This window comes from Oncorhynchus tshawytscha, linkage group LG23 (genome assembly GCF_018296145.1).
Source record: "Oncorhynchus tshawytscha isolate Ot180627B linkage group LG23, Otsh_v2.0, whole genome shotgun sequence".
Taxonomy (NCBI): Eukaryota; Metazoa; Chordata; class Actinopteri; order Salmoniformes; family Salmonidae; genus Oncorhynchus; species Oncorhynchus tshawytscha.
In genome coordinates, this window is record NC_056451.1 from 14,489,042 (window position 1) to 14,561,130 (window position 72,089).

General features: G+C 42.3%; 1 protein-coding gene and 1 pseudogene across 2 annotated transcripts; both read right to left on the reverse strand.

The window, feature by feature from the left end:
• Positions 1-327: 327 nt before the first annotated feature.
• On the reverse strand, positions 328-57,876 carry npr1b (natriuretic peptide receptor 1b). Of its 2 annotated transcripts, none has more exons than XM_024385701.2 (22): positions 57,431-57,876; positions 51,626-52,440; positions 32,054-32,241; positions 31,027-31,140; positions 27,327-27,462; positions 14,117-14,211; positions 12,693-12,828; positions 12,405-12,489; positions 12,136-12,256; positions 11,958-12,032; positions 11,669-11,746; positions 11,442-11,546; positions 11,163-11,234; positions 10,749-10,908; positions 10,430-10,585; positions 4,392-4,560; positions 2,530-2,676; positions 2,309-2,432; positions 2,109-2,177; positions 1,812-1,986; positions 1,618-1,716; positions 328-1,491 (listed from the first exon to the last, which is right to left on the reverse strand). In XM_024385701.2, the coding sequence occupies exons 2-22, from the start codon at positions 52,389-52,391 to the stop codon at positions 1,334-1,336; spliced, it is 3,228 nt and encodes a 1,075-aa protein (XP_024241469.1). In that variant the 5' UTR covers positions 52,392-52,440; positions 57,431-57,876; the 3' UTR covers positions 328-1,333. The 2 variants fall into 2 exon arrangements, with proteins under 2 accessions (XP_024241469.1, XP_024241468.1); XM_024385700.2 differs by having other exon boundaries at positions 56,887-57,876.
• Positions 57,877-70,430: 12,554 nt separating this feature from the next.
• Positions 70,431-72,089, reverse strand: part of LOC112222545 — a 6,438-nt pseudogene continuing 4,779 nt past the window's right edge.

A 72,089-nucleotide genomic window follows, 5' to 3' on the forward strand; every position in this document is an offset into this window, starting at 1 on the left:
ACATCCCAGCCAAAAGACGGCACCCAACACAGGGTAGTGTCCCCAATCACTGCCCTGGGGCATTGGGATATTTTTTTAGACCAGAGGATAGAGTGCCTCCTACTGGCCCTCCAACACCACTTCTAGCAGCATCCAACACCACTTCCAGCAGCATCCATCCAGGAACTGACCAGGACCAACCCTGCTTAGCATCAGAAGTAAGCCAGCAGTGGTATGCAGGGTGGTATGCTGCTGGCAACAATAATGCATTAAATTGAATCTTATTAGACAGATTCATAGGCAATCGTACACTTCAGTGAAAATAATGAAACTGTCTATGGTGCCGAAGAAGTGGAATGCTTGACTTTATTTTAAGTGCATTTCTGTGAATTGCCCTTTAGGCAATAGAAAAGTAATCTATTGAGAAATAAACAACATCTGTATTATACAAAATAATAAGACCGTAATATGACTGTAAACGGACAAATCATATACACTGATGAGACATTAGACACACACACACCCACACACACATATCAAACAAGTCATTTTAACTCCAGAGTAGGCTCAGTTATTGTGGTTGGGGTCTGGGGATACATAATCACAAAGACTACAGTGGAAATTAATCAAATTATAAATCCCACTGGGTAAAATAAGTTAGAATGTAATTTCTATGTCATTTCAACCCCGAAAATGTATGTGATGATGTTGAGTCAACATGGAAAACTGATTGGATTTGTAAAAAAGTAATCAACGTAAGGGCATTTTGTATTTTTCTCACCCAACTCTTAACCTAAATCAAATGACATAGTGATATTTATTGTTTATTTCACGTTGAATTCACATTAGTTGACAACTCAACCAAATTTAAATCACAACTAGATGTTGAACTGACGTCTGTGCCCAGTGGGATACTGTGTACTCATAAAAGACATTAATTCAAAAAACAGTTACATAATGTGACCACCAGGTAGCAATATCCACAACCTCCTGTAAAGGTTTGTTTGTGAACCAAATATCATCAGTGTTGCATCCAAAACCTCCAACACGGAAATAAAACTGGAAAAACGTATACACAGAACATCACACACACACACTCTCAGAGCATGTAGCTTTCTATATGTCCTTAAAATCTAGATGTTCGAGTGCAGGAGGGCTGAAGTGAAGAAAGTTCTCCACATCCTCCTTCCTCGTCCTCTTCCTCATCTACCCCCCACCTCATTCATTCACCAGGCCTCTTCATTTGATTACTTGCTCCAGCACTTCAAATCAGTGGTTCCCATTATTTGCTTAAGTTTGCCTCCACCATTTCTTTATTCATGACCTTCCTCCCTCCTTCCCTTGGCTCGTCCCCTTAGCTCGTTGACTCGTTGTTCTTGCTCTCTCCCAGTAGCCAGTAGGTGGTCATTTTCCCCTTCCCCTTCATCTCCACGTCTCCTCTCAGCTCCAGCTGGAAGCAGTTGAACTCCTGCAGGACGTCACGTGTGGCCGCAGACACATGGATCTTCAATGCTGTGAGGGAGAAGGTGAGGAGAGCAATCATTAATTAGTCAATTAACTACCACAGAGATATGAAGACCAGCAGATCTGTGGAACTGATTTAAAACCCACATGTTGTATGACTACTCTGTGGCTTACCTTCACCATTGGACTCCAGTCGTGAAGAGGTGTTGACTGTGTCTCCAAACAGACAGTACCGTGGCATCTTCAGCCCCACCACTCCTGCACACACAGGGCCTGAATATAGAGTGGAGTGAATTGGTCAATCACACAACTGAAATTGGTATATCATCACTGAGTCTGCTAGTATGTGACCATCGCGTGCCGCTCACCGCTGTGGATGCCAATGCGTAGTTTGAGCTGCTGGTCAGGCCGGTGTTGGATTTTGAAGGTGCGTACAGCGTTGAGCAGAGCCAGGGCCATGCGGGCGATCTCTCGGCCGTGTAGCTTCCCGTTCCTCACCGGCAGGCCGGACACCACCATGTAGGCATCACCAATGGTCTCCACCTGGGGGCGCCACAGAAACAGCAGGGGCAGGGAAGTCAGTGTGTCCTAATGGCAGATCTCAGAGGCATCATCTCCTCTTTTCCTTTCCTTCATCTGCACATTGATGAGAAATATAATGTTACCTTGTAAACATCAAAGTTGTCAATGATGGCATCGAAACATGTGTAGAGGTCATTGAGCAGGGTCACAACCTAAAGAGGCAAACATTTTTTAGAGCAGAATAGGAATTGTTTGGTTTGACAATGGCCTCCCTTGTAAAGTCTATCTTTGTAACTTGTCACACCTGTGGGAGTAGTGTCACAATGTGATCGTGCTCTCTCACCTGCATAGGTGTGCTCTCAGCTGATATGGCTGTGAAGCCTACAATGTCACTGAAGTAGATGGTGACTGAATCAAAGGCCTCAGCCTGTACTGTCTCCCCTCTCTTTAGCTGCTCCGCCACTGAACTGCAGGTACAGACCGTAACATTACGCACTGTGTGTGTGTATCGCATTGACTCACTGTGTGTGTGTTTGTGTGTGTGTGTGTATAGCAGAGACTCACTGTGGTAGTATCTGGTAGAGCAGGGCCTCAGCCTTGCGTTTCTCTTCGTGGTAGGCCTGGGTTCTCTCCTCCACCAGCTCCTCCAGGTTGTTAGCATACTGCTCCATACGGGACAGCAGGTTATCCAGGATGTTAGTGCTGCACTCCCTACACACACACGCACACGCACACACAGACATATATATAATACCAGTGAAAAGTTTGGACACACCTACTCATTCAAGGGGTTTTCTTTATTTTTACTATTTTCTACATTGTAGAATAATAGCGAAGGCATCAAAACTATGAAATAACACATATGGAATCATCTAGTAACCAAAAAGGTGTTAAACATATCAAAATATATTTGAGATTTGAGATTCTTCAAAGTAGCCACCCTTTGCCTCAATGACAGCTTTGCACACTCTTGGCATTCTCTCAACAAGCTTCATGATATAGTCACCTGGAATGCAATTCAAGCAACAGGTGTGCCTTGTTAAAAGTTTTGGAATTTGTGGAATTTCTTTCCTTCTTAATGCAATTGAGCCAATCAGTTATGTTGTGACAAGGTAGGGGTGGTATACAGAAGATAGCCCTATTTGGTAAAAGACCAAGTCCATATTATGGCAAGAACAGCTCAAATAAGCAAAGAGAAACAACAGTCCATCATTACTTTAAGACATGAAGGTCAGTCAATCAGGAAAATTTCAAGAACTTTTAAAGTTTCTTGAAGTACAGTAGCAAAAACCATCAAGCACTATTACTGAAACTGACTCTCATGAGGACCGCCACAGGAAAAGAAGACCCAGAGTTACCTCTGCTGCAGAGGATAAGTTCATTAGAGTTAACTGCACCTCAGATATTGATTCCCAAATAAATGCTTCAGAGTTCACGTAACAGACACATCACAACATCAACTGTTCAGAGGAGACTGCGTGAATCAGGCCTTCATGGTCGAATTGCTGCAAAGAAACCACTACTAAAGGACACCAATAATAAGAAGAGACTTGCTTGGGCCAACAAACACGAGCAATGGTCATTAGACCGGTGGAAATCTGTCCTTTGGTCTGATGAGTCCAAATTTGAGATTGTTGGTTCCAACCGCAGTTTCTTTGTGAGATGCAGAGTAGGTGAACGGGTGATCTCTACATGTGTGGTTCCCACCGTGAAACATGGAGGAGGAGGTGTGATGGTGTGGGGGTGCTTTGCTGGTGACAGTGTAAGTGATTTATTTGGAATTCAAGGCACACTTAACCAGCATGGTCATCACAGCATTCTGCAGCGATATGCCATCCCATCTGGTTTGCGCTTTGTGGGACTATCATTTGTTTTTCAACAGTACAATGACCCAACACCTCCAGGCTGTGTAAGGGCTATTTGACCAAGAAGGAGAGTGATGGAGTGCTGCATCAGATGACCTGACCTCCACAATCACCTGACCTCAACCCAATTGAGATGGTTTGGGATGAGTTGGACCGCAGAGTGAAGGAAAAGCAGCCAACAAGTGCTCAGCATATGTGGGAACTCCTTCAAGACTGTTGGAAAAGCATTTTTCATGAAGCTAGTTGAGAGAATGCCAAAAGTGTGCAAAGCTGTCATCAAGGGAAAGGGTGCATACTTTGAAGAATATAAAATATATTCTGATTGGTTTAACACTTTTTTTTTACTACCTGATTCCATATGTGTTATTTCATAGTGTTGATGTCTTCACTATTCTTCTGCAATGTAGAAAATAGTACAAATAAAGAAAAACCCTTGAATGAGTAGGTGTGTCCAAACTTTTGACTGGTACTGTAGTCATACTCTTTTTTTGGAGTGGAGATGCACAGACATTAACGGAATCATGCAACACACTCTCACCACTTCCACCCCCCTACACCCACCTGTTCTGTTTGCGTAGCAGCAGTTTGATGTGGTTGAACTCGGGCCTCTCGGTAGGCTCCTCTGCCCAGCAGCGCTGCATGAGTTGGCCCAGCTCCTGGCTGTGGATCTGAGGGTTGACAGCAGGCCGCAGGCACGGCCACTCACCCAGAGCTACCCGGTCCATGATTTCTAGAGGAAGGGGGAGTGTACAAAACATTACGCTGTTTCCATGACATAGACTGACCAGGTGAATCCCTTATTGATGTCACTAGTTGAATCCACTTCAATCAGTGTAGAAGAAGAGGAGGAAACAGGTAAAAAAAAATATATATTTTTAAGACTTGAAACAATTGAGACATGGATTGTGTATGTGTGCTATTAAGAGGGGGAATGGGCAAGACAAAATATTTAAGTGCCTTTGAAAGGGGTATGGTAGTAGTTGCTAGGAGCACCGGTTTGTCAAGAACTGCAACACTGCTGGGTTTTTCACGTTCAAGTTTCCCATGTGTAGAATGAATGGTACACCGCCCAAAAGACATCCAGCCAACTTGACACTAGAGGTCAACCGATTATGATTTTTCAATGCCGATACCGATTATTGGAGGACCAAAAAGGCCGATACAGATTAATCGGACGATATTATCGGTCTATATTTGTAATAATGACAATTACAACAATACTGAATGAACACTTATTTTAACTTAATATAATACATAAATAAAAATCTATTTAGCCTCAAATAAATAATGAAACATGTTCAATTTGATTTAAATAATGCAAAAACACAGTGTTGGAGAAGAAAGTAAAAGTGCAATATGTGCCATGTAAAAAAGCTAACGTTTAAGTTCCTTGCTCAGACCATGAGAACATATGAAAGCTGGTGGTTCCTTTTAACATGTCTTCAATATTCCCAGTTAAGTTTAAGGTTGTAGTTATTATAGTAATTATAGGACTATTTCTCTATATACCATTTCATTTCATATACATTTGACTATTGGATGTTCTTATTGGCACTATAGTATTGCCAGTCTAATCTCGGGAGTTGATAGGCTTGAAGTCATAAACAGCGCGGTGCTTCAAGCATTGCGAAGAGGTGCTGGCAAACGCAGGAAAGTGCTGTTTGAATGAATGCTTAAGAGCCTGCTGCTGCCTACCACCGCTCAGTCTGACTGCTCTATCAAATATCAAATCATTGACTTAATTATAATATAATAAACACACAGGAATATGAGCTTTAGGTCATTAATATGGTCAAATCTGGAAACTATGATTTCGAAAACAAAACGTTTATTCTTTCAGTGAAATACGGAACCGTTCTGCATTTTATTGAACGGGTGGCATCCATAAATCTAAATATTGCTGTTACATTGCACAACCTTCAATGTTGTCATAATTATTTAAAATTCTGGCAAATTAATTACGGTCTTTGTTTGGAAGAAATGGTCTTCACACAGTTCGAAACGAGCCAGGTGGCCCAAACTGCTACATATACCCTGACTCTGCTTGCACAGAACGCAAGAGAAGTGACACAATTTCCCTCGTTAATATTGCCTGCTAACATGAATTTCTTTTAACTAAATATGCAGGTTTAAAAAAAATATAGATGTGTAATGATTTTAAGAAAGGCATTGATGTTTATGGTTATGTACATTGGTGCAACGACAGTGCTTTTTTTGCCAATGCGCTTGTTAAATCATCACCATTTGGCGAAGTAGTCTGTGATTCGATGATAAATGTACAGGCACCACATTGATTATTTGCAACGCAGGACAAGCTAGTTAAACTAGTAATATCATCAACCATGTGTAGTTAACTATTGATTATGTTAAAATGGATTGTTTTTTATAAGATACGTTTAATGCTAGCTAGCAACTTACCTTTACTCCTTGCTGCACTCGCGTAACAGGTGGTCAGCCTGCCACGCAGTCTCCTCGTGGAGTGCAATGTAATCAGCGTCCAAAAATGCTGATTACCGATTGTTATGAAAACTTGAAATAAGCCCTAATTAATCGGTCAACCTCTACTTAACATAACTGTGGGAAGCATTGGAGTCAACATGGGCCACCATCCCTGTGGAATGTTTGACACCTTTTAGAGTCCATGCCCCAACAAATTGAGGCAGTTCTGAGGGAAAAGGTGTGTGTGTGGGGGGGTGCAACTCAATATTAGGAAGTTATTCTTAATGTTTTCTACACTCAGTGTATAAAGCATTCCTATAGATGGTGAAATTTAATATTTTATATCTAGTGTCATTCCTTCTGCTTTCATCTTCTCAGAGATTCCAGTCCAATTTCCTTTCCATTGTGTTCATATGCTTTCACAATCTTTCCATTATCTCTCCCTCCCAATTTATTCTATCCTCTCGTTCACACTTTCATAATTTCTCACCCTATTCCCCTATTTCTGCCCTCATTCAGAAAAAAAATTAAGCACGCAAACACACGCACACACGCACACACACATACACACACACAACAGCAGTCCATGCAGCCTAATTGAGTTAAGACCATAAAGTGGTTTCAGTGGCATAAATGGCATGCTCTGGTTCTAAGTCAGTTCATTGTCTTTCTGTCACACAACAGCTGCTGTCTACCACTACAAAGTGTTACACTCTGATGAGCAAATACAAACACTTGCTTCTCTCTCAGTACACCACTCTTGCAATCGACCACAATCACGTTCAATTTTCTATAACTTTGCACAATTTCATGCAATTATGGTTTTGAAAAAAAAACTAATTCACTGAGCAGTGGTGGTTGGCAGACATGGGTGACAGAAAGGTTTTCTCCTCAACACGTTGTGATGGAGACTTGAATTGGAACACAACAACAGCTGTTATTGCTGATCTGTATAGCAAAAAATCCAATCTCTTTATTTTTCAGTTTTCTAAAGAAGGAAGATAGGACAGATTGTTGTTCCCAAACTAACTACAATTTAATCTGAAATCTTGACTGATAATAAAAAAAAACGTTCTAAAGAGTCACACACCCCTGCTCAAATGAAAAAGAAATATCTTGGTTGCAGCTATGTACTTACAATCTGATATTTTATTAAAATTGTGTTGCTTTACTCTAAGCCAGAGACACAGAAAACAGTACAGAGGAAGGTAAACAAATATAATATGTTTCTGTGTTATTTAAAGCATGTGACTGTGTGTTTGTCCCTACAAGTGTTTGCGTGGGCTTAACTATCCTTAGTACAAAGCAGAGAGGTATATTAGCTCTCGTCCTCCATATCATTAGAGTAGGCTCTTCAGGGTAAGTGGGGTGCAAGAGGGGCTAAGTGAGAAAATAGAAAATCTTTTGGGAGCGTGTTCGACAAATTCCCTAGTTTAAGTTGCCAAATGGTTGCAATTGCAAAACTGTTCCATGTCTCCATTTTAACGTCGTGGCATATTGGTCAGTAGCTCTGAAATGAACATTGGGTTGTGTCAATATTTGGGGGTCTACACTTCATTTGTTGAATTTGATGTCATGTTTTTTTGTGAGTAGAGTCAAGGAGGAACCTTGAAATATAAAGAATACAGTTCACGTGGAGTAAAATGTATCAACATACTGTAGATTTGTTGAGTCACTGGAGCTGTTATGTGTTTTTTGATAGGTTTGTGTTTTCTACAGAGCTTTTCCTGAGTAAACAGACTTGCGGGTGCAATGTGCAGAATAACAGCTTTTGTTTTGAGTTGCTCTAATTGCCTTATCGCTACTCGGCGATAATGTAGTCAGCAAAGACCACAGAGCCTTGACGAGAAGGAGGCTTGTTGGGTTTGTTTGTTATGCTTTTGATGGAAGAAACATACAAACACTGTTTATCTTGGACACAATCTGGGGTATAATTTACTCAGCAGCAATGGTATTCTCTCTTTCTTTTATAATACATCTGTATTTATGTGCAAATAAGCGTGCTTATGAGCAAAAGTGTATGGGAGCACAAATGTGACTAGTTTCAGGAAACTAGGAGTATGTCGCATGTCACTACTTCACAGTAGAGGCATTTGAACATGATCATTTGAATTTTTTATCAAAATGTGTTTTGGGGCAGAAATGCCTTCTGGAACAATGAACTTTCATGTGCCTTAATAACAAACTTGTTTGCCATCTGTAAATATGAATAAATTACGAGCCTAGTTGGTTTAGCCACGGGAAAAGACAGGAACCTTCCCGCTAGCCATGATTGGCTGAGATAATGGATGGGCAGGACATGCCAAGAGTGTGGCGCCCTGATCTGTTACACCTGTCCTTGTGATTGTCTCCACCCCCTCTAGGTGTAGCTTATTTTCCCCAGTGTATTTATCCCTGTGTTTCCTGTCTCTCTGTGCCAGTTCATCTTGTCTGTTTCAAGTCAACCAGCGTGTTTTTCCCATGCTCCTGCTTTTACTATTCTCTCTTTTGCCACCTGGTTTTGACCCTTGCCTGTTTTCTGGACTCTATACCCGCCTGCCTGACCAGACTGCGTGCCCTGATCTCGAGCCTGCCTGCCACCCTGTACCTTCTGGACTCTGATCTGGTTTTGACCCTTTGCCTGTCCATAACTATTCTCTTGCCTACCCTTTTTGGAACTAATAAATATCAAACACTCAAACCATCTGCCTCCCGTGTCTGCATCTGGGTCTGGCCCTGAGCTCTTATAGAGAGATGAGTTCGGATTGGTCTGCCATGTAGCATGCTTCTGTCTATAACATGAGCTGCTCAGTATGTGTAGGTAATCATTTCTACCACAGCTTTTTTGAGAGATATTATGAAGAACTGCAGAAGTATTGCTACTGCTCTCCACAGTCTGGAGGATGATCGTGCCATGCTGACTCTCTCTGACTCTGAAAATGAATCAGACAATTAGGAAATCCCTGATTTAGATAAAAACATTTTAATTGAACCAGACATTGTAGAGTCTTCAGATACAGCGATCAACAATGTTGTTGTCACGGAAGAAGTTGAATGCCCAGTGGTGGCAGAGTATGATTGCTATGGAGATGGAGAAAATCCAAGCATTTGATTGCAAATATGCAGCAGGAGTCAAAAAGAGAAGACAGAAAGCTGTTGTATAAAACACATGTCTCCGGATTACATTTCCAAACTAAGGGCAACCATGGCAATGGTGACAGAGAGGGAGAAGCGTTCATCCATGTATACGGGTAAGAAAGTCTAGCTTGATACATTTTCAGATATTATACATTTCAAATTTAGTCAGAATGTCATTTTCATTTTAAGTTAAAGCGTAGTGTTAGCTAGCTAGCTAACATTAGCTGGCTGGCTCACTAGCTAACATTACGTGTGTGATCTGTGTAATATTATTATTTGTATCTCCGAAATCTATTTGCATTGCTAGTTATAACCTAATGTTAGCTAGCTAGTTAACATTGACCCTAGTTGGTTAGCTTTAGCTACCTGGAGATGCATGCATGGTGGCTAGCTATGACAATCAGTTTGTAATGCTAGTAGTATGGGTTGGGATTATTGCCGCGTTCAAAAACTTGGGACTCGGAAATCTCAGACTTCCGACTTCAGTGTGTTCAAGACAACTGGGGACCCGGAAAAAAACAAGCTCCGACTAGGAAAAATCGTTTTGAACTGTCATCCAACTCAGAATTCCAACTCAGGAACTGGGGCCTCTTTCCAGAGCCCTGACTTTTCGACCTGAAGCTCACTAACGTCATGATTTCACCTCGTATTTTTCCAAGTTCTCAGTTGTCTGGGAACTTACTCACTCTGTTTAGCAAATGGACTCACATGTGAATCCTTAAAGAGATGGGTGGGGCTAAGGCTTAAGAGGTTGTGAACGATCCTGAATGGGTTTAGACAAAGAAGAGCTCTCTAGTAGGTGTACCAAAACATTCAAGAGCCATTTTCTCAAAAGAGGGGTTACAAGTTTATCAACTTTCAAAGCAGAATTACTTTCCCATTGTTCCTCAACTGTAGTGTATTATCTATAACTTTCGCGCTCTGAATCTCTACTTTTATCTAATGTGAAAAACACAATTTCAAATTTTGCTACATAGGATCAAATCGGTCCCAAATGTCTGTCATGTAGAAAGAGAAAGTGCGTGTGTGTGTATGTGTGTTACCTTTGGGGCTGAGCGGCTCTCCCTCCAGATAGAAGGCTCCATGGCGTAGCGCCACCTCTTGGAGAATGATGCCAAAGCTGTAGACGTCTCCCTTCTGTGTGCCACATGGAGGGGGTCTCTCCAACCTCAGCAGCTCTGGGGCCATCCACAGCTTCCCTACACACATAGATTGATAAATTGACTAAAAGCTTAATCAATTTGCCTACAGACACTGATCTAAGGTCAGTTTTGTATTTCACCCTCTTAAGGATTTGATCAGGTTAAGCTGATCCTAGATCTGTGTCTAAAGGGCAATTTCCTGCAGAGCCAGGTGACTAACGGGCATAGTAAGCATGGGCGTCATCTGTGTTGCTCTCGGTGCGAAAGCTGGACAGGCCGTAGTCGGTGATCTTCAGCACAAAGCGGTTATCCACCACGCAGTTGGACGACTTCAGGTTGCCGTGGGAGACAATGACACTGTTGTGGAGGAAAGCCATGCCCTGGTAAGGAGAAGGGGAGGGAGGTAGGGATAGAGGGTAAAATGTAGAAAGAGAAGAGAGATGAATAGTCAAAAGGAGAGATTAGATATATATTAGTTATTTATATTCAGCTTTAGTCTAAAAATGTTTTGCAAAGCATATGCACAGTGTAAAGTCAGTCATCGTTCACTTGAATGATGCACATGTGTTTTCTGAAGTCAACTGAAGTTGACACATGGAAAGATAAGCAGGAGAGTGTGTAGAGCAGTGGTTACCTTGACAATGTCATTGATTAAAGAGTATCTGAACATCCAATCCAGTGTGATGCTCTCGTTTTCCATGATGTCCTGAAGGATGAAACACACACCCATGCGTACACACACACACACACACACACACACACACACACACACACACACACACACACACACACACACACACACACACACCCACACACACACACACACACCATTTAGACAAGGAAAATGCGTCCTAAAGATTTGTAATGGGTCAGTGGACTATCTTATAGTGGAGATGTGGTGAGGGGTGGCTACCTGTAGGCTACCCCGAGGACAGTACTCTGTGATGATGCAGATGTTGGGGGGGTCGATGCAGGCTCCAATGAAGCGGGTCAGGTGCTCATTCTGAATATCACGCATCTGGGGAGGCAAGGAAAGGAGGACACAATGTGACTTACACATTTAGGGACAGCGCTATTCTCTGATGCACATATGCATTCTGGAGTATACACACGTCACACTACAACCTCATGAGGACTTACATGTTTCAGTTCAAACAGCACGTTTCTGGTGAGCTCAATGCGTTTTCTGTTGATGTATTTGATGGCCACAATATTTGCCTGAAAGACAGAGAAAACATTTTATGCATTCAATCCAGTTGACATTAAAAGGTTACTTTCTTTCATGCACGCACACACACACACACACACACACACACACACACACACACACACACACACACACACACACACACACACACACACACACACACACACACACACACACACACACACACACACACACACACACACACACGCACACCCTACTTACCTTGTAATAGCCTGTCTTGGCAAACACCTGAAAGTTTCCATCTCCTGTTAATAGGGAGCCGTAGTTGGAGCCCCTCTGTAAATAAAGCGAAAGGTGGAATGGGGTCAGTTTTGTGCAAGACTGTGTGTATTGTGAAATGTGTGTGTTGTTACAAGCGTGCATGTGAGTGTGGACTCACCAGGGACAGAGTGAGCTTGCTGCCTGCGCTTCGCAGCACTTTCTCCATGTTGCTCATCTGAATATCCTCCCAGGAGACTCTCCACAGCTGAGCCACCAGCTCATTTTCAAGCTTCAGCTTCCTGTGTGTGTGAAAGAGAGAGAGAGAGTGATGATAGATTGCTCTTTTAGATATGTGAACAATGCTATAAACGTAATGACATAAAACTCTTCCTGTAGATTCTAGGCCTTGTGTATACTTGCTGATTGAACTGGCCTGTCTATACTCACCTGTATATGAAGACAGTAATGGTGAGGATGATGATAATGATGAAGAACACCACAATTGTTACCATCTGGTGGATTGTGATGGTTCCTGGAAAAAGAGACAGGGGAAACATTTTTATGGTCCGCTGGTGTCCTTCAATACAGCCACTGCATGACAGTGTAAAGTCAGTCATCGTAAACTGTTTTGACTGGTTATGACTACTATAACTTCTGCTACGTCATGCAAACTAAGACATTTTATGGGGGGCAGTGTATATAAAAGTGAGTGAGAGACAGACGGAGTCCACTGACGTGCAAGGCATGCTGGGTTGTCGTTCTTGAAGCCACAGACGGGCACATCTAAAGGAGCAGCGCCCCCTGGCCACTGGATGTCCATCCCAGGCAAGGCCCTCAGCTTCTTCTGAGAGCCGTTGTACACCAACACAATCTGGCAAGGAACACAGTATAACTTACAATTACATGTCTAATGTTATAGACAAATAACATACCACACATTGATTGATTGAATGTATTAGATAATTTAAAGCAGTAGGCTGTTCCAGCCGGAGACAACATTACATAATTAAACATTTTAGAGGATAAAAACAGAATAAAGAAGGCTTATTTCCATTGTGGTCCTCTTAGACAGTGAGATGGCAGGCTGGCAAGATTGACCCATTATTCTCAATGCAATGCATTAGCATAGGGTGTTTCCCATGGTGTTTATACTTGCGTACTATTGTTTGTACAGATGAACGTGGTACCTTCAGGCATTTGGAAATTGCTCCCAAGGATGAATCAGCCTTGTGGAGGTCTACAAATATTTTTCTGAGGTCTTGGTTGAATTCTTTTGATTTTCCCGTGATGTCAAGCAAAGAGGCACTGAGTTTGAAGGTAGGCCTTGAAATACATCCACAGGTACACCTCCAATTGACTATCAGAAGCTTCTAAAGCCATGACATAATTTTCTGGAATTTTCCAAGCTGTTTAAAGGCACAGTTAACTTAGTGCATGTAAACATCTGACCCACTGGAATTGTGATACAGTGAATTATAAGTGAAATAATCTGTCTGTAATCAATTGTTGGAAAAATTACTTGTGTCATGCACAAAGTTGATGTCCTAACCGACTTGCCAAAACTAGTTTGTTAACAAGAAATTTGTGGAGTGGTTGGAAAACGAGTTTTAATTACTCCAACCTAAGTGTATGTAAACTTCTGACTTCAACTGTACATGTACATACAGTACTCTAGATCTCGCTGGATCAGCTGGTCATTAACCTCAGTGGCTTGCCACCAATGAATATTTATCATTCTGTCATTACATAAGACAAACACATTGGCACTGGGTGGATGAAATTACATAATAAATTATCATATGTAAACTGAAATAGGGTTTGTTAATACTGTATGCTATAGCTATATATAGCTGTTTCCCCATTTACCCTCACCCTGAGCAGATGGTATATTGTAGTGGTAATGGAAATATGGAGGTCTTTCTATGAACTGTAGAGCTCTTTTCTTCCAGATGTTAATGCCTCTGGAGAACATCTAGTTTTAATCTCCCATCTCCAAAACACACAGAGACTGTGTACACAGGCAGGCAGCTTTATGAGCACTGGCAGAATGAAAGAGATGAGGAGCCTTAGTGTACGAGAGATGAGGAGCCTTAGTGTACGAGAGATGAGGAGCCTTAGTGTACGAGGGAGAGAGAGAGAGATGTGTGTGTGTTCAGTACCTGGAAAACACTGGTGTTGGTGTCATTCATGTCCCAGAGAGCAAAGTCTGTCTCTCTGTCCCCATTCTCATCTATCTGCACCAGGCCTGTTACACCTGTTGAGGACCAGAAGGAGAGAGGAGCCAAAGGGAGGTAGAGGAGTCAGACAATATTTAAAGGAACCAAATGAATGTTAGCTTACACTAATATCCAGTTCAGGGATGAAAATAATCATCAAAGCACTCAGCGGGTAACAGTAATTACTACAAATTATTACTGTCGTTACGAAACGAGAGCAGATTTACATTTGAGGTTGTCCCTATTAGCCGACACCGGAAAAATATCTCAACCATTGTGCAAGTTAGAACACCCATAACAAAAATCTCAAACATAAAAAAATAAACAGCCATAACGATCAAAACAAACATTGGTCATGACAACAATTTCACTTCAAATGATGGTGTTGGAGATACACAGATGCAAACACAACATAAGTTGGTACACCCTAGGTCCACCCAAAAGTATTCATCCATAATCACAGTAATATAGCTGGGCTATCTTGCTAATAAATCTAGTAGACGGCCATCTTGTATAACATTACTTTCATTTCCGGCGAAGACAACAGCCCAGGGTTGGTTTGGAGGTGCAGATAATAGCCTGAGAGCCATTCCATATTGAGTGTGAATGGAAAGAGGTGTCTATAGGGAGAAATTACATGACAGGAAATGCCATTACTGGCCTGGAAATGTCCAATCCAAATGGGGTTATCCTAGTAATAAAGAAATATACAGGCGTCATCCCTCTAATCAGAGGAGAGAGGGCCTGAGAGATGTGCTATGATATGGGACGGATTATCGGCTTGAGGGACATGAAGAAGATAGGGTAGCATGCACGCGTGCACAAACGCACATACTCAAGAACACACACTTTCCCACAGACGTTATTGCCCTACTCACACACACAGGCAGTGGTTAGAGAATGATTAACCTTGTGGTTGGTCTGGGAAAATGACATTTGGCCAGCGTCTGCATGGGGGGGATGCATGGTGTTTGGTTGTCTGGGACAGGTTAAGGTGTGGAAGTAAGGGGAGTGGAGTCATGATTTAGTACCTCTTTAATAGAACATTATACACTTAACATTGACCAATGAGTCATGTCGGTGATGTCAGCACGACTTCCAGGAATTGGGAGTAGCACTTCTTTGGGGTATTGTCCCTGGCTGGTCTGTCTGTGTTAAGGCAAACTAGGTATGGGAAGTATATAAAATAATGGAGACACATTTACAGTAAAAATGTAGCCTTTAAATCAAATCAAATCAAATTGTATTTGTCACATGTGCCGAATACAACAGGTGTAGCAGACCTTACAGTGAAATGCTTACTTACAAGCCCTTAACCAACGATGCAGTTTTAAGTAAATACCTAAAAAATAAAAAATAAGACAAAAGCGATAAGAAAAACAAATAATTCAAGAGCAGCAGTGAATAACAATAGCGGGGCCATATACAGGGGGTACCGGTACAGAGTCAATGTGTTAATGTGCCGTGGCACCGGTGTCGAGGTAATTGAGATAATTATGTACATGCAGATAGTGTTGTTAAAGTGGCTATGCATAGATAATAACAGAGAGTAGTAGCAGAGTGGGGGGGTGCAAATAGTCTGGGTAGCAATTTTATTAGCTGTTCAGGAGTCTTATGGTTGTTTAGAAGCCTCTTGAACCTAGACTTGGCACTCCGGTAGGGCTTGCCATGCGGTAGCAGAGAGAACAGTCTATGACTAGGGTGGCTGGAGTCTTTGACGATTTTTAGGGCCTTCCTCTGACACCGCCTGGCATAGAGGTCCTGGATGGCAGGAAGCTTGGCCCCGGTGATGTACTAGGCCGTACGCACTACCCTCTGTAGTGCCTTGCAGTCGGAGGCAGAGTAGTTGCCATACCAGGCAGTGATGCAACCCGTCAGGATGCTCTCGATGGTGCACCTGTAAAATCTTTTGAGGATCTGAGGACCTATGACAAATATTTTCGGTCTCCTGAGGGGGAATAGGTTTGGTTGCGCCCTCTTCACGACTGTCTTGGTGCGCTTGGACCATGTTAGTTTGTTGTTGATGTGGACGCCAAGGAACTTGAAGCTCTCCAACTGCTCCACTACAGTGTGCTCGGTCCTCTTTTTCCTGTGGTCCACAATCATCTCCTTCGTCTTGATCATGTTGAGGGAGAGGTTGTTGCCCTTGCACCACATGTTCAGGTTTCTGACCTCCTCCCTAAAGGCTGTCTCATCATTGTCAGTGATCAGGCCTACCACTGTTATGTCATCAGCAAACGTAATGATGGTGTTGGAGTTGTGCCAGACCATGCAGCCGTGAGTGAACAGGGAGTACAGGAGGGGGCTGAGCATGCACCCCTGAGGGGCCCCCGTGTTGAGGATCAGCGTGGCGGATGTGTTGTTACCTACCCTTACCACATGGGGCGGCCCTTCAGGAAGTCTAGGATCCAGTTGCAGAGGGAGCTGTTTAGTCCCAGGTTCCTTTAACCATCCCTCTGTCCGTCCATGTATCCATCCATCCCTCCACCCATCCATTTTTCTTAGCCTCACATATCTCTAACTGCTGTCTTACTCTTTATTAATAACTCTTTAATAATTCTTATACCTTGAATGGAAATGGTGGGGGTACGGCTGAATTTAGTGGGCTGCAGTGATAGAGGCTCAGTCCACCAGAGCTGTATTAGTCTGGTAGTGCAGACAGACTTTAATTGTGCTACAAAGAACAGAGCCGGAGGGGGTGGCATTTGCACAATGTGCTAGCAATCAGGGCAGGCGTTCAGAGCGTGTGGAGAAAGGTGGCACATTGTGAGCTACGGTACAGCGCAGTAGCTTGACAGCTAGTGTGTTAGTTTTGTAAATTATAACTACCTGTATGCTTTCTTAAAAAGTTCAAATGGACTGTAGTGATGTAAAGTCATGAGTGATGCGTATTGGAAGTACAGTATATCAGATGAAGGCTGTGTTGCCAAAACATGCGGTTTTCAATAATGAAGAAGCAAGTTCTATACATCTTCCACTGTCCTCCTAGAGTGTCTGAATCTCTCTCACCCATCCAGGCCCATTAGTTAATGGAACAGAAGCTAGAGAGAAAAGCAGCTGTAACCTGATCCTTCCATCTTGACATCCTCCCTCTCTCTATGTATAAGGTCTATACTGGCTGCCTACCTTTATGTACTGTATATATCTTGGTACATTATGTAAATTCATATATCATCAACAACAGTAAAACACCTGTATGTCTCATCTTATTCCCCTCACCGTTCAAATCCTTGTAATTACCTAAACTAAAACGGGAATCAGTTTCCCCTCTGCGCCTTTCCAATATGTTTGATTTGCACAACAGTGTGTCCCTGATGGAGGAAGTTAACATCTGATTGAAAAAACATTGCATGACCCGTTCCGTACTGACGGCTAACCTGGAGTAGACGTCACCAGGCACATGCTCCTGGGCTGCCTATTCCTAAATCAGGTGTCAACTCCCTCCTTCCAAGACTGCACAACGCACATTGTTTTAGTCTGGTCCTTCTTTTTGTATAACAAGATCTCGCAGTCAAACAAAAGATTCCAGAAGCATATTGACAAGGTAGAAAAAAAGGTCAAGTGTCTGAAAGAAAATGTCCATGAAAAGCCAGAGGTGAGTCCATATTAGTGGCATGTTGTGGTTTTTAGGCTTCTGGTTGATAAATGCACAAGGCAACTGTCAAAGCATTTGAAAAGGGCACACAGAGGGAGGACTAGCAACACAATGCAGGTTGTCGCAGTGCATCCCTAAACATGAATGAAACCTACAATCAAACACTTCTCTAATTCAGGGCATAACTGGAAAGTACTTTGACTTTAAATCTGGAGAAAGCAAAGAGCACTCTTATGAATAACAACAACCGTTAACAAAGTGCACAGTGGAAGTGTCACTACACCATTTGATTTTCCACCAAGTCACAGTGTAGTTTATGGATATGTATGGTGCCAACCAGGTGATTACAATCCCTAGCTGCTGTGAAGCCATGTGAGCAGCTGCTGATAGAGCTCCATTAGAGCCACATAAACAGCCTTTGTTCTTATCTACAGAGTGAACACATGGGAATAGGTGATATATTGTGTATTTATTATCACTGCTGCTAAACGTAGGAGCACTCCTATCACATACAGTATATGCAAATATTGACCTTATTGTACACTCACTGTAGTGTGTTATGATATTGCAGCTCGACATCAGCTAGACCAGGAGGTTAACTTGCAGGCTGTTTTTTGTTCACTCTACTTAGTTGTCTGATGTCTGAAAACACAGGCTTGAAATTTTGGCCTTGCATTGGAGAAGAATGTGATTACTTTTGTCGAAAAATTCATCGGTTAATTATAATTATTTTTTGGAATGCTTTTAATGCCTCCCCACAAGCACCTCTCCTTGAAATAATTGCATTTACTGTGAGAAATAACTATGTCATTATTCTACCCAGGCAGATGTGAAAAAGTTTGCCAGTCTGCAAACCACCTGCAGCTTATGTCCCTGGATCAAAGTGTGTTCTACATACATACAGTTGAAGTCGGAAGTTTACTTTCAATTAGGTTGGAGTCATTAAAACTCATTTTTCAACCACTCCACAAATGTCTTGTTCACAAACTATAGTTTTGGCAAGTCGTTTAGGACATCTACTTCATGACACAAGTCATTTTTCCAACAATTGTTTACAAACAGATTATTTCAATTATAATTCACTGTATCACAACTTCAGTGGGTCAGAAGTTTACATACACTAAGTTGACTGTGCCTTTAAACAGCTTCGAAAATTCCAGAAAAGGATGTCATGGCTTTAAAAGCTTCTGATAGGCTGACTGACATCATTTCAGTCAATTGGAGGTGTACCTGTGGATGTATTTCAAGGCCTACCTTCAAACGCAGTGCCTCTTCGCTTGACATCATGGGAAAATCAAAAGAAATCCGCCAAGACCTCCGGAAAAAATTGTAGACCTCCACAAGTTTGGTTCATCTTCAGGCATTTCCAAATGCCTGAAGGTACCACGTTCATCTGTAGAAACAATAGGTCGCAAGTATAAACACCATGGGACCAAGCAGCCGTCATACCGCTCAGGAAGGAGACGCGTTCGGTCTCCTAGAGATGAACGTACTTTGGTGTGAAAAGTGCAAATCAATCCCAGAACAACAGCAAAGGACCTTGTGAAGAGGCTGAAGGAAACAGGTACAAAAGTATCTATATCCACAGTAAAACAAGTCCTATATCGACATAACCTGAAAGGCCACTCAGCAAGGAAGAAGCCACTGCTCCAAAACCGCAATAAAAAAGCCAGACTATGGTTTGCAACTGCATATGGAGACAAAGATTGTACTTTGGTCCTCTGGTCTGGTCTGATTAAACAAAAATAGAACTGTTTGACCATAATGACCATCTTTATGTTTGGAGGAAAAAGGGGGAGGCTTGCCAGCTGAAGAATACCATCCCAACCGTGAAGCACGGGGGTGGCAGCATCATGTTGTGGGGGTGCTTTGCTGCAGGAGGGTCTGGTGCACTTCACAAAATAGATGGCATCATGAGGTAGGAAAATTCTGTGGATATATTGAAGCAACATCTCAAGACATCAGTCAGAAAGTTCAAGCTTGGTAGCAAATGGGTCTTCCAAATGGACAATGACCGCAAGCATACTTCCAAAGTTGTGGCAAAATGGCTTAAGGACAACTAAGTCAAGGCATTAGAGTGGCCATCACAAAGCCCTGACCTCAATCCTATAGAACATTTGTGGGCAGAACTGAAAAGGCGTGTGCGAGCAAGGAGGAGCAAACCTGACTCAGTTACACCAGCTCTCTCAGGAGGAATGGGCCAAAATTCACCCAACTTATTGTGGGAAACCCGAAACGTTTGACCCAAGTTAAACAATTTAAAGGCAATGCAACCAAATACTAATTGAGTGTATGTAAACTGAAATAAATCATTCTCTCTACTATTATTCGGACATTTCACATTCTTAAAATGAAGTGGTGATTCTAACTGACCTAAGACAGGACATTTTTACTAGGATTAAATGTCAGGAATTGTGAAAAACGGAGTTTAAATGTATTTGGCTAAGGTGTATGTAAACTTCCGACTTCAACTGTAACAGCCCCTGCCTAACTAACTAAGGATGGCACACACCTGTTGTCATGTCCAAAAATGTACAGCAATCTATGCGTTTACTTTGATTACCTTAAACCTTATCACATCAGTCAACAACAGTCAATAAATAAACAACAGTTGTTTCATGAAATATATAGGTAACTAAGGATGGGAAAATGTACTACCCTAGGACTTACTTATGAATAATGTATAGTATTCATTATTCATCTGGACTCATCATGGGATTTTTATTTAGACTCCGATGGAGAGATAGGGAGTATGGGAGGGAGAGAGAGAAAGAGAGAAAGAGAGCAAGACCTCTAGTTATGAATGACATGAAAGGGTCTCTATCGCTAAATGCTATTAGACTAAGATCTGTAGGGTCTCTGTCAATCCTTTTTACAGGCACTCCGTTGCCTACTAATAGCATTGACAAGATTCTCCAGTTACCAAATACTTCTGGAACAATGGGGGCCTACCATGTACCATGTAGCTGTAGAGTTTCAGTACACATGATGAACCAAAGGGCACAAGCACAACAGTGCTTCATTCTTTCTCTCTGTTCCTATCCCCCTCTGCCCACTTGTCTGCCTGTCTCCTTTCTACAGTGCACTCCACACTCCAGCCCTGCGCTCCACTGTGGCTTGGATGACAAGGCTTCAGATTCACACAGCTCATTATCAGCTCGACCCAGGCCAGACCTACCGTTGGAAATACCAGCTGCCTAAGTGACCAAGGCCACTGCACAGAAGACAGAGGCAGAGAAAAAGGACAATGAATGATGGATGGTGGGGAGAGAAAGGGAAAAGAGAAGGAGGTGGAGACAGATGGACAGAGAGAGATAGAGGGATGAGCAGAGGGTGGAGGCTGGCGTCAGAGGGAGATGGCTCCTACTGACACGGCCACAGGAGCTCTGGTTTCGCCTGATTAGATTACTCTTCTATTTTGGGGATTTCCTCTTTTTTTCCAGGGGGACTTTTTGTAACATGACAGCCAAAAGAGAAATGAGATCTTTCCATGGCAAAGGACAGAGAGTTTAGAGGAGACAGATAGGTCATGTAGGAGGAGAAGAGGGTAAAATAAGAGTTCAGGAGGACAAGACACGTTGAGACAGGAAAAATATGACAGAGCAGTGAAGTGAGGAGGAACACCTTGATGAGACAGATAAAATATGGACAGATTGGTGAAGTGAGGAGGAAGGAAAAAGAGGAAGGCAGATACCGTGGGATGGAATTAGAGAACTGTTCACAGAGGAGAGGATTGAGAGCAGAGGAGAGGAGCGCTAGACCAGGAAATAATGAGATGAGAAGAAGGTGTGAAGGAATGACGATGAGTAAGGACAATGACTGATATAAAAGACAGGGAGACTGGCATTAACTAGCTGGTGTACACAGCAGGACATCCACCTCTGACATTGAAATATTATTTTCACACACTTTCACAAGTTTACAATGTACAATTACTCATGAGTCATATACTGTAGTTTAAATGCTGAGGTCAAGTTTCAGATGAAGGTTTTGTATTTCATTAGACCAACTTAAAGCTATCTTCACTTTCTAACAAAATATAACACAGAATATAACTAAAAAGCACTGAATCGGAAGCATAAAATGAACTAAAGCTACCACACAGCTTACGTTTCAGTATGCAACTGTGTGGGCAAAAATAATAAAAGAAGCATTGTCCTCGCATGCAACCAAACAAACCCCTCAGCCTTTCAATGCCTATGTTCGAATGGGCTAACAGAATCAGTGTGAGGAGACTCCATCTGTTCTTGGCTGCTGCCCGCTCTGCCCTCCCACTGTCTGTCTGAAGTGTTCATCTCCGTTGTTTGTGTGCTCTGGTCCAACTCATAGTGATTGAGGAGAGAAGGATGGACGTTTGTAAAGAGAGGTCAGCCAAGGAGATTAAAGGAAAAAGAGGGAGCAGGCAGGCAGTAATGGAGGACAGATGGAGGGAATAAAAGGGAAATGGGAAAGCAGGGCGAAAGAGGGAAGGATAGAGGAGTGCAGAGTAAACAACCTGGGTACTTACCTGATGAGATGTCCCTGATGACTTATGTCACCTCCTCAAGTATGTGTTCTCTTCCAATGATTCAACGTACTTGTTCTTGCTGTTACCTTTGACTTGGTGTCAAGCGCCTTTCACTGTCTCCTGTGACCTCACACATAATCTGACTCTCTGACCCCTGGACTCTGTGACCAATCAAACAAACATCAGATCAACAGCCCAACCCTTCAAATTCCTTTCAAGTCCCAATAAACAGAGGTTGCTATGACTTGGCATCTGTCTTCAGGTCCCTCACAAAGGACTGGGACTGGGACAGAAGGGGTGATGACATCCTGCTACAAGCTTTGAGACCACCATCTTCTATATCAGCCATTAGTAATGTCAAACACTAGTGCAAACCCACAAGTCTGGGTAAACACAGGTAACCTTATGGCTTAGTCAGTGAGGTGTGTGTGTTTGGGGGGAGAGGGGTACTGGCACACGAAACATAATGGAGGCCTTCCTCAGAAAGTAAACGGGTGATTCAATGATTTAATTTAGAAATGTTCAGCAAGGGGACTACCTCCTCCAGAATGCATAACACAGGGGAAAAGGTCAAAAATAATTTGATGTTGTGTGGTCATAAAGATGTTCTTTTATGATTAATTTGCTTTTAAAAGACAATGATGTCACCAGATTGACTCAGATACTGACATTCCATTAAGAGATACCAAGGACTCGGTGATAAATTCCTTTTTTTTTTTTTACTGAACTGGACACAATTCAATTCATTTGAATGGATTTGAGGGACACATTCATTTGCAGTGTCCGGGAATGTGTTTGCTCGAAGTCGAACGTGAAGATGAATTTTCTCCCGCTACAGACCTTGGCTTGACTACAAACCAGCTGCCAGTGGAGATGAAGAAGGCTGTTCAATAACAATGTTGGCATTTTTTGTTTCTTTTTGACGCTCTTTCTTTCTTTTCCAAGATCTTGCAGAGGCGTGGAGAGGAAACATCTGCCTCTCTTCAAAAGCCCAAATGACACAACCATGGCCTGCTAATTGATCCTTTCCATTTAATATTTTCCATGCTTTGAGGAGATTTCTGTTTTTGGCAAAACTTCCCCACAAAGGACATGTCCACAGTTATAAAGCCTATTCCCACCTTATAACATCTAACATAAATGGTAACTACAGTGTAAACCAGTGGAGGCTCCTCAGAGGAGGAATGGGAGGACCATGCTCCTCAGTGAATTTCATAAAAATAAAAATAGTGAAACATTAAAAAAAGCTATCCTTTTTAGACAAAATATACAGTGGGGCAAAAAAGTATTTAGTCAGCCACCAATTGTGCAAGTTCTCCCACTTAAAAAGATGAGAGAGGCCTGTAATTTCCATCATAGGTACACTTCAACTATGACAGACAAAATGAGAAAAAAAATCCAGAAAATCACATTGTAGGATTTTTAATGAATTTTCGTCAAATGTCTTCCCTGCTAGAGCTGCCCCAGTCGACTGTAAGTGCTGTTATTGTGAAGTGGATACTTCTAGGAGCAACAATGACTCAGCTGCGAAGTGGTAGACCACACAAGCACACAGAATGGGACTGGCGAGTGCTGAAGCGAGCAGCGCGTAAAAATCATCTGTCCTTGGTTGCAACAGCACTCACGACCAAGTTCCAAACTGCCTCTGGAAGCAATGTCAGCACAAGAACTATTCGTTGGGAGCTTAATGAACTGGGTTTCCATGGCCGAGAGCCGCACACGAGCTTAAGATAAACACGCGCAATGCCAAGTGTCAGCTGGAGTGGTGTAAAGCTCGTCACTATTGGACTCTGGAGCAATGGAAACTCGTTCTCTGCAGTGATGAATCACGCTTCACCATCTGGAAGTCTGACGGACAAATCTGGGTTTGGCGGATGCCAGGAGAATGCTACCTGCCCCGATGCATAGTGCCAACGGTAAAGTTTGGTGGAGGAGGAATAATGGTCCGGGGCTGCATTTCATGGTTCGGCCTAGGCCCCTTAGTTCCGGTGAAGGGAAATCTATATATATATATATATATATTATTTTTTTACCCTGTTTTCTCTCCAATTTCGTGGTATCCAATCGGTAGTTAAAGTCTTGTCTCATCGCTGTAACTCCCGTATGTACTCGGGAGAGGCGAAGGTCGAGAGCCGTGCGTCCTCTGAAACACAACACAACCAAGCCGAACTGCTTCTTGACACAATGCCCACTTAACCCAGAAGCCAGCCGCACCAATGTGTCAGGGGGAAACACTGAGCACCTGGCAACCGTGTCAGCATGCACTGCGCCCGGCCCGCCACAGGAGTCGTTAGTGCGTGATGGGACAAGGACATCCCTGCTGGCCAAACCCTCCCAGGGAAGAAATTTGATGAACTAACTTGTTGTAAAGGATGCCACCTTTTCAACAAGTCAGTTCAGGCAAATTTCTTCCCTGCTAGAGCTGCACCAGTCAACAGTAAGTGCTGTTATTGTGATCACACAAGCAGACGAGGGCCGTGCTGGCCAAACCCTCCCCTAACCCGGACGACGCTAGGCCAATTGTGCACCGCCCCGTGGGTCTCCAGGTAGCAGCCAGCTGTGACAGACCCTGGACTCGAACCCAGAATCTCTAGTGGTACAACTAGAACTGTGATGCAGTGTCTTAGACCACTGCACCACTCAGGAGGCCGTGAAGGGAAATATTAACGCTACAGCATACAATGACATTTTAGACGATTCTGTGCTTTCAACTAGAGGTCGACCGATTATGATTTTTCAGCGCCGATACCGATTATTGGAGGACCGAAAAAAGCCAATACCGATTAATCAGCCGTTTTTTTTAATGTGTTTATTTTATTTCATATACTGTATATTTCTAATAATGATAATTACAACAATACTGAACAATGAACACTTATTTTAACTTAATATAATACATTGAAAAAATCTATTTAGTCTCAAATAAATAATGAAACATCCTCAATTTGGTTTAAATAATACAAAAACACAGTGTTGGAGAAGAAAGTAAAAGTGCAATATGTGCCATATACAAAAGCTAGCGTTTAAGTTCCTTGCTCAGAACATGAGAACATATGAAATGGTGCTTCAATATTCCCAGTTCTTCAATATTTCCAGTTAAGAAGTATTAGGTTGTAGTTATTATAGGAATTATGACGAGTCAACTATTCTCTCTATACCATTTGTATTTCATATGCCTTTGACTATTGGATGTTCTAATAGGGACTTTAGTATTGCCAGCCTAATCTCGTGAGTTGATAGGCTTGAAGTCATAAACAGTGCAATGCTGGAAGCACAGTGAAGAGCTGCTGACAAACGCAGTGATGTTTGAATGAATGCTTACGAGCCTGCTGCCACCTACCACCGCTCATTCAGACTGCTCTATCAAATCATAGACTTAATTATAATATAATAAACACAGAAATACTGTGGTCATTAATATGGTCAAATCTGGAAACTATAATTTTCTGTGAAATACGGAACCGTTCCGTATTTTATCTAAAGGGTGGCAACCCTAAGTCTAAATATTGCTGTTACATTGCACAACCTTCAGTGTTATGTCAAAATTATGTAAAATTATGGCAAATTAGTTCACAAAGAGCCAGGTGGCCCAAACTGTTGCATATACCCTGGCTCTGCGTGCAATGAACGCAAGAGAAGTGACACAATGCCTGCTAACATGAACTTCTTCTAACTAAATATGCAGGTTTAAAAATATATACTTCTGTGTATTGATTTTAAGAAAGGCATTGATGTTTATGGTTAGGTACATTCGTGTGTTGATTGTGCTTTTTTCACGAATGCGCTTTCGTTAAATCATCCCCCGTTAAATAATTTACCGATGATAAATTAACAGGCACCGCATTGATTATATGCAACGCAGGAAAAACTAGTTAACCTGGTAATATCATCAACCATGTGTAGTTAACTAGTGATTATGTTAAGATTGATTGTTTTTTATAAGATAAGTTTAATGCTAGCTAGCAACTTACCTTGGCTCATTGCTGCACTCGCTTAACAGGTGGTCAGCCTGGCTCGCAGTCTCCTCGTGGAATGCAATGTAATCGGCCATAATCGGCATCCAAAAATGGTGATTACCGATTGTTATGAAATAGGCCTTAATTAATCGGCCATGCCGGTCGACCTCTACTTTCAACTTTGTGGCAATAGTTTGGGGAAGGCCCTTTCCTGTTTCAGCATGCCCCCGTGCACAAAGCAAGGTCCATACATAAATGGTTTGTTGGGATTAGTGTGGAATAACTTAAATGGCCTGCACAGAGCCCTGACCTCAACACCATCAAACACCTTTGGGATGAATTGGAACGCCGACTGAGAGCCAGGTCCAATGACCAACATCAGTGCCCAACCTCAATAGTGCTTGTGGCTAAATGGAAGCAAGTCTCTGCAACAATGTTCATAATCTACTGGAAAGCCTTCCAATAAGAATGGAGGCTGTTATAGCAGCAAAGGAGGACTAATTCCATATTAATGCCTATGATTTATTTTATGTTGAGTAGGTGTCCACATACTTTTGGTAATGTAGTTTACATGTCCAGCAGGCATTTGAGAGCCATATGACTTCTTATGGCCTGCAACTAAATCAATGTCTTGTCTTGAAGAGCTCTTGAAGAGGTGTACATCTCATTTTAAAGGCACAAAGCACCCAATAGGTGACCCTCTGTCAATTTGGAGTATTGTTATATCATGCTGGTTCTCTCTCATTCACTCAATAATCACTCAATAATTAATCTACAGCGAAATTGCAAGGAAGACATTGAATGTGTTGTTGTTACAGAACTACCTCCTCAAAGGTGGAAACTGACAAGAGATCGTAAACCAGAGCTCAGAGTTAATCCAGTGACATGGAACATTTTGTCTTCACACAAATCTTTTGAAATTGTCTCTGTGACAAAACACAGACCACTGTAGTTACCAGAGACAGAGCACAGAGCTAGTGCTAGACTTAAAACATGTTCACACATGTTCCAAAAAAAAAACTAGAACCTTTCGGACCCCTGTTTCAATGGAATAAAGATCCAGGTTATGAACTGAGGTCCGTGGAATGGACTGACCGTTGTAGGTGCGGTTCCACATCCTCCTTGTTACGGTTTTCCCCACAGGTCTGTCCTCTGGAGAGGTCATGGTCTCGTTCAGGGCGTGGGTGTACAGCATCAGCCCATCGTAGAACCCTCCGGAGATTATGTTCATCTGCAGGGAAGCAAGAGGAAATTGTAGAAAAGTTATTAAATCTATCATCACCTATTTTTTATGAGATCGCTTAGATCAACCATACCACACATGTATTAATAGTACATCTATTACCCTCATCCAATAGATATTATTTTCTATAATTAGAAAGCTACTGCGTATGTCTAGCTACAGTTGAAGTTGGAAGTTTAGATACACTTAGGTTGGAGTCATTAAAACTCGATTTTCAACCACTCCAAAAATGTCTTGTTAACAAAATATAGTTTTGCCAAGTCAGTTAGTTTGTGCATGACCCAAGTAATTTTTCCAACAATTGTTTACAGACAGATTATTTCACTATCTATAAAACAAAAATAGAACTGTTTGGTCATAATGACCATTGTTATGTTTGGAGGAAAAAGGGGGGTGCTTGCAAGCCGAAGAACACCATCCCAAACGTGAAGCACGGGAGTGGCAGCATCATGTTGTGGGGGTGCTTTGCTGCAGGAGGGTCTGGTGCAAAATAGATGGCATCATGAGGTAGGGAAAATTATGTGGATATATTGAAGAAACATCTCAAGACATCAGTCAGGAAGTTAAAGCTTGGTCGCAAATGGGTCTTCCAAATGAACAATGACCGCAAGCATACTTCCAAAGTTGTGGCAAAATGGCTTAAGGACAACTAAGTCAAGGTATTGGAGTGGCCATCACAAAGCCCTGATCTCAATCCTATAGAAAATGTGTGGGCTGTCACGCCCTGACCTTAGAGATCCTTATTATTCTCTATGTTTGGTTAGGTCAGGGTGTGACTCGGGTGGGAAATTCTATGTTTTCTCTTTGTTTTTAGCCGAGTGTGGTTCCCAATCAGAGGCAGCTGTCTATCGTTTTCTCTGATTGGGGATCATACTTAGGCAGCCCTTTTTCCCACCATTAGGTTGTGGGATCTTGTTTTCTGTTTAGTTACTGTTGCCTGACAGAACTTTGCATTTTCGTTTTCGATTTTGTTATTTTGTTTGAGTGTTTTTTAAAATTAAAACAACACTTAAATTAAAACAACACTCACGAACACTTTCCACGCTGCGCCTTGGTCTACTCTTTCTACCACCAACGAGAGCCGTTACATGGGCAGAACTGAAAAGCGTGTGCGAGCAAGAAAGCCTACAAACCTGACTCAGTTACACCAGCTCTGTCAGGAGGAATGGGCCAAAATTCACCCAACTTATTGTGGGAAGCTTGTGGAAGGCTACCCGAAATGTTTGACCCAAGTTAAACAATTTAAAGGCAATGCTACCAAATACTAATTGAGTGTATGTAAACTTCTGACCTACTGGGAATGTGATGAAAGAAATAAAAGCTGAAATAAATAATTCTCTCTACTATTATTCAGACATTTCACATTCTTAAAATAAAGTGGTGATCCTAACTGACCTAACTAAGACAGGGAATTTTTACAAGGATTAAATGTCAGGAATTGTGAAAAACTGAGTTTAAATGTATTTGGCTAAGGTGTATGTAAACTTCCGACTTCAACTGTATATTTGTGCCACTGCCATGGAGAACAGAACTTCTTCTGCTAACAACTTGTCTCTTCTACAAGCTTCTCTACAGTGTAGAGTTAATACCACAAGTTAATACCACTTTCTATTTCTTTCAACGATAACTATTTCTTATCATTTCCGTACCTATTTCTACCCCTTTATTAATTTCACAATTCTGCCTGAGAAACAATTTCCTCTTCTATCTCATCATCTCTCCAAACAATGGCCCCAAACCAAAAGAACTGTCCACATCAATCACAAAATGGAATATGAGGACATTAACCCACTCAAACAACTCACTCAGTTCAGTTGCATCAATTGGAAATGTACAGACACAGTGTGCAGGCAGGGTGAATGAGGACCAGGTAGACCAGGGCAGAGCTCTCATGCTCTGTGCCTCTCTCTCATCCTCCAGACTCAGACCTGTCTATTTATCACATTGACTGCACTTAGCTGTCTGCTACAAGTGATTCATCGGCTTGTGAGGGGTGCCAGACAGCCCTGTCTGAAACCAGGACCAATGGCGAGCCTCCCTTCATCCCGGGGATGGAATAGAAGCCCTGGCGTACAATTCTGGATTTGTGTGTGTCGAACGGGGAGGGCAGCTAGATGACGTGGCCTGTCAAGCTCTTTGTTTTTATTTTGCTTCCTAAATAGTCACTGACGCGAAAGCCCACACATGCATGCAAGGACAGACACCTCCATCCGGAGTCAGAGATGAAAGATGGACTTGAATGCAGTCAATCTGCCATATTGAGGATAGGTGGATGTATCATGCCAATCTTTGTGAGTGTGTGTGTGTGTGTGTGTGTGTGTGCACATACGTGTGTGTCTCTCTCATCTCCTAAACAAGACACCAATGATTTAGCTGCAGAAGTGTGTAGAATATCATCATTGTGCACCTTTGTAGGGAACATAATAAGAAGATAAGCTCCACTAACTAAATCAGCTTTTTCTTCCAAAATAAATTGAATCAATTGTCCAAGCATTGCAGGCGAACCAATTACGTATAAGCCTACTTATTGCAGCCTCTCCATCTTTACTTTCTACACACTCTCAGATGTGCAAACCCCAATGAACTAGTAATATTGTTAAATAAACTAGTACTACTGCTAGCTAAATGAACTAGTACTACTGATAGTTCTTTGTATGTGTTTCTTGCCTGTCAGATGTGGCTCAATCAAATGTTCCATAATGAGATGTTCTCTAAAATATGATAGCTCTACACCGAGTGTAGAAAACATTAGGAACACCTTTCTAATATTGAGTTGCACCACCTTTTGCCCTCAGAACAGCATCAATTTGTTGGGCATGAACACTACAAGATGTCGAAAGCGTTCCACAGGGGCGCTGGCCTATGTTGACTCCAATGCTCCCCACAGTTGTGTTAAATTGACTGGATATCCTTTGGGTGGTGAACCTTTCTTGATACACACGGGAAACTGTTGAGTGTGAAAAACCCAGCAGCGTTGCAGTTCTTGACACACTCAAACCAGTGCGCCTGGTACCTAATAACATCCCCTGTTCAAAGGCACTTAATTATTTTGTCTTGCCCATTCATCCTCTGAATGGCACACATACACAATACATGTCTCAAGGCTTAAGAATTCTTCTTTAAACTGTCTCCTCCCCTTCATCTACACTGATTGAAGTGAATTTAACACGTGACATCAATAAGGGATCATAGCTTTTACCTAGATTCAACTGGTCAGCCGATGTCAAGTTAATAATGTTTTGTACTCTCAGTGTATAGATTATTATACAGAGCTTTATTTTGTGTAGTAGTCTTCATATGCCTTAGCATAAGTCTTCTCCTTCATATTGCCTCAAGTCTGTGCCACATTGAGATCAAGTTCTGTCTCCTTTTATAAATACTCCTTTTGATCTCAGTTCTGTCTCTCTCTAAGAGAGCCCCACCACACACACACACACACACACACACACACACACACACACACACACACACACACACACACACACACACACACACACACACACACACACACACACACACACACACACACACACACATAGTGCAGCCCCTTACCAGTGAGTCCTCCACCGTAAAGTTGAACATTCTCTTGGCATCTGTCTTCAGGTCCCTCACAAAATCTTTATATTCAGGGTTCTGGGGTTCTCTATAGGTCAGGATTTTCACACTCTGAGACAGACACAAAGAATAAAAGCGATTGTGATTCATAAGACAAAGGTTTCACTGAATTATACAGAATCATACCACATGATGATTTCTGCTAATGAATGAATGAACCACAGGTGTGAGAAACACCACTTCTGTGGTAGAAATTAACAGTATGTTCCTCTTTCCCAGGCTGTCCCTTTTATAAACGGGCAACTGTTATTAGAGCCTAGTTGCTCTATTATATGTTGTCAATACGACCAGTCATCCAGAACACATCCTCCAAAACACCCAATAACTTTCATCAAATGATCTCATCTCCTCCCTCCCATTCCTACAGTCTGTGTAGATACAGGCCCAACCTCATTCAAGCAGAAAACTAAGGTCTGAGAAGGATAACTTGTAAAAACACAGCAGTGAGAGAAGTGTTCATACGTATGGGTTATGGCATTGGTTCCCAGATGATTAGAACCCACTTAAAATCCGATTCAACCTAAGAAATATGACCACGACACACCAGTACAGTACGTGCATCAGTTACATTTTTAAACCTCTGGCCCATTTGTTTTGCTCTTTCAGGCTTTGTGAGATGAGACTGATATCAACACATTGACGGGATGTTACAAAACATATAGTTATGTTGCCTCTCTTCCCCTCGCTGTAGAGTCTGTTACTCACTAGGGAATTGAGAAGAAAATTAAAGTACTTCACAGTGAGAGAATGGAAAATAAACAAGATTAGATTTGTCATCTCATCTGCCTGGCAGCACACTTAACATCAATGACAGCCATGGGGAAACATAGGGACATCAAAATATGATTGCTTCAGGGCCTGCTGTGTAAGTCAGCGGAGAATACAGCACATACCTGTTTCCAAGGTAATGATGGGAATGAGATGAGGAATGAGATGATACACTTGACTCTGATCCAAGGCTTACCTGGAAGGCCTCCTTGGCGACAAGGTCGTCTTGGTCCCCTCTGGCCCAGGGTTGAGCATTCTGGGAGTCCAGGCTGAGTCCAAACATGTCAATGTAGAAAAAAACATACTCCTCCTGAGGAAGGCCTGCCCGCCGGAAGTGAACCATCAGCTGCCTGAACGTGTCCGGAGAGCAACACACAAATACCACTACGGGGGCAGAGAGAGAGAGGGTTATAAAAAGAGAGTAAAGACAATAGGAGAGTAATGATAGTTATTGCACATATGGTCAAATATAGTTTTTTTCTAGCAAAATACACAACAACCAAGGTCCTGACTTTAAATTATAGACCTGTCTAATACATGTAGGAATAAGAATAATCTTGTAAATGAATGAGCAATTCAACCAATTCTGAACCAAAAGCATGTAAGGTAATATGTCAATTTTCTTTCAAGTGTATTCAAATCAAATCAAATTTATTTATATAGCCCTTCGTACATCAGCTGATATCTCAAAGTGCTGTACAGAAACCCAGCCTAAAACCCCAAACAGCAAGCAATGCAGGTGTACAATACAGGTCAACAAGCATCTTAAAAACCATCCTTTAAACAGAGCATATCTGTAGGATCTTAATTTTATCACTCTTTTGTTGATGAGAATTTTCCTGCACAGCAGAAAACTTGTAGTGTATTCAAGGTTTAAAAAGGCTTCTAAAGTTTGTAATTTTCACTTCAAAATTTCAGAGTTGATTTGCCCTAAAATAAAATGAATCAACCTCTACAAAAAAAATCCATTAATTATAATACACATAATAATTCACATTTCCAGTTGCTGCAGTGTTTTTTTCCTGCTGTAGCAAACTGGCTCAAATTAAGATCCTACATCTGTAACAATGTGACAGGTCTTCAATTTAGTTCAACCTGCAGGCCAATGTTGTGTGAGCAGAATGAGGAAAGCAAAAACACATAAATAGATCAGGTTAAGAATCTCCTAATTGTATTTGAAATGCTTTATTAGCCTAGTCACTCTGGTCAGCCTAGTCACACTTATCATCATACAGATGTATGATTTTAGCTAATTTTAGCCAGTCTCCTACAGCAGGAAAATAATCCGGCAGCAACAGGAAATGTAAATTATTATGTGGATTAAAATGAATGGACAATTTCGTAGTTGTTGATACATTTTTCGTAAGGGATAATCAAGTCTGAAATTTCAAAGTGGAAATTACAAACTTTAGAAGCCTTTTTAATGCTCAAATACACTACAAGTTTAACATTTCCTGCAACGGTGATCAAATTAAGATCTTACATCTGTATGATGAGAAATAACACACTTAATGCATTTTAAACCAGCAAACACGGCAATCCTTGGAACCAGGAGTTGTGCACTGCTTAGTCCAAGGGCTTATTGTGTCAACCACCCATTTACAATGCCTAAGTGATCAATATCCTAATCGGATTGACCCTACTACACCTTGGTGACTCAGTATACCAACCCAGTACAATGAGAGGATAGATGACCATCTATTTATTTTCCTTACACAACAGCCACTGGCCACATGACTAGGGTTGCAAAGGGTTGGCATCTTTATGGAATTTTGTGGAATTTGTCCAGGAATTCTGCTTAAATTCATCAAAAAAGTTAGCTAAAAACAGTGAACCTTTTTTGTTGGATACACAAAAGGAAATTCTAGGTCTTGTGGCATATTTTGGTTAAACTATCCTCAATTCAATAGAATTTCAACCCTCTACATGCACATTACATTCTTCCATCACATGTACAGTGCGCTCTTCCATCACATGTACAGCTGATTCTCAAGATCTTGCACATTAATGAGATGCTATTGCGCCACACTACTGCACTGTCTGAGTCAAGGACAACATGCTTTCTGGTAAGTTTTGATTACAATACTGGGAGGGGTGAATATATTTTATATGACATACATGATTTTTTATTAACTAGTAAATAATAACCTACAGTAAAGTGTGTGTAAATTAACATGTTTCCATACATGTTTCATTTTAAAACATTTATCTTACAAAGGAGTTGTTTATCTAACTGCTTAACTATTTATCTGTACATGGAATTGTATGTTTTTTTTAAACTCGTTTTTTCAAATCTTTACAGGAAAATGCCACAGGCACTATCTGATGTGTGGAGACATTTCACTGCAGCTAATGTAGAAAGAAAAGCTGTGTACATTTGAAAAATATTGTGCCAAATCATATGTGAAGAATGCAACAAAGATACAGAATCATCTGGCCAGGTGCATAAAGTTTCCTCAGCGCTCACAATAAGGAACCTCTGACAAAAGTCCCTCTACTTCTATTTGAGGTGAAAATGATGAATCAGACACCTTATCGATAGCAACAGCTCATGATACTCCTGGAATTAGTAGTTTGTTTTACTCAATTGAGGAACTTAAGAGAAATGCTGATGAATGTCTTGCTCGAGCTGTGTATGCAACTGGTTCACCTCTGATTCTCACAGGCAATGTGTATTGGAAGAGATTTCTGAATGTTCTTCGCCCAGCATACACCCCTCCTCCCAGACGTGCTTTATCTACCTATTTGCTGGATGCAGAGTTCAACAGAGTTCAAGTGAAGGTCAAGCAAATCATAGAGAAAGCAGACTGTATTGCAATCATCTCTGATGGTTGAATGTTTGTGGGCAAGGAATAATTAACTACATCATCTCCACCCCTCAACCAGTATTCTACAAGAGCACAGACACAAGGGACAACAGACACATCGGTCTCTACATTGCAGATGAGCTGAAGGCAGTCATCAATGACCTTGGACCACAGAAGGTATTTGCACTGGTGACAGACAATGCTGCGAACATGAAGGCTGCTTAGTCTAAAGTGGAGGAGTCCTACCCTCACATCACACCCATTGGCTGTGCTGCTCAGGCATTGAGTCTGCCCCTCAAGGACATCAGGCACTGAAAACAATGGATATACTCTACAAGAGAGTCAAGGAAATGGTTAGGTATGTGAAGGGTCATCAAGTTATAGCAGCAATCCACCTCACCAAGCAAAGTGAAAAGAATAAGAGCACCACATTGAAGCTGCCCAGCAACACCCATTGGGGTGGTGTTGTCATCATGTTTGACAGTCTCCTGGAGGGGAAGGAGTCTCTACAAGAAATGGCCATATCACAGTCTGCTGATATGGACAGCCCCATCAAGTGGATCCTCCTGGATGATGTATTTTGGGAGAGAGTGGTAAGCAGCCTGAAACTCCTGAAACCTATAGCAGTAGCCATTGCACGGATTGAAGGAGACAACGCCATCCTGTCGGATGTCCAGACTCTGCTTGAAGATGTAAGAGAAGAAATGCATACTGCCCTGCCCACTTCACTGTTGCTAAAAGCAGAGGAAACATCTGTTCTGAAGTACATCATAAAGGGTGAAGACTTCTGCCTGAAGCCCATATATGCCGCAGCATACATGTTGGACCCCAGTATGGTGTCATCAATACCGTGTCTCGCCACCTTGGCATGGATGAGGGCAAGGTTCTTTTTCAGTCTGGCAAAGTAGACTTCCAAGCAAGGGCTTTGGGATGGAGATGCAATATGGCAGTAGTGCCAACATATCTCAACAGCCACCTGATGGAAGGGACTTTGTGGATCTGAGGCTCTTTCCTCTGTTGCTTCCATCGTCCTCCAAATCTCACTAACATCAGCCACCTCAGAGCCCAACTGGTCCTTGTTTGGGAACACACACACTAAAGTACACAACAGGCTGACCAATACAAGGGTTGAAAAATGGGTGGCCATCCGGGCAAATTGAGCCGTCCTCAACCAGGTTGGAAAGTGACAGTGAAGATGAGGCCTCAGAGTCCTATGTTCAAGAGGTGGACATTAAGGGAGAAGACTTGGAAGCCTGAGAGGAAGACAGCCAAAGCTTTAGCTTCTAGACTTTCATTTTACATTTTTTCATGTATGTTGAAAACGTTTTTGGGAGATGCGATGGATCATTGGGAATCATTCAATATTCCCTTTTGTTGTTCAGTGAAATCATCCCATGTGAAGAGTCAACTCATTTAAATAAAGTTCCATTCGTAATTAAATAGTTTAAAAAAAAATTATATTGGAAGGATTTAATCATTTGCAATTATGTCTACTTATGATAAGGTAAAAGGTTTATGTTTCTTTCTCCATATATGGTAAATATATCCAATGCAAAAAACATCTACATTGAAATGGTATTAATATTCATTTGCATACTTTTCAGTTACTTCCCATATATTCCCGTTAATTGTCACAGAAAGTTTCCACCTCTGAATATTCCCCAAAATGTGCAACCCTACACATGACGTCTAGACAAACAGACAAACAAATAGACAAACAGACAGACCAACACCTAATAGGCACTTCAAATCATACTTTCTTCAAAGACGCACCCACTTCAGGCTTGTAAAGTCCATCATGTAAAGAATCATTTAAAAAAATGTTGGTTTATGTACCACGGAAGTCATATTATACCAATAAGCTATACCAATAAGGTCACCATAGCAGCACCCACTCGTAGCACGTGCTCCAGCAGGTATATCTCATTGGTCACCCCCAAAGCCAATTCCTCCGTTGGTTGTCTTTCCTTCCAGTTCTCTGCTGCCAATGACTGGAACGAACTGCAAAAATCTCTGAAGCTGGAGACTCACATCTCCCTCACTAGCTTTAAGCACCAGCTGTCAGAGCAGCTCACAGATCACTGCACCTGTACATAGCCCATATGTAAACAGCCCATCTATCTACCTACCTTATCCCCATACTGTATTTATTTATCTTGCTCCTTTGCACCCCAGTATCTCTACTTGCACATTCATCTTCTGCACATCTACCATTCCAGTGTTTTAATTGCTATATTGTAATTACTTCGCCATCATGGCCTATTTATTGCCTTAACTCCCTTATCTTACCTCATTTGCACTCACTGTATATAGACTCTTTGTTTTCTTTTGTTCTACTGTATTATTGACTATGTTTTGTTTATTCCATGTGTAACTCTGTTGTTGTATGTGTCGAATTGCTATGCTTTATCTTGGCCAGGTCGCAGTTGCAAATGAGAACTTGTTCTCAACTAGCCTACCTGGTTAAATAAAGGTGAAATTCAATTTAAAAAATATGAAATAATGATGAGTCGCCAGGCCTTTACTGCGGTGTGGAGATACAGAATCATCAGAAAGTATTCACACCCATTTGCTTTTTACAAATTCTGTTGTGTTACAGCCTGAATTTAACATTTATTAAATGTAGATTTTGTGTCACACACTATATCCCATAATGTCAAAGTAGAATTTTGTTTGTAAAAAACAAATGTCTTGAGTCAATAAGTATTCAACCCCTTTGTCATGGCAAGCCTAAATAAGGTCAGGAGTCAAAATAACAAACCGCATAATAGGTTGCATGGACTCATTCCGTGTTCAATAGTGGTTAACACGATTTAACTACCCCATCTCTATACCCCACACATACAGATAATTGTAAGGTCCTTCAATCGCGTAATGAATTTCAAGCACAGATTAAACCACAAAGACCAGGGAGGTTTTCAATGCCTCGCAAAGAAGGGCACCGATTGGTAGAAGATGAATGAAATGGACGCTGAACATCCCTTTGAACATGGTGAAGTTATGATTTAGGCTTTGAATGGTGTATCAATACACCCAGTCATTACAAAGATGCAGGCGTCCTTCCTAACTCAGAGGACGAAAACCTATGATGACTTTAAAACAGTTACAGAGTTTAATGGTTGTGATTCGAGAAAACTGAGGATGGATCAACAACACTGGAGTTACTCCACAATACTAACCTAAATGACAGAGTGAAAAGAAGGATGCCTGTACAGAATAAAAAATATTCCAAAACATGCATCCTGTTTGCAACAAGGCACTTAAGTAATACTGCAAAACATGTTTAGGGCAAATCTAACACAACACATCACTGACTACCACTATTCATATTTTCAAGCATGTTATGGGTATGCTTGTCATCTGCAAGGACTAGGGAGTTTTTTTAGGATAAAAAGAAATGGAATACAGCTATAAGCACAGGTAAAATCCTAGAGGAAAACTGGTTCAAGATGCTTACCAACAGACACAGGGAGACAAATTCACCTTTCAGCAGGACAATGACCTAAAACACAAGGCCAAATCTACACAGGAATTGCTTACCAAGGTGACATTGATTGTTCCTGAGTGGCCTAGTTACAGTTTCAACTTAAATTGTCTGGAACATCTATGGCAAGAAAATGGCTGTCTAGCAAAGATCAACAATCAACTTGACAAAGCTTGAAAAAAAAATCAAGAAAAATCCAGGTATGCAAAGCTCTTAGAGACTTACCCAAAAAGACTTCAACAAAGTATTGACTCAGGGGTGTGAATACTTACAGTACCAGTCCACATTTACTCATTCAAGGGTTTTCTATATGTTTTACTATTTTCTACATTGTAGAATAATAATGAAGACATCAAAACTATGAAATAACACATGGAATCATGTAGTAACCAAAAAAGGGTTAAACAAATATTTAAAATTTGAGATTCTTCAAAGTAGCCACCCGTTGCCTTGATGACAGCTTTGCACACTCTTGGCATTCTCTCAACCAGTTTCACCTGGAATGCTTTTCCAACAGTCTTGAAGGATTTCCCACATATGCTGAGCACTTGTTGGCTGCTTTTCCTTCACTCTGAAACTCATCCCAAACCATCTCAATTGGGCGAGGTCGGGTGATTGTGGAAGCCAGGTTATCTGATGCAGCACTCCATCACTCTCCTTCTTGGTCAAATAGCCCTTACACAGCCTGGAGCTGTGTTGGGTCATTGTCCTGTTGAAAAACAAATGATAGTCCCACTAAGCGCAAACCAGATGGGATGGTGTATCGCTGCAGAATGCTGTGGTAACCATGCTGATTAAGTGTGCCTTGAATACTAAATAAATCACCCAGACAGTGTCACCAGCAAAGCACCCCCACACCATCACACCTCCTCCTCCATGCGTCACGGTGGGAACCACACATGTAGAGATAATCCATTCACCTACTCTGCATCTCACAAAGACACGGCGGTTGGAACCAAAAATCTCAAATTTGCACTCATCAGACCAAAGGACAGATTTCGCCCAAGAACGTCTCTTCTTGTCATTGGTGTCCTTTGGTAGTGGTTTCTTTGCAGCAATTCGACCATGAAGACCTGATTCTCGCAGTCTCCTCTGAACAGTTGATGTTGAGATGTGTCTGTTACTTGAACTCTGTGAGGTGCAATCTGAGGTACAGTTAATTGCCGATTTCTGGGGTGCAGTTAACTCTAATGAACTTATCCTCTGCAGCAGAGGTAACTCTGGTTATTCTTTTCCTGTGGCGGTCCTCATGAGAGCCAGTTTAATCATAGCGCTTGATGGTTTTTGCGACTGCATTTGAAGAAACTTTCAAAGTTCTTGACATTTTCTGGATTGACTGACCTTCATGTCTTAAAGTAATGACGGACTGTCGTCTTTTACCAAATAAGGCTATCTTCTATATACCACCCCAATCTTGTCACAACAAAACTGATTGGCTCAAACACATTAAGAAGGAAAGAAATTCCACAAATGAACTTCTACCAAGGCACATCTGTTAATGTAAATGTATTCCAGGTGACTACCTCATGAAGCTGGTTGAGAGAATTCCAATAGTGTGCAAAGCCGTCATCAGGGCAAAGGGTGGCTACTTTGAAGAATCTTTGAAGAAATAAATATTTTTGTTTTTACTTTTTAGTAACGTGTTATTTCATAGTTTTGATGTCTTCACTATTATTCTACAATGTAGAAAATAGTATAAATGAAGAAAAACCCTTGAATGAGTAGGTGTGTCCAAAATTTTGACAGGTATAATATGTAAATTAGATATTTTTGTATTTAATTTTCAATAATTTCAAAAATGTGCTCACTTTGTCATTATGGGGTATTGTGTGTAGATGGGTGAGAGAAAAAATATATTGAATCCATTATAAATTCAGGCTTTAACACAACAAAATGTGAAATAAATCAAGGGGTATGAATACTTTCTGAAGGTACTGTAAATAGGGCTAATGAGAGAAAGGAGGGGGGACACTCAATGTTAGTCCGCATGCTAATTGTGCTGGGGTATAGTAGTGCCTGTGGCGGTGGGTCAGAGACAGTGATCTGAAATAGGGCTTTATTAGCTCTATGATCAGCTCTGCTCCCAGCCAGAGGCTAACTACCTCGGTCAGACCCTTCATTAGCCTGGGTAATTACTGCAGGCTGCCAAGTACCTGGCACTGCCACGGCAGCACACATTAAGTGTGTGTGGATGTCAAACCGTGTTCAGCATTCTCTGTGCGCCATTGTGTTAGTTTTGCCTGGTCCAAAAACAACCCTTAAGCCCTATACCCCATAAGCAGGTTGTGCTGCTGTGATCCTGTGTGGCCTGTTCTAGTACAGGTAGGTCTAGGCTGATCTAGTCTAGTCTATTCTAACGTGTCAATGTAATAGTGTATTGGGTTCTGGGCTGGTCTAGTCTGATGGGTTATTGTGTTATGGTCTATTTAGGGTCTTATCTAGTTTATTGTGGTCTGGTCTGGCACCATGTGGCTTGGAAGAGTGGCACAGGAAGTCTCCAGGGACATGATGACATTCCTGTAGCACGCACTTCCTGTCCTGGCGGCTCTATTGTTTCAGGGTTAAATGGCCCTGGTCAGGAAGGGAGCAGTGGAACCAAACCAACAAACCTAAGGAGACTAAAATGGATCTCCCGGGTCGCCCTGGGCTCAGGAGACTTATAAGTAGAAGGAGGGTCTGAGTGCCCTTCTCCTGGTGAGACTCCATCCATATCTGGATCCCCTACAAACAATGGCGCCACCAGTTGTTTGGTGCCACACTCAACTTGTAGTGGCACCAAGATATGTAACATTTGGTGTAAGACAAGCTGTTGACACCCTTGATTTTGTTATGAATGCTAACCCAATGTGCAACATGAGTGGATGGAAACAAACCAGGATGGCATCACGGCTAGAGGAGTGTAGAGCGGTACAAGGGGGCAAAGCACAGGCCTGACCCCTGATCCCGGCACCAGGCGGAGCAAACACTGTGACTTTACATACCTTTCATGCCTGATAAGTGCACAGTCAAACACACACTTCCACTATCATCTTCAGGCGGTCTGACACTTCCTTTGAACTTCGAACCTCAGAAGAGCTGATGATGTGGTGGTTTCACTGTGGATAGCCCAGCTGATACCATGACGATAGGGTGAGAGAGCAAGGGTGAGGCGGAGATAGCGAATAGAATGTCTGTCACACATCACCACACCATCCTGTCTGATTTTCTTACCTTCACACAAGGTTAGCAGAAGGTGACATTGAGAGATAAGGGGGGTGTTAGAAGGAGAAGGAGGGTGATGAAAGGAAGGAATAAGAACATTTCTTACTTTTTCTATTTCTTTCTCTCCCTCCACCTTCATTTATTTTTCCTAACTTACTTCAGAGTCCACAACCTCAGAGTAGCGACAGGCTGATGGACCATTATTATATATTTACAAACGTTTTAAAATGTTTTATTTAATAACTTAACTGGCTGTTATCGAGTCACGGATGTATGTTCGCCACGTAGCCCTCTTTACTCTGTCTCTCACTACCCCACACAACTTCTTCCTTTCCTATAAATTGGTAAGTGATAACATAATCAATCCCTCTGTGTCAGTGTAATCTCCCAAAACATTCCAGAGAAACAAAGACACTTGATTAAGTCTTTGAATTACTGTGATGTAGGACCTGTCAACTTCCTCCTGAACACACAGACAATTCCGCAGTCAAGTGACAGAGGCAGCAGACTTCCATGGTTCTTGATTAAACATTACATTATCTAGTTGCATTACAATTACAAATTGCGATATGCAAACAGTGGAAGTGAATCCCAATTAATATTGTTATGCGGGATATTACTTAGAAACATTGCTGCTAGGCATACCTATTGGGATATTTGGATGATAGCAAGAAGACTAGTGTATGGGGACCCGAAGCTGGCAAAATAAATGAGACTGATGTAACAGTATGTACCAGTATGTCACTGTGTACTTCACTCCAAACAACCCCTCTGTGTCCATGCAGTCACCATCTCACTGGGGAAAAACTGGTTGAATCAAATCAAATCAAATTTATTCATATAGCCCTTCGTACATCAGCTGATATCTCAAAGTGCTGTACAGAAACCCAGCCTAAAACCCCAACGTTGTTTTTCATTTCAACAAACAACTTAAAACATTTCGGGAATATTTTGTCTTTTTTCACCCAATTTTTTCACTCCCTGGAAGCTAATGGTCCCCACACATGGTAGAGAAGTCTGTAGATTTGTCCCCAGCATGGAATTACCAGCTACAATCCACTGTCTAGTTTAGAGCTGTGCTCTCTTATCTAAACACTTAGAAAAAAGGGTTCCAAAAGGGTTCTTTGGCCGTCCCCGTAGGATAACCTTTTCTTGGTTCCATATAGAAACCTTTCTGGATTCAAAAATATTCTACCTGGAACCAAAAGGGTTCTTCAAAAGGTTATTCTACGGGGACAACAGAAGAACTGTCACGACTTCCGCCGAAGTCGGTGTCTCTCCTTGTTCTGGCGGCGCTCGGCGTCGCTGGTCTACTAGCCATCGCCGATCCACTTCTCTTTTTCCTTTGGTTTGGTCTTTGTTTTCACACACCTGTTTTCCATTTCACAATTATTTGTTCCTGTATTTAAACCCTCTGTTTCCCCCATGGTGTTGTGCGGGATTATTACATGTTCAGTTAGGCTTATTTTGATGGCTGTTTTTTTGACGGGTGCTGTGTTCACCCGTGCGTTACCGTTTTGGTCAAGTGTAATTGTTACCTTGTGCCTTGTTGAGTAAAGTACGTTGCTCACTCAGTCTGCTCTCCTGCGCCTGACTTCGTGCACCAGCTACACTCACCATCTGACAAGAACCCTTTTAGGTTCTAGATAGCACCTTTTTTTCTTAGAGTGAAAATCCAACATCATACAGAAAACATCCAATTACACAATGTCTAACTATAAAAAGCTTTGTTAAATGTTAAATTGGCATAGGAGTGTGTTCAAAGCTGAACCATTATGGCAGAAGCAGCCTCCGTCCCTCCCGGGACTCCAGACTCCACCTGTGATGAACAGCAGGCCTAAACTCACCAAGATAACTAAACGTGTGTGTTGACTCATCTGTGTGTATTCATGCAAACCAACAAATCTAAAACCAACCAAAACCATCATCACTACGATCTCCCCCAGGCTCTAAGGCAAACTATAGGCCTACATGTCTGGCTCCCCTCCTTCTCCTTGCCTCTCCAGGATTCCAGAATATACATTGTTAACTGAAGCCAGATGGACGGGCCCGGGGGGGCTAAGGGGGAGAAAAGGGAAAGGCAAGGCCTTGTGGGTAGTTAGGTTCAGCATGGGCACCTTCTGCCTCGGCAACCATAGCGTTAGAACGAGGTGAGATGGAAGCTCCAGGGTCTTGCGTCACCCCTTTTGGGAAGTCCAAGCTATGGGGTGAAGGAGTCATGTCGAGGCAAGGGTGATGTCAACAACCCTCTTAACACTGTGTTAACAAGCTCAACTGCCAAAACTCTCTCGCTCATCAACACTTTCTACAAAGATCTGCCACCATGAAAGGTAATTGAAAAATCCCCCCCTCCCTTTTACAGGTAGTGTGATGTTCTTGGAACTGTGTATAGACATTTCAAATCAAATCAAAGTTTATTTGTCACATGTGCCGAATAAAACAGGTGCAGACCTTACAGTGAAATGCTTACTTACAGGCTCTAACCAATAGTGCAAAAAAGGTATTATGTGAACAATAGGTTGGTAAAGAAATAAAACAACAGTAAATAAGACAGGCTATATAGAGTAGCGAGGCTATAGAAGTAGAAGGGCTACATACAGACACCGGTTAGTCAGGCTGATTGAGGTAGTATGTACATGTAGATATGGTTAAAGTGACTATGCATATATGATGAACAGAGTAGCAGTAGCGGAAAAAATACATTTCTTTATAGACAGGAAATCCCATTGGGATGAATTGAGTGCTCCTATCTCATCAAGCAATTGGGTGCTGTATAATTCCTCAACTAATGATTAACAAGCCATGCTTTGCTTTTGGATATGCAGTGCATAGTTTTGCTACTCGCACACTGTACTCTCACTAACCTATAGAAGTTATGTAATCACTGGGCATGTGGGTGTGTAGTGAAAAGGAAAATAACTCTTTGATTCGGCTTTCTTTGGAAATGATTATCTTTACAGTATGGCTTTGACAGTAGATAGACTTCCTCATCAATAAGATGAATGGGACTGATACTGAACCACCTGTGAAGCTACACCATCCTTGATTAAAACAGCCTGTTCCAAAATATAACTGATTAGCATACCAAGGTGGGGTTGAGGAGAGCAAAGAGAAGGGCAAGGTAGAGGTGTGGCAGAGAGGGGGTGGCAAGGGGAGAGCTGTGTCCACATGGGGTCCATCATTTAGTGATACATTTCACCTTTGCTCAAATATATTTGCTAATATCAAAGTCCAAATGAAAGGTCACTTTCACACTTTTTCTGTCACCTCAGAAACTCTAAATTCAGGTCAGGACTGTGTTGATAAACACCCCACTCACATGATTCCATGGCTTTTGTAACTAAACAAGAATCTTTCATAATACCAGGTATTGTGCAAAAAGGTTACAACATTGATAAATGTATGGTTGTGTTCTGTCCAACCATTTCAGCAAAGTAGATAAAAAATTCAGACTTTGCCAAATGTTTTTGGCTGTTGCTCTTTTTTAGCGTAGTCAATTGGGTTGGTTGATAATGATGGCAGACACACACACACACACACACACACACACACACACACACACACACACACACACACACACACACACACACACACACACACACACAATGCAATGCGGGGAAAATTACTACTCCAGATGTTAAAAACAGCTAACCAAACAGAGTTGTCCTGAAATAAACTGTGCTCCTTCCACACACAGCATTCATTTATCGATTAGTCTATGTAGGCCAACCTCCTCAGAGGAGAACTACTCCTACTGGAGCGTATGTGAAATGGCGTTCAATTAATGATGTGGAGCGATAGGTAACAATGCCTCCTGGGTGACAGTTGTCGATGTGTTCATAGAGTCCCTGGTTTGAGGAGATGGACGGAAGCAACACTGTTACACTACCATCACAGAGACAGAGCTTTGTTACTCCCAGAAACACAATTTCTGACAGGAAACAACATTAACAAGCCTACTCCCTAAGTTTGTTTTATTCACTGCTTTAGCACACTCTGCTAACCCGGATGTCTTAGCCGTGTCTGAATCCTTGAATCTGTCCAAGACAGAAGTGCCAAAGGGGGCGGTGTTGCAATCTACTGCAAAGATAGCATGCAGAGTTCTGTATTACTATCTAAGTCTGTACCCAAACAATTCGAGCTTCTACCTCTAAAGATTCAACTTTCCAGAAACAAGACCTCCCTCTGCCCACTGCTGTGCCCTCGATACCATATGTGAATTGATTGCCCCCCATCTATCTTCTGAGCCCGTACTACTAGGTGACCTAAACTGGGACATGCTTAACACCCCGGCCATCCTACAATCCAAGCTTGATGCCCTCAATCTCACACAAATTATCAATGAACCTACCAGGTACAACTCCAAATCCGTAAACACGGGCACCCTCATAGATGTCATCCTAACTAAGTCGCCCTCCAAATACACCTCTGCTGTTTTCAATCAAGATCTCAGCGATCACTACCTCATTGCCTGCATCCATAATGGGTCTGCGACCAAACAACCACCCCTCATCACTGTCAAACGCTCCCTAAAACACTTCTGCGAGCAGGCCTTTCTAATTGACCTGGCCTGGGTATCCTGGAATGACATTGACCTCATCCCGTCAGTAGATGATGCCTGGCTATTCTTTAAAAGTGCCTTCCTCACCATCTTAAATAAGCAAGCCCCATTCAAAAAATGTAGAACTAGGAATAGATATAGTCCTTGGTTCACTCCAGACCTGTCTGCCCTTGACCAGCACAAAAACATCCTGATGCATTGGCATCGATCAGCCCCCGTGATATGCAACTTTTCAGGTAATATGGAACAAATATACACAGGAAGTTAGGAAAGCTAAGGCTAGCTTTTTCAAACAGAAATTTGCATCCTGTAGTACCAACTCAAAAAAGTTCTGGGACACTGTAAAGTCCTCCCAGCTGCCCACTGCTCTGAGGCTAGAAAACACTGTCACCACTGATAAATCCACTATAATTGAGAATTTCAATTAGCATTTCTCTACGGCTGGCCATGCTTTCCACCTGGCTACCCCTAACCCGGTCAACTGCTCGGCACCCTCCACAGCAACCCGCCAAAGCCCCCACCATTTCTCCTTTACCAAAATCCAAATAGCTGATGTTCTGAAAGAGCTGCAAAATCTGGACCCCTACAAATCAGCCGGGCTAGACAATCTGGACCCTCTCTTTCTAAAACTATCTGCCGAAATTGTTGCAACCCCTATTACTAGCCTGTTCAACCTCTGTTTCGTATCATCTGAGATTCCCAAAGATTGGAAATCTGCCACGGTCATCCCCCTCTTCAAAGGGGGAGGCACTCTAGACCCAAACTGCTACAGACCTATATCTATCCTACACTGTCTTTCTAAGGCCTTCGAAAGCCAAGTTAACAAACAGATTACCGACCATTTCGAATCCCACCGTACCTTCTCCGCTATGCAATCTGGTTTCAGAGCTGGTCATGGGTGCACCTCAGCCACGCTCAAGGTCCTAAATGATATCTTAACCGCCATCGATAAGAAACAATACTGTGCAGCCGTATTCATCGACCTGATGAAATTAAATCTAGAATAGGCTTCCTATATCGCAACAAAGCATCCTTCACTCATGCTGCCAAACATACCCTCGTAAAACTGACCATCCTACCGATCCTCGACTTCGGTGATGTCATCTATAAAATTGCCTCCAACACTCTACTCAACAAACTGGATGCAGTCTATCACAGTGCCATCCGTTTTGTCACCAAAGCCCCATACACTACCCACCATTGCGACCTGTACGCTCTCGTTGGTTGGCCCTTGCTTCATACTCGTCGCCAAACCCACTGGCTACAGGTTATCTACAAGTCTCTGCTAGGTAAAGCCCCACCTTATCTCAGCTCACTGGTCACCATAGTAGCACCTACTCATAGCACGCGCTCCAGCAGGTATATCTCATTGGTCACCCGCAAAGCCAATTCCTCCTTTGGTCGTCTTTCCTTACAGTTCTCTGCTACCAATGACTGGAACGAACTGCAAAAATCTCTGAAGCTGGAGACTCATATCTCCCTCACTAGCTTTATTAAGCACCAGCTGTCAGAGCAGCTCACAGATCACTGCACCTGTACATAGCCCATCTGTAAACAGCCCATCTACCTACCTTATCCCCATACTGTATTTATTTATCTTGCTCCTTTGCACCCCAGTATCTCTACTTGCACATTCATCTTCTGCACATCTACCATTCCAGTGTTTTAATTGCTGTATTGTAATTACTTCACCACCATGGCCTATTTATTGCCTTAACTCCCTTATCTTACCTCATTTGCACTCACTGTATATAGACTCTTTGTTTTCTTTTGTTCTACTGTATTATTGACTATGTTTTGTTTATTCCATGTGTAACTCTGGATTGTTGTATGTGTCGAATTGCTATGCTTTGTCTTGGCCAGGTTGCAGTTGCAAATGAGAACTTGTTCTCAACTAGCCTACCTGGTGAAATAACAGGTTAATTTTAAGGAATTAACACCAAAATAATTGAAAAGAAGTGCAGTCGACTGTGCAAATCCACACATAAAATATGCATGACCAGTGGACTGGAGGAAATCCTTCACAAGATTCAACTCTTCCTTTCTGTATAAGATTATCTCATAAAAACATAATGATAAATTATTATATTGGTTGTTATGGTTATAATTATTGCATCTGATAAATGCTGTGCTCATGAAAGGACTCTTGGGGGAAACAAATGTCTGATTTTCTGTTGTTGTTGTTGACTAAATCTTTTTGACATTTCAGAAAATGGCCCCTTATTAAATTTCACACACCATGTACACCCACCCGGTCCACTGGGCTTAGCTCTTCTACAAGTTATATGATGAGTTACCAACATTGAGTTATTTATACCCCTAAACTTGATCAATATTCAATACACCACCATCTCCATCCTGCTCCCTGCAGTGCAGCAGTGGTGGGTTGGTAAGGATCCTATTTTGAAAGGAGCTGGAAGTGGGGGTCAAAGTGCTCAATCAACTAAAGGGCATTTGTAGTGTTCCTATAAAATCTGTTTTATTTCTTGACTAATTCTGTTGAGTGTTTCCCAAATTTATTTTTCTCAGTTTTGTTTTCCCTATTTTTAGGTTTTCGCTCTCAAAATCAGTTTTTTTATTTTACAAAATCAACAAAACTGGATGTTCTAAGTCAAGGATGGGCAACTTTGATAGGGCTCTGGGGGCCACAAAAATCTGAACTCATCATGAGGCGCCACAGGTTGCTCATGGATCTGCACACCCACATCCATGCTTAACAATTATAGATAGCTGGCAGCTAAACTAATTTAGCAATCTAAAATTATTTGAGCTGACATGGGCTAATTGACTGGCTATCAGTGACTGACAAAACAAGAGAAAAACGGCTGATCCACAACCATATTTAGAAATTGCACCTTGTATATTCTAGTATTTTAACTCAAGTAAATTGAGACCTCGACTGAGTTCAAAAACATATGTACACTTTTTTGATATGAGAGACCACACTTTCTGTCTTTTTCTCCTGGATTATTGTTAAGGCCCCTGAAGCAAGAATGAAACCAGTCCAAAACAATCCAAGCCATGTTATTTTTCATTAAAAGGGGCAATTGAGAGAAGCAACTGTTGGTGAGACAATGAATGTACCCAAACAACAGACTGAGGTCCTTGCAGCATGTAAACCGTCTCTGGTGTCATTTCCTCATCATAATTGTGTGAGTATTTATTTATTGGTCCCTGGGGATGGCGGCAGGGGGTGGTGAGGTGGGGGGACATATTGTGAAAGGCTTCCTCTCTCTTGATGAGTGCTGAGGAAAAGGTCACATTACTGCTGGTGAGTGTGACAGATGTGTGTCTACGTGTTACGGTGGGCTGGGTAGGTTGTTACATTATCTTTTCGCACCACACACACATTTTTTTTTTTTGCACATTGAGCACTCCTGCCCCTCACTCTCTCCAACCATAGCATGAGATGAGTGTTGGTGTTGTTGTGGTATTACTTGTCTCTGAGCTGTGAAAAGAGTTTCCACACGCGGAGAAAAGCAATGCATGAAATCTGAATATAAAGCAGGTCTGTCTGATCCTCAAACCATCTGCTGTTCTGAGACAAACTGTCAACCACCACAACAACATGTAAATTAGCTGCTGATTGTGTGCTCTGACAGAACAGAGTTACAATCAGGAAGTATTCTTGTACTCTCATATACTGTGTAGGCTAACCCAAATGTTCCACTTGCTACTTTATGACTTAGTCTTTTCTTCTTTGAATCAGTCAAATTTCCACTATAACTCTTCCATGGGTATTCTTCCAAATGGAGTTGTACAAATGGCTGTTTCAAGCATAGGAGATTTTCTGATAAATACCGTGGGAGTTTAGTTTATTTTGATTCCTAACGGGGCCATGGTGGAGGTTATATTCAGGAAACGGCCTTTTTACTCAGATATGAATTATATTTTACACTGGTCCCAATCTAATGAACCATTGCATCCCCTATGATAGCTTTTTCCCAGGCAGGTGTATGAGCAATAAAAAAACATGTCTACAAAGGTCTTTGGGTTAAACATTTTCTGACTGTTAATGCCAAACAGACACTTTAAAGTGGCAATCAGTAGTTAAAACAATAAAGTAATCTCCGGTCCCTGTTTCGGTAAAAAGCTAAGGGATGGGGCTGGAGAAATGTAACCACTCTCAAATTCATAGACAGAGCTATGGATGCAAGGACTGACCATCCATGATATCAAAATAATAGATTTAAGCATGTTTTGAGGCTATATATTTTATATTTACTTTGCTTATATATGAGGCATTTCTAAGTTATATTCTTCAAGTATCAATGAGTACATATAATTAATTTATAAGTTCAAACATGGATGTAGCAACTGCAGATTGCCCCTTTAACCTAAATACATAAAACAACTCATAAATTCTGCGCACACAGGTCAACTGCACTCCATCAAAATGCATGGCTTTACAATTAGCTCTGACCCCATGTCCTTTTTCAAATTAGTGTGGCCATTATACCAGATCTCAGTCAGACAACCTTAACTAAAAGCCCTAATTAATCACACCCAGTTGACTGTGAATTTGAAATAAACCAAAGACAACAGTATTCTGGCGCTCCATAAAGTACAAATTTTGGATCCATGTAACCAAAACAACAAAGTTCACAGTGTGAAAACAAAAAGAAACATGTTAAGTCACACATGCTTTCTTGTTGAACAGAAATTCCAGGACATGGATTACCAGTTTTGTTTGAACAAATCCCTAATTTGACTAAGTCCATAATTTGCTCACCTCTGGTTAAATATGATGAACTGCAGACCAACAAAAAGCAAAGGGCCAGGGTAATTAGCCCAATGACGGAGTCTGTTTAGCAGGAAATACCTACAGATCTGATATGTTGACTGCAGCTCCCTTATAAGGTCGGACAGCTCTTGACCTCTGTTAATAAATGTCTTCTCTGGAGACGTTTTTATACCCGTGTGGGAACGGGAGAGGGAAGCTCATAGGGAACCAATCGAGAGGCTTATCTATCTATTTGTTGACTCACTTGACTTTGTAAAGAAAGTGATAGATTGGAGTAGCAATGAATTATATTTGCTTTGTACAGTACTCACTGTGCCCATTTCCTCAAAGGCAGCAGAAGGGTAAACTGAACCAAAATACAGTGGAATTTTTTATTTTTTTTAAATAAAAAATATTTAAAAATATATATATTTATTTTTTCATTCGGTGGACAAAATTTGAGGGGTCCATAAAACTGCTGTATCATCTAATGACGCCGATCTTATTATCTCTGTCTGTCCTGAGGACAGGCCATTTGCAGCAGTGAGTTGTCTGATCTGCACAGCATCGATTGAGCTCATAATTCTTGCTCAGTCTGCCGGTGCATTCATGCCCTGCAGCAATGATCAAAAGCTAATAGCCACGCTTAACAAGCCATGCTGCTACGAATCATTCAGAGGGCCAGAGACAACAAATATCATAGGTAATAAGTGAGACACACACGCAATCGTAAATGTGAAAACAAGCACATACAGCTTAGCTATTTTTGTACAGCTGTGTCAACAAATTCAAAGAAATCTATGTCATGAGGGCTTCGGCTGAATAAATAACATGATCCAAGAAGGTTCTTTTTAGGCTGTTCTTAGGCTGACAAGCCTAACCATAATGAAACAAGTTCCACTGTGCCAACCCACTGAACATTAACGGATTTGCTCTCACAATATGTAGAATACAAAGCTGTGAATAATGTGTAGTGAACGTAGGGGACTCACCTCGGCCATCTTGCTTGATGTTGTGGAGCAGGTCAGAGTAGTTGACAGGTCCAGTGTTCTCCTCAAACACCAGGTCCACCGAGGTGATGTTGTTCAAGTGTAGCTCTGTGTAGAGGCCCTCCACAGCGAAGTAGCACGGCCGGTCATCCTTCTTGTTATCACTGAACATGAGCAGCACCTGCTCCTTCCACTCAAAGTGCTTGCAGATATGGAGGCCGAACTTGCCCAGCTTTTTGTGCGTGGGGCCCGTGTTGGTGATGGACGGGTACATGTTGATGCCGTTGAAGCCCACGGCTGGGGCGCCCGCCGTTACCATGGGGATGTCCCAGTGGGTGGTGAAGAGGCCCACTGGGGAGGAGGTGTAGTCGCAGCCCGGCCCAATGAAAGCCCAAGGGTCGTGGGCGAACTTGAGGTCAACAGCCATGAGTGGGGCGATGGACTCAGAGCAGATGCCTTCTTCGTTCTCGCTGTTCTCAAACACATAACCCAGGTGGTGGCCGCGGAGGAGCGCTGGGTCAGCGTTGATGGTGTTGATGGCTCGGTCTAGAGCCGGACCCACACGGGGCCAGGCCCAGGGGTAGGCAGTGTTTCTCTGTGGTAGGATGATGGCCAGCGTGATGTTCCCGTGCTGCTGATGGTCCCGGTGGTCTCTGGGGCGTCGGTGTGAATCACGGTGCCGGGAGGACATGCCAGACTGGACCCACTGGAGACAGGCACCCAGCAGCAGAAGAAGAACCAGCAACAGTTTCTCTCCCTGCATCCTCATCCTGTTAGGCTGCTGAATAATGTCCTTGTGAATTATTTATCCTGTAGAGCTAAAGAGGGAGATATAGGGAAACATTTGTACACACACACACACACAGTTTGGAGTCTCTGCATATCTGTTCAACTCTGTTCAAAGAGCTGTTTTGCTTCGTCACAACTGAATTCCCTCAAACTATTTTTCTTCATGTCACGTTTGAGTGGCCTTTGCACTACCATGTTATAGAACATCTGTGAGAGGGTGACTCCCTTATACCAGACTGGAGTTACTGAGTTACTGGGCAGTTCTGTCCCCTCAAATCAGATTTATACTCAGGAGTTGAGAATATAAACGGAATAATTAACCATGCATCAAAGAATGTCAACATGTGTGACAAAATACTTGTCACAGCTCCCTTTAGTAAGTTATAGTGAAGGAGAACTTTCTTAGACAATTACATGGTTGTTAATTGCCTCTATCAAACTGGTAGACCCTTGAGCTTGCACCTGACAGGATATGCATTGATTTAACTGTTAAACTGCACTCGTTGAGATTTGTTTAGCATCAAAGCCTGGTACACCACCAAATACCGAAACAATTTAGCAATAATCGATGTGGCCTTGCATGCCATTTTCACATGCATGTAGGCTAGATAGAACAGTGTTCAATCTGAGGGCAATCACTTTGATTCATTTGAAGCTATAGGCTACATCTTGTTTATAAAGTATTTTATCAAAAACAATTGAGTAATAGGGCGCATAGGGTTATGATACTTCCGTACTTCCGGCACCGACAGAGATGGCCGCCTCGCTTCGCGTTCCTAGGAAACTATGCAGTTTTTTGTTTTTTTACGTGTTATTTCTTACACTAGTACCCCAGGTCATCTTAGGTTTCATTACATACAGCCGAGAAGAACTACTGAATATAAGATCAGCGTCAACTCACCATCAGTACGACCAAGAATATGTTTTTCGCGATGCGGATCCTGTGTTCTGCCTTACAACCAGTGTAACGGAGTGGATTACATGCAGCGACCCAAAAAAACGACTCAGAAAAAGAGGGAAACGAAGCGGTCTTCTGGTCAGACTCCGGAGACGGGCACACCGTGCACCACTCCCTAGCATTCTTCTCGCCAATGTCCAGTCTCTTGACAACAAGGTTGATGAAATCCGAGCAAGGGTAGCATTCCAGAGGGACATCAGAGACAGCAACGTTCTCTGCTTCACGGAAACATGGCTAACCGGAGAGACGCTATCCGAAGCGGTGCAGCCAGCGGGTTTCTCCACGCATCGCGCCGACAGAAACGAACATCTTTCTGGTAAGAAGAGGGGCGGGGGCGTATGCCTTATGACTAACGTGACATGGTGTGATGACAGAAACATACAGGAACTCAAATCCTTCTGTTCACCTGATTTAGAATTCCTCACAATCAAATGTAGACCGCATTATCTACCAAGAGAATTCTCTTCGATTATAATCACAGCCGTATATATCCCCCAAGCAGACACATCGATGGCTCTGAACGAACTTTATTTAACTCTCTGCAAACTGGAAACGATTTATCCGGAGGCTGCATTCATTGTAGCTGGGGATTTTAACAAGGCTAATCTGAAAACAAGACTCCCTAAATTTTATCAGCATATCGATTGCGCAACCAGGGGTGGAAAGACCCTGGATCATTGTTACTCTAACTTCCGCGACGCATATAAGGCCCTGCCCCGCCCCCTTTCGGAAAAGCTGACCACGACTCCATTTTGTTGATCCCTGCCTACAGACAGAAACTAAAACAAGACGCTCCCACGCTGAGGTCTGTCCAACGCTGGTCCGACCAAGCTGACTCCACACTCCAAGACTGCTTCCATCACGTGGACTGGGAGATGTTTCGTATTGCGTCAGACAACAACATTGACGAATACGCTGATTCGGTGTGCGAGTTCATTAGAACGTGCGTTGAAGATGTCGTTCCCATAGCAACGATTAAAACATTCCCTAACCAGAAACCTTGGATTGATGGCAGCATTCGTGTGAAACTGAAGGCACGAACCACTGCTTTTAATCAGGGCAAGGTGTCTGGTAACATGACTGAATACAAACAGTGCAGCTATTCCCTCCGCAAGGCTATCAAACAAGCTAAGCGCCAGTACAGGGACAAAGTAGAATCTCAATTCAACGGCTCAGACACAAGAGGCATGTGGCAGGGTCTACATTCAATCACGGACTACAGGAAGAAACCCAGCCCAGTCACGGACCAGGATGTCTTGCTCCCAGGCAGACTAAATAACTTTTTTGCCCGCTTTGAGGACAATACAGTGCCACTGACACGGCCTGCAACGAAAACATGCGGTCTCTCCTTCACTGCAGCCGAAGTGAGTAAGACATTTAAACGTGTTAACCCTCGCAAGACTGCAGGCCCAGACGGCATCCCCAGCCGCGCCCTCAGAGCATGCGCAGACCAGCTGGCCGGTGTGTTTACGGACATATTCAATCAATCCCTATACCAGTCTGCTGTTCCCACATGCTTCAAGAGGGCCACCATTGTTCCTGTTCCCAAGAAAGCTAAGGTAACTGAGCTAAACGACTACCGCCCGTAGCACTCACATCCGTCATCATGAAGTGCTTTGAGAGACTAGTCAAGGACCATATCACCTCCACCCTACCTGACACCCTAGACCCACTCCAATTTGCTTACCGCCCAAATAGGTCCACAGACGATCCAATCTCAACCACACTGCACACTGCCCTAACCCATCTGGACAAGAGGAATACCTATGTGAGAATGCTGTTCATCGACTACAGCTCGGCATTCAACACCATAGTACCCTCCAAGCTCGTCATCAAGCTCGAGACCCTGGGTCTCGACCCCGCCCTGTGCAACTGGGTTCTGGACTTCCTGACGGGCCGCCCCCAGGTGGTGAGGTTAGGCAACAACATCTCCTCCCCGCTGATCCTCAACACTGGGGCCCCACAAGGGTGCGTTCTGAGCCCTCTCCTGTACTCCCTGTTCACCCACGACTGCGTGGCCATGCACGCCTCCAACTCAATCATCAAGTTTGCGGACGACACAACAGTGGTAGGCTTGATTACCAACAACGACGAGACGGCCTACAGGGAGGAGGTGAGGGCCCTCGGAGTGTGGTGTCAGGAAAATAACCTCACACTCAATGTCAACAAAACTAAGGAGATGATTGTGGACTTCAGGAAACAGCAGAGGGAACACCCCCATCCACATCGATGGAACAGTAGTGGAGAGGGTAGCAAGTTTTAAGTTCCTCGGCATACACATCACAGACAAACTGAATTGGTCCACTCACACAGACAGCATCGTGAGGAAGGCGCAGCAGCGCCTCTTCAACCTCAGGAGGCTGAAGAAATTCGGCTTGTCACCAAAAGCACTCACAAACTTCTACAGATGCACAATCGAGAGCATCCTGGCGGGCTGTATCACCGCCTGGTATGGCAACTGCACCGCCCTCAACCGTAAGGCTCTCCAGAGGGTAGTGAGGTCTGCACAACGCATCACCGGGGGCAAACTACCTGCCCTCCAGGACACCTACACCACCCGATGCTACAGGAAGGCCATAAAGATCATCAAGGACATCAACCACCCGAGCCACTGCCTGTTCACCCCGCTGTCATCCAGAAGGCGAGGTCAGTACAGGTGCATCAAAGCTGGGACCGAGAGACTGAAAAACAGCTTCTATCTCAAGGCCATCAGACTGTTAATCAGCCACCACTAACATTGAGTGGCTACTGCCAACACACTGTCAATGACACTGACTCAACTCCAGCCACTTTAATAATGGGAATTGATGGGAAATGATGTAAATATATCACTAGCCACTTTAAACAATGCTACCTTATATAATGTTACTTACCCTACATTATTCATCTCATATGCATACGTAGATACTGTACTCTATATCATCGACTGCATCCTTACGTAATACATGTATCACTAGCCACTTTAACTATGCCACTTGGTTTACATACTCATCTCATATGTATATACTGTACTCGATATCATCTACTGTATCTTGCCTATGCTGCTCTGTACCATCACTCATTCATATATCCTTATGTACATATTCTTTATCCCCTTACACTGTGTATAAGACAGTAGTTTTTTTGGAATTGTTAGTTAGATTACTTGTTCGTTATTACTGCATTGTCGGAACTAGAAGCACAAGCATTTCGCTACACTCGCATTAACATCTGCTAACCATGTGTATGTGACAAGTAAAATTTGATTTGATTGGATTTGATGATAAACTGATGTCTGCAATCAGATAAAGGCTTTTTCTAGGAGATAACACATATTTAAAACTACTAAATGTATACATAGCAAAACCTAAAACGTTATAAGGACGGTATGCCTGATTTTGTAAAGCTATTAGCTTTATATTAAGCCTAAATATTTGTTCTCACATCATAGCCTACACTCAAAATAATTTAACATGGATTCAAATGTGTTGCGGCTACAAAAACATATTTGACATCTGCCTAAATACAATACAATTACCTTAAATTGAGTTTTCTCCCTCCATGTCAAACTCTGGTTTATTACGACGTCTTGGCACGTGTGACTGTCAGTGACTGAGGTGAAATATCAGCTGCGAGGCTCGAGTTGTGTGGGCAGAGGTACTGATGGGCATGCGAAACCCGCGAAAAGGCAACCCGTGGTTCACGAAAGCCGGGGATATCGACCAAAAAAAACGTAAATTACGTTTTTCCTTTTAGTTGCGCCCAAAGAAATAAGAAACAAATCAAATTGGAAAATCAACAGAATGAATGTACAGCCACAGTCAGTCATTTGAGAGGTACTAGCTCCCACCTCTTATTACCAAAGAAAATAGACTGGACAAAGTTGACGTTGGCTTTCCCGATTCAATTATTTTAGGCTAAGCCATGACAGTCGGTTATTTGCTGTGTCAGACAAAGTAGCCTATCTCTGCAGAAAAATGTGCCTGTTGTTTCATAGTTGTAGCATGAGAAGGTGTAACTTTTTGCCTGAATTAGAAAATAGTCCAAGGAAAGGATAGCAAAGTACCAGCACTGCTCAGCACCTTTAGCTGTGTTGCAGGTTTCCAACTCAGGGAAGCTGATTCTATGCCTGCGTGGGTCAGCTGTTGAACTCCAGGGTCAGGAAATCCCACCGCATCAGGTAGAGAAAGCGAGATGGCAAAAGTAGTGTGCCGTCACACACCAGGAAAATCCTCCACAGCCACGGGTCAAAGAAACACGCGCACACACACTCTGCTTCCCTTCGTCTGGTCTGAGGGTGTGTTCGGCTCCTCACACAGCTGTAGATCCCTGTGTTTGTGACCCCCTATTGTTTGTGTGTGTATGTCTGGTTTCATGACAGTATTCCTTGTCTGTCTATTTCAGTGTTGCGCTGGATAGCCTGAGGCAGCCTTGGCCAGTCCGAGTAGAGACTGACTGCCTGACGCTGGAACAGTGTGGCTGTGCTTGTATGAAAGTGTGTGTGTTCATCTCGTGGCGCCGTCTTACTCCGGCACAGGGGTAGGCTTTCGTTTCCACTGGAGCGGGAGGGAGGGAGGAGAGAGGGAGGGAGGAGAGAGATAATGCGAGAGAGGAGGAGTGGATCTATTATACAAATATTTCGATTCAATTAGCTTTATTGGCATGACGTAACAATGTACATATTGCCAATGCCATACAAATATTTCTTATCAAGCAATTAGCACAGTGGTAAATAATTCTACCACAGAGGATCTGTATTTAAAAGCATGTCCAACAGTCTATGTTGAGAGAAATTATACCAGTTGTTGAGTGCATGCACCTTTGTCATAAAATATCGGGGGTTGAACATGTAAATCAGGTTACACACCCACAGTGCGTTTACATGCACAGAAATAATTATACATTCAACTGATTATGGCAGTAGGCAGATTATGCAATAATCATGTAAAAAAACATACTCTGTTTATCTTCATCGGCATAAAGTCAAAATCGAAGTAAGCATACGCCAACTAAAACACCAGCAATCTTTCGAATTAGGCAGATCTAAACACCGGCGTTCCAGCTGTGCATTTGATCTGTGGATGTGCTAGCACTAGTTTAGAGAGCCTACCTCTTTGAAGTGAGTTCCGAACAACTGAATGTATGCGTTTAGTAGTTTTAACAAACATACTTTATATGTCCGAACTCATAATCAAATATGCATCCCAAAAATACCACAGTCGCTGTTGTAGAACGTTTATTTTGATTGCCGATTTTCTGCGTTCATCAGAGTGCCATCAAGCCTGATTTCAGATGTGTCCAGGTAAACAGGATTATTAGGGAGAATCGTTCTTCTTGCAATACATATAGGTTAACTAACATAACATTTTAGTCGAACTGTTATATTAATCTGACTATCCACAATAATGTCATTATTGTGTGCAGGTAACCATACTCACGATGTGAGCGAATATATTTTCTGAGACCAACTGTTTGTGACATGTGAAGGCCATGATCAGGGCCGCCTGACTACTGCATTTGGGGCCACGGGGCAACGACCTCCAGGGGCCCACTGAGGGGGTCAGGAAATCAGCTAACTTCCTGCATTTCAACACATATTGCCATGGTGCAGAGAGAAAAATGTAGTTTCAAAGCACATTTCCTGCAATTCTAGACTGTTGCCACAGGCCAGGGGAAAAATGTGCTGTTTTACAGCTCATCTAATGCTTTTATTTACATTTTGCCATGAGGCTGAGACAAAATGTTGCAGTTTTAAAGCTAATTTCCTGCAATGCTACACATCTTTCTATCATATGCTATCTGGGGGCCCCTGACCCTGGAGGCCGGGGCCCCGGGGTACATGCTCTGCATCCCCGTTTGGTAAAAAATGAAAAGGCCAAAACAAAATGCACACAGCAGGATCTCAAAATCCAAAAACACCTCACGACCATCTAAAAAAACATTTTAAATTAAGTACTTAATAAAATAGACTAGTATTATACAGCATATACAGAACTCACATTTCATTCATTCATTCTGAGCAGCACATCTGTCCAGTGAGGAGACATCAGTTGAACGGTTTTAAACTAGGCAGTATTTTAGTCCCTGATCTCTGGAGGCATGAGACAGCAGGCACAAACTGTGCTGTATGAGTGCCCAATCTCTTCGTGGTCAAACTGCCACTGAGCTGATTCCCTTACCGCGGGATCATTACAGCTATTAGATTTAAAACGGAAACACTGTCTCTCCGCCTCAGATAGCCTAGTGGTTAAAAGCGTTGGGCCAGTCGCTGGTTCCAATCCCCGAGCCAGCAAGGTGGGAAAATGTTGTTCTGTCCTTGAGCAAGGCAGTTAACAACTGCTCCCTGGGTGCTGATGACGTGAATGTCCATTAAGGAATCCCCTCGCACCTATCTGATTCAGAGGGGTTGGGTTAAATGCAGAAGACACATTTCGGTTGAAAGCATTCAGTTGTGCAACTGACTACCTATCCCCCTTTCCCTATTTTGTGCATGTCGTCATAACTCTCACTCGTGTAAAATGTATTATTGTCATATCTTTTCAAAAATATTTTCCACCCATCTTCATTGTGTCAAGACAAAAATGTTGCTTGGTGACGGACTGACAACCTACTGCCATTTCTTCATCATCAGGCATATGTAATAGCAGAGAGACATTTCTTGAGACCTGGTGTGGGCAGATAACATTTATTGCCTTCTGATATTCAATTTAAAATAAAGCTAGGACCCCGTACATTATAGCTGTGTAGGTGAAGCAAAATGCCGTTTTGAGTGTAAAATGCATTCTGTACATTTCCATGTGAAAGCCATGAACATTGTGGTCGCTCTAATCCTGCCTCTGTTCCCTAAAGAGCTGTTGAATCCTGCAGTCTTTTCCTCACCCCATTGTCTTCCTTCCCCCTCACATTTTTGTGTTATTCTTTCCTCAGCTTATCTTTCCTCTCTTCTATGCCCTCTTATCCAACAGCAGTTTACAGATCAATAAACTCAACAAATCCCTTTGACAAACAAACAAATAATTCTAGGAGAAAAACAAGAAAGGGAGACGCCCCACGTAAATCACATTTGCCAATGAACTGGCTTTCAACCAAGAGGTTTATCTCCCTTGTGGCCAAGATGACACCAGTGCTGTGCCATGTCGGTTTCCCTCCCCTCTGCCCTGCTCACTTATAGACATGCAGAGACAGAGCACATGTAAAATGCAGAGAAAGTACAACTTAACAGGATGCAACAGTTGTAACCTATTAACACATACTTTTCCCTTTATTTCCCCATATCTATATCTAACACACTCATTATCGAATTCTCCCCCAGAATCACTGTCCCTTTTTCTTCCATCCCTAAATTACTCTCCAAGGCTGTGGTTTGAGAACACATCCCCAATTACAGTGCCTTCAGAAAGTATTCATAACCTCTGAAATATTCCACATTGTGTTATAGCCTGAATTCTAAATGGATTAAATAGATTTTGTTTCCCCATCTACATACAATACCCCATAATCACATGACAAAGTGAAAACATGTTTTTAGAAATGTTTGCAAATGTATTGAAAATGAAATACAGAAATATCTCATTTATAAAAGTATTCACACCGAGTCAATACATGTTAGAATCACCTTTGGCAGCGATTACAGCTGTGAGTCTTTCTAGGTAAGTCTCTAAGAGCTTTGCACATCTGGATTGTACAATATTTGCACATTATTATTACAAAAATTATTAAAGGTCTGCCAAGTTGGTTGTTGATCATTGCTAGACAGCCATTTTCAAGTTTTGTCATAGATTTTCAAGCCGATTCAAGTCCAAACTGTAACTAGGCCTCTCATGAACAGTCAATGTTGTCTTGGTAAGCAACTCCAGTGTATATTTGGCTTTGTGTTTTAGGTTATTATCCTGCTGAAAGATTAATTTGTCTCCCAATATCTGTTGGAAAGCATACTGAACTAGGTTTTCCTATATGATTTTGCCTGTGCGTAGCGCTTTTCCATGTATTTTTATTCTATTACTTAGTGTCCAGTTGCAAGCAGGTGTCACGACTCCCACCGAAGGTGGCTCCTATTCCTGTTCAGGCGGAGCTCGGCGGTCGTCGTCACCGGTCTACTAGCTGCCACCGATCCCTTTTCCCTTTTCTGTTGGTTATGTCTTATTGGTTACATCTGTTTCTTGTTTAGGTTTTTAGTTGGGCTATTTAAGCCGGTAAGGCCCGCCTGCTCTTTGTGCGGGCTTATTTTCCCCCTGTTGTTTGTGTGTGGTAGTGCGTTTCAGTTTTGTTTTTTCTCCAGACTGGTTAGGTCCTGTTTTTGGGCCGGTCGTTTATGTGTGCCCTGTATTGGCGTGTACTAATTTCTCTATGCCGGAAATTAAAGCAATCTCCGCACCCACTATGCCTAAGTGCGTCACAACAGGAAGCATGTTTTTGTTTTTATTTTTTATTATTCCTTCTTTTTACTCTTGTCATTTAGGTAAGTATTGTGGAGTAACTACAATGTTGTTGAGCCATCCTCAGTTTTCTATCACAACCATGAAACTCATGTCACCATTAGCCTCATGGTGAAATCCCTGAGCAGTTTCTTTCCTCTCCGGCAACTAAGTTAGGAAGGATACCTGTCTATCTTTCTAGTGACTGAGTGTATTAATACACCATCCAAAGTGTAATTAATAACTTCACCATGCTCAAAGGGATATTCAATGTGTGCTTTTAAAATGTATACTCATCTACCAATAGGTGCCCTTCTTTGCAAGGCATTGGAAAACCTACCTGGTCTTTGTGGTTGAATCTGTGTTTGAAATCCACTGCTCGACTGAGGGACCTTACATATAATTGTATGTCTGGGTACAGAGATGAGGTAGTCAATCAAAAATAATGTTAAACACTAATATTGCACACAGGTTGAGTCCATGCAATTTGTGACTTGTGAAGCACATTTTTACTCCTAAACGTATTTAGGCTTGACATAACAAAGGGGTTGAATACTTATTGACTCAAGACATTTCAGCTATATATTTATATTAATTAAAAATCTAAAATCTAAAAACATATACTGAACAAAAATATAAACGCAACATGTAAGGAGTCGGTCCCATGTTTCCTGAGGTGAAATAAAAGATACCAGAAATGTTCCATATGCACAAAAAGCTTATTTCTCTCAAATTTTGTGCACAAATTTGTTTACATCCCTGTTAGCGAACATTTCTCCTTTGCCAAGATAATCCATCCACATGACAGGTGTGGCATATCAAGAAGCCGATTAAACTGCATGATCATTACACAGGTGCACCTTGTGCTGGGGACAACAAAAGGCCACTAAAATGTGCAGTTTTGTCAGTCAATACAATGCCACAGATGTCTCAAGTTGAGGGAGTGTGCAATTGGTATGCTGACTGCACAAATTTAAATGTTAATTTCTCTACCATAAGCCGCCTCCAACGTCATTTTAGAGAACCTGGAAGTATGTCCAACCGGCCTCACAACTGCATACTACGTGTGACCACGCCAGCTCAGGACCTTCAAATGTGGCTTCTTCACCTGCGGGATCGACTGAGACCAGCCACCCGGACAGCTGATGAAACTGAGGAGTATTTCTGTCTGTGGTACAGCCCTTTTGTGGGGAAAAACTCATTCTGATTGGCTGGGACTGGCTCCCAAATGGGTGGGCCTATGTATGTTGCATATTGCATTTATATTTTTGTTCAGTATAATTCAATTTTGACATTATGGGTTATTGTGTCTAGGCCAGTGACAAACAATCTATATTTAATCCATTTTAATATCAGGCTGTAACACAAAATTAGGAAAAAGTCAAGGGGTGTGAATACTTTCTGAAGGCACTGTATTTTGTGCTAGCACAGACTAGCAGATGCTGCTATGTACCCTTTTCACTTGCTTGATCACTGAATATTTCATATTTAACTATGACCTTCAGATCAAAGCCAAACGGTAACAAGAAAACCTTTTCTTGTTCCACTACAGACGAGGGAAATCATGGAGAGCTCTGGCACTGTGCCACCATAGCATTGAACATTATTTCCTCTGTCTCTGTTAGCACATTTCCATCCACAGTTTTAAGAGTAAAGTCATATCGTACAACAACAAAAAATCACAACAGCTTAGATGGAAACAGGAAGTTTCAGTACAATTGTATAAATCCCGACAGAATTTGTTTCGTTTGACATGGTGGGATCATTTTGTGTCTGTAAAATTAAGTATGCGAGAAATAGCGGTAGAATTGCCATTATTCGCAAATATTGATATAATAACCATCATATTGAAGCAAACTTAGAGTCATTCAATATGGCGGTTGGTCTATGACTCAGGAAACTATACCATTTATTATGCCTAAGATTAAATAAGTTATGATGAACTTCATAGGGTTGAGAAAGTGGACAATGATGAGCTTGATGCTCCTTTCCAATAAATATCAAGGGTCTTGACATGATGAACAATGCTTGACTGCCATTTAACAAATAAAACAATTCTTGCTCTTATCCATAATAATCTCACCATGTAGACTAGCCTAACTGCACTGTATCTGCAAGCTGTTGGCTAGAGTGCACTTGCCAAAACCAGAGTAGACCAATTTTGACCTATCTGTTCATGCCTTATATTTCCTTCCTCAGTTTTGCTAAAACAGACAAGTCCGTGCAAGGAAGGGGTTAGTGGTGGGGAGGGATATCCATTAGTGGGTTAACAAAGTGTGAGAGTCTGTCATGTCAGCTTCCTCTCTGGTGCCCTCTAGCCATGCACCTCTCTCTCCTTATCAGGGAAAGTGGAGGAAGAACAGAATACTGCACCACTCCTCAGGGCTCCATGCTAAGCAAATCTAAGTGCGGCTTTGGTCATTTTTCCATGTACTGTAGTTTCCAGTATTGGGCTATTGTAGGATAAATAGGAGTACCAAATACAGCCAAGATATATATGGTATATACAGTTCAAGTAGGAAGTTTACATACACCTCAGCCAACTACATTTAAACTCAGTTTTTCACAATTCCTGACATTTAAGTAAAAATTCCCTGTCTTAGGTCAGTTAGGATCACCACTTTTTTTTAAGAATGTGAAATGTCAGAATAATAGAGAGAATTGTTTATTTCAGCTTTTATTTCTTTCATCACATTCCCAGTGGGTCAGACGTTTACATACACTCAATTAGTATTTGGTAGCATTGCCTTTAAATTGTTTAACTTGGGTCAAATGTTTTGGGTAGCCTTCCACAAACTTCCCACAATAAGTTGGGTGAATTTTGCCCATTCCACCTGACAGGGCTGGTGTAACTGAGTCAGGTTTGTAGGCCTCCTTGCTCGCACACACTTTTTCAGTTCTGCCCACAAATTTCAAATCAAATCAAATCAAATTTTATTTGTCACATACACATGGTTAGCAGATGTTAATGCGAGTGTAGCGAAATGCTTGTGCTTCTAGTTCCGACAGTGCAGTAATAACCAACAAGTAATCTAACTAACAATTCCAAAACTACTGTCTTATACACAGTGTAAGGGGATAAAGAATATGTACATAAGGATATATGAATGGGTGATGGTACAGAGCAGCATAGGCAAGATACAGTAGATGGTATCGAGTACAGTATATACATATGAGATGAGTATGTAAACAAAGTGGCATAGTTAAAGTGGCTAGTGATACATGTATTACATAAAGATGCAGTCGATGATATAGAGTACAGTATATACGTATGCATATGAGATGAATAATGTAGGGTAAGTAACATTATATAAGGTAGCATTGTTTAAAGTGGCTAGTGATATATTTACATCATTTCCCATCAATTCCCATTATTAAAGTGGCTGGAGTTGAGTCAGTGTCAGTGTGTTGGCAGCAGCCACTCAATGTTAGTGGTGGCTGTTTAACAGTCTGATGGCCTTGAGATAGAAGCTGTTTTTCAGTCTCTCGGTCCCAGCTTTGATGCACCTGTACTGACCTCGCCTTCTGGATGATAGCGGGGTGAACAGGCAGTGGCTCGGGTGGTTGATGTCCTTGATGATCTTTATGGCCTTCCTGTAACATCGGGTGGTGTAGGTGTCTTGGAGGGCAGGTAGTTTGCCCCCGGTGATGCGTTGTGCAGACCTCACTACCCTCTGGAGAGCCTTACGGTTGAGGGCGGAGCAGTTGCCGTACCAGGCGGTGATACAGCCCGCCAGGATGCTCTCGATTGTGCATCTGTAGAAGTTTGTGAGTGCTTTTGGTGACAAGCCGAATTTCTTCAGCCTCCTGAGGTTGAAGAGGCGCTGCTGCGCCTTCTTCACGATGCTGTCTGTGTGAGTGGACCAATTCAGTTTGTCTGTGATGTGTATGCCGAGGAACTTAAAACTTGCTACCCTCTCCACTACTGTTCCATCGATGTGGATAGGGGTGTTCCCTCTGCTGTTTCCTGAAGTCCACAATCATCTCCTTAGTTTTGTTGATGTTGAGTGTGAGGTTATTTTCCTGACACCACACTCCGAGGGCCCTCACCTCCTCCCTGTAGGCCGTCTCGTCGTTGTTGGTAATCAAGCCTACCACTGTTGTGTCGTCCGCAAACTTGATGATTGAGTTGGAGGCGTGCGTGGCCACGCAGTCGTGGGTGAACAGGGAGTACAGGAGAGGGCTCAGAACGCACCCTTGTGGGGCCCCAGTGTTGAGGATCAGCGGGGAGGAGATGTTGTTGCCTACCCTCACCACCTGGGGGCGGCCCGTCAGGAAGTCCAGTACCCAGTTGCACAGGGCGGGGTCGAGACCCAGGGTCTCGAGCTTGATGACGTGCTTGGAGGGTACTATGGTGTTGAATGCCGAGCTGTAGTCGATGAACAGCATTCTCACATAGGTATTCCTCTTGTCCAGATGGGTTAGGGCAGTGTGCAGTGTGGTTGAGATTGCATCGTCTGTGGACCTATTTGGGCGGTAAGCAAATTGGACTGGGTCTAGGGTGTCAGGTAGGGTGGAGGTGATATGGTCCTTGACTAGTCTCTCAAAGCACTTCATGATGACGGAAGTGAGTGCTACGGGGCGGTAGTCGTTTAGCTCAGTTACCTTAGCTTTCTTGGGAACAGGAACAATGGTGGCCCTCTTGAAGCATGTGGGAACAGCAGACTGGTATAGGGATTGATTGAATATCTCCGTAAACACACCGGCCAGCTGGTCTGCACATGCTCTGAGGGCGCGGCTGGGGATGCCGTCTGGGCCTGCAGCCTTGCGAGGGTTAACATGTTTAAATGTCTTACTCACCTCGGCTGCAGTGAAGGAGAGACCATATGTTTTCGTTGCAGGCCTTGTCAGTGGCACTGTATTGTCCTCAAAGCGGGCAAAAAAGTTATTTAGTCTGCCTGGGAGCAAGACATCCTGGTCCGTGACTGGGCTGGATTTCTTCCTGTAGTCCGTGATTGACTGTAGACCCTGCCACATGCCTCTTGTGTCTGAGCCGTTGAATTGAGATTCTACTTTGTCTCTGTACTGACGCTTAGCTTATTTGATAGCCTTGCGGAGGGAATAGCTGCACTGTTTGTATTCGGTCATGTTACCAGACACCTTGCCCTGATTAAAAGCAGTGGTTCGCGCTTTCAGTTTCATGCGAATGCTGCCATCAATCCACGGTTTCTGGTTAGGGAATGTTTTAATCGTTGCTATGGGAACGACTCTTCAACGCACGTTCTAATGAACTCGCACACCGAATCAGCGTATTCGTCAATATTAATATCTGACGCAATACGAAACATCTCCCAGTCCACGTGATGGAAGCAGTCTTGGAGTGTGGAGTCAGCTTGGTCAGACCAGCGTTGGACAGACCTCAGCGTGGGAGCGTCTTGTTTTAGTTTCTGTCTGTAGGCAGGGATCAACAAAATGGAGTCGTGGTCAGCTTTTCCGAAAGGGGGTCTTTCTGTTTCTGTTACGTCTCAAATTTTCTATAGGATTGAGGTCAGGGCTTTGGGATGGCCACTCCAATACCTTGACTTTGCTGTCCTTAAGCCATTTTGCCAGAACTTTGGAAGTATGCTTGATGTCATTGTCCATTTGGAATACCCATTTGTGACCAAGCTTTAACTTCCTGACTGATGTCTTGAGATGTTGCTTCAATATATCCACATAATTGTCCTACCTTATGATGCCATCTATTTTGTGAAGTGCACCAGACCCTCATGCAGCAAAGCACCCCCACAACATGATGCTGCCACTCCCGTGCTTCACAGTTGGGAAGGTGTTCTTCGGCTTGCAACTCTCCCCCTTTTTCCTCCAAACATAACGATGGTCATTATGGCCAAACAGTTCTATTTTTGTTTAATCAGACCAGAGGACATTTCTCCAAAAAGTACGATCTTTGTCCCCATGTGCAGTTGCAAACCATAGTCTGTCTTTTTTATGGTGGTTTTGGAGCAGTGGCTTCTTCCTTGCTGAGTGGCCTTCAGAAGCTTCTAAAGCCATGACATCCTTTTCTGGATTGTTCCAAACTGGTTAAAGGCACAGTCAACTGAGTGTTTGTAAACTTCTGACCCACTGGAATTGTGATACAGTGAATTATAAGTGAAATAGTCTGTCTGTAAACAATTGCTGGAAAAATTACTTGTGTCATGCACAAAGTAGATGTCCTAACTGACTTGCCAAAACTATAGTTTGTTAACAAGAAATTTGTGGAGTGGTTGAAGAACAAGTTTTAATGACTCCAACATAAGTGTATGAAAACGTACGACTTCAACTGTATGTAATTAATTAGATCTATATCAATGATCTATATCACATTCACCGGGCTGCCAGTAGAAGACTAAACATTTCATTTTACAATAGTTATGTGTGGCCGTTTTCCAGAAGATCACCACAAAAGAAGCTCATATAAGGTGCATTTTGTGCAGCATGAACAGATTATTTGGTTGGAAAAATGAATATGGCACTGGGACAACAGTATACCCTGCTGCAAATTAGGTTTCTGTTACGTCTCACTGTTGTTCCCATGGGATGCCGACTGGGAGGGAAGAAGAGAGTTCCTGAGTGAAAGAACGACTCAGTTCACTCAATCTGTCTCAGCAGATTGTGTGCAAAATTCACATTCTATACCCTCCCCATCGGCTCAGGGCAAGATGCTCATCAGTGTCCCTGAACGTCAACAAAACATATTAATGCTTGCTGTTGAGCGAATTTGACATTCTCTCATCTTCTTTCTGTGCTTCATAATTTTAGTTATTTTTATGAGAATATACATTTGACACTATACTCAATAACACGACCATCAGTAACTCTTGTATTAGATTGTAAAGAAATCCTACATTTTGAAATAAAAAGATAAGTCAGTTTTCTAAGTTTAAAAACGAGTTTAGGGTCACAAAGCCAGCACGCACTAAAAATAAATAGTAGAATAATCAACTATATTAAAATGTTTTACTTGAACCAAAGCATTAATATTTAATTCCATTTAAGACTAAAGGTAAGGACAACAGTTCACCTGACAGGACAATCGAAACATGACTGTTGATTTTTTTTGTGCATTTTATATTGACTGTCTCCTTGCTCTGCCATTGAGGAACTAGAGCAATAACACGTGTAGTTGTTTGGAACACAGCAGTGCATCCAGCCTTTACACATTCATGGTTGTTTACGCAATCAAAAAACTGCCCAATATAAATCGCAATCTGGGTCAGGTGGGCATAATTTGAAAGCTTGTTCTATTGCCAATATGACTAGCAACGTTATAAAAGATGAGCTTATAGTGTTATGCTTTCACAAGGCAATTCAGAGAAGCAGGTCGTAATTTGTGAGCATAGAATGTTGTCATGAGTGCATTTTGTGAGCTTAGAATGTTGTCATGAGTGCATTTTGTGAGCATAGAATGTTGTCATGAGTGCATTCAGATGCATGGTCCACAGCAAATGTTCTTCACAATACAACAAACATGGACTCATTCTGTCCAGTACAACCCAGGGTATAACCACATAACATATTGTAACTGTACAAACATAGTGATCATAAACATGAACAATGTATATTACAAGTTTCATATGGTAATGTGAAGTGCCCATTTGACCTCACGGTGTTTAGCTTGCTTGTATAACATCAAAGCTGTATTTATTAATAGTTGTCAATGTCTCATCTTTGAAAATACATAGAGCCCTCGTAATTTATTTTTTATATTTAACCTTTATTTAACTACGCAAGTCTGTTAAGAACAAATTCTTATTTACAATGACGGCCTAGGAACAGTGGGTTAACTGCCTTGTTCAGGGGCAGAAAGACAGATTTTTACCTTGTCAGCTCTGGGATTTGATCTAGCAACCTTTCAGTTACTGGGCCAACACTCTAACCACTAGGCTACCTGCCCAATTAGCAGGAGGGATGGGGGCAACATCTTGCCCTACGCACCTTTGTTATTTTGACACAACAGTAGTCTATCCAGCTATGTTTTTTCTCGGAATGGTTGGAACCCTCAGAAGGATGCAAAAGTTTAAACCTCTGCCGTCTGAGGACAAGTACTCCAATACCACAGTTGCAACATTCCATTTGAAGAGGATGTGGTTAGTCAGCTGGAGTATCAACAATAACTACAGCATGTTTTTTCAGCTTAATTGTTCAAGAAAAAGTTTAAATATTGAAAAAGCTCTGTTCGATGTGTGGGGCAGAATAAATCCTTGAGTTTAATGGCTTACGAAAGCACTGAAACAGATACTTTAAAGATTTCATACCAATAGCATAGTATTTTGTGCACTCATATCAAACAAAATAGATGATATACTATCAGCCATGGCTCGATCTCCGTCTAGCCAGAGAAAACCTCAATAAGCCAGCCTTGGGTTTAATTGCTGAGTGCTAGCAGCTTACTGCCTCCCCCTCCCTTCACAGCTCCTCTAACTGATTATGACATTTTGCAGTTCTTCTGTCAAAGGACTCCATAATTGGGTTCATTGATTAAAGCCCAGTTATTACTGAAAACACCACCGCTGTATGTAATAGTCCAGATGACATTATAAACAGAGACATCTGGTCTCCACTGGCTGCTCAGTATCTTCAGACACCAAACTGACATGATCTATCCATTGTTGCCAGCCAGCTCAGTGAGAAACTGTACACTGGAACACCATCAATTGGGAGTGACCATAGAAATAAGATTTTCCAATTAAACATTTTTTTTTAATCAAAATCTTTGACATACAATAAGCCAAGAGAAAATAGTTCAATTTCTGTTAACAAGACTTGATATGAAATTAAACATAGGAAGCCACACCTTGTGTTCCTAGTATCAGGTTTGTCTGAAAACAAAACAAGCCCTTAAACAGGGGGCGGGTAGGAGACAGTACAAATATAAAATATAAATCCCCATCCCTCCTCAAAAGGGGATCATGCATCACAGTTGAATGACAAACTGAATAAAGCCCTTTACCACAATCACTCTGGACTCGCGTCCATGCCCTCTTTAGCGTCCATGCCCTCTTTAGTGTCCATGCCCTCTTTAGCGTCCATGCCCTCTTTAGTGTCCATGCCCTCTTTAGCGTCCATGCCCTCCATTTCTACATCACCATCAACATCATCCACCTCCAATTCCAACTCCGGCATCTTCTCATACGCCTTCTCAGAAGGCTTCACTGTCACTCCATCCCACGTGGATGTCTCCACCACCAGATCTGACCAGAGAGGACAGAACAGGTAAATGTGCGTGGGGGAGAAAGTTCAATCACTAATAAAAGTGCTGCAAATGCCTCGTGTTCAGGTGAGTTGACTTACGGCTAGCGTCTCCATCAAGACCCAGAATCGTCATGTAGCCGCCATGAGACAGCAACCTCACCAAGGTCTGAGCAGTGAGGCACACCATGTCCTGGATAGAGCAAATATTATGTCAGCATCTTGGTATAATGTGGAGAACACACTGAAAATGTATTGTTTGATACCTTAGTATTACAAATTAGGCCACGACTACTGTCTTGCAGACTACCGTTTAGACCAGCAAAAAAAGAAAGAAATCAAACAATAATTCAAGATTGCATTCAGAAAGTGCAGGTTTACACTCTTACAAGATAGGATAAGAGACGGGCTGGCGGGTATCATAGTGCTTTAGAGTGCTGAGCCAGTAACCGAAAGGTTGCTGGTTTGAATCCCAGAGCCGACTAGGTGAAAAATCTGCGGATGTGCCCCTGAGCAAGGCACTCAACCCTAATTGCTCCTGTTAAATCGCTCTGGATAAGATGACAAAAAATGTAAGTGTAATGGAGAGGCCGGCAGGTTGCTCCAGGTTCATGACAGTGAATACACGGTAGTGTCCATTCTCACCGGGGTCTGCAATTCCAGCTGAACCAGGCAAGAAAAGCCCTGATGACAGCATCTCCAGGCTCCGCCTGAAGGTCACATTGAGGGCTAGTGGCTGTCTGCTGGGGTTGTTCATGACTGCAGAGTGACCCTGGACAGAGAGAGAGAGAGAAACTGATCATTTTCACCACGGAAAAACAGACTAAGCTGGCAGGCAGCATCTTGTGCCAGTACGCATATATATAGTACGAATAAGGCCATTTCTTTGGCCTTGTAAAGTGCAGTTTGCTTGGGTAATGAATGACACCCAGAGACTCTTGAGTGCGTATTCAACTGCTGAGCAAATCAAAACCTCTCCTCCAAATGAAGCTTGTCAGGAGCAGGCCCACTACATGAGGTCCAGGAAATCCACATTTTATGCCCACACTGAAGTCTACTGAGGACACTCTTCAGGTTCAACACGCAAACTCTCCAACGAAGACAACCAGTTTGCTAAAATAGGGTCAGGACAGACATACAACACACACACACACAC

Bases quoted from the DNA above. Each gene is read 5' to 3' on its own strand.
- npr1b (XM_024385701.2), bottom strand. From the start codon at position 52,391: ATGAGGATGCAGGGAGAGAAACTGTTGCTGGTTCTTCTTCTGCTGCTG. The intron at 12,829-14,116 runs GTACTGAACACA...GTTCCTTGCCAG, and splicing joins CCAACACCAGTGTTTTCCAG to ATTGTGTTGGTGTACAACGG. The intron at 12,033-12,135 runs GTGAGTCCACAC...CTTTATTTACAG, and splicing joins GCAAGCTCACTCTGTCCCTG to AGGGGCTCCAACTACGGCTC.